At 42.7% G+C, this 72,089-nt stretch overlaps 2 long non-coding RNA genes across 2 annotated transcripts; both read left to right on the top strand.

Moving 5' to 3' along the window:
* Window positions 1-32,096: 32,096 nt before the first annotated feature.
* LOC109281697 (uncharacterized) lies at window positions 32,097-37,035 on the top strand. Its single transcript, XR_009462844.1, has 3 exons — window positions 32,097-32,159; window positions 34,237-34,312; window positions 36,182-37,035. It is a non-coding gene; the product is annotated as an uncharacterized LOC109281697 (long non-coding RNA).
* Window positions 37,036-50,562: 13,527 nt separating this feature from the next.
* On the top strand, window positions 50,563-65,997 carry LOC109281696 (uncharacterized). The gene is made up of 3 exons (XR_002088461.2): window positions 50,563-53,317; window positions 53,630-53,756; window positions 65,619-65,997. It is a non-coding gene; the product is annotated as an uncharacterized LOC109281696 (long non-coding RNA).
* Window positions 65,998-72,089: the final 6,092 nt, after the last annotated feature.

The raw sequence follows: 72,089 nt of genomic DNA, 5'->3' as shown, positions 1-72,089 counted from the left end.
GGTCCTTGTCAAAGAAGTGTTTCTTGTTTGACACTATCAGCATTAGTACATTTGTTGAAGTTAAACAATCTGTGTTGACTAGAGGGTGGTTACTCTGCTGGCTCTAAACTGAAAAGAAAAAAAAAAACCTTGGCACACTGCTTATTAAACAATGCTTGGCATTTAAGGAAGCATTCCCGACTCTTAAGATCGCTACACTGCAGAAGAGCTCAACAAGTAATATAAAAGCTGTCCCTTCTTCTAGCACAAATGTCATAATCTGACACTAGCATCTCTGCTCTGCTGTTCAGTAGCAAACACCTGGCCTATGGGGTTCACTTACTTAGAAGTCAGCAATGAAGAGACTATATTTCAAATGTAACTTGTGTTACTTGCAGTAGTGGAACAGAGGTGTTCGATCAGTATGCAGAGCAATTCCCTTTTTCCCCATAATATTACCCCCCACCAATGTATTGTTCTCAGGATATATCACTCAAGAAATTGTTTAAATCAAAGACACCAGGAGATAATTACATTTTCAACTGGTCACACAACTCCCTCCTCAAGGACCAAGGCTTCTACATAGGTCTTGATGTGTAGCTCTTGATCATCATCATAAAAAGCCAGATACCAAGTCATTGTCAGACTAAACCTTTGCTTGCATGTACATAAAAAGAATTCAGGAGACAGCATATGACAGCCCTCATTGGTGACACCTGCCACAAAAGCATGTGTTCTTACAAAGACCCTGGAGTGGCACCATACTTGAAGGAGGTAAACTCTGCTCAGTAACTAGGTGAAGAACCAGACCTAGCAGAACTCTACATGGGCAAAGGGGTCTGCTTGTGTGCATCAGGCCACTTCCAGGATTAGGTGCTGGGAGTAGAAATTTGGGACCAAAATAACTTTTTAATACATTAAAAAAATTATTTGCCCTCCATAAAACCCACTGGCACTTGCAGACTAGAATACATCATTCTATGACACTGATATCAGGAGACTCATTAAAGAAATGATCTGCCAAATTCAGTGTCAGCAAACTTGTGAATGTTGGCAGATTTAGCGGAGGAGAAAACAATCTGTAAAAAAAATAATAATTTAAAATGTCTTTCAGAGCTCAGTGCCCTGACAGCATCCTCAGTGGGGTCATTTTGGCTTTGTAGGACACTTTAATAGCAATACAGCCCGATCCCCATACTATCCTAAAAGAGTCATGTCATTTTCTTTGGAACTTGAATTAGAAACCAAATATTTCTGTTTTCATAGTCCTTGTCTGCTCTGGAGATTGGGGTGGGGGGGTGGGGGGTGGGGAGGGAACAGATTGTTAGCTATTTAAAAATTTAAGTCTAATTTTAATTTATGTTGTTCTCCCTCTATACCCTGATCCTGTAAACTGCTGTGCTTGGGAGGGACCCACATACTCGAACAGAACACCATGGCGGGAGCCAGTTGATTTAGATTCAGTAAAAGCAAAATTTAATTTCAAGGCATCCCTTATCATCATCCATGGCTGGGCCTCATTCAGATTTAAAAATAAGGAAATGAAACCTCTTCACAGTAGAAACTTGTCACCTACAGCACATCTGCACAATAATGAGAGAGTATTCTAGATCGATGAAATCATCCTCCAGACCCAGGAGAAATGGGCCCAAAGTAAACCCTGTAAACAGCAAAATAAGACAGTACTAATATACAGGACCAGGCAGGACTTCCTTTGAACAAGGAGAGGTGAGCATAAGATGGGTGCAGGATAGCAGCTGGAAGAAAAGATAAAAATAACAGCTAGGCACAAAATGATCATGTTGGACCAAGATCTATTTGCCTCTGCCCTCACCAGGAAAAGCATCCTGGGAGGGCTTGGCTACTTCAAGCTAAGGGTGAATTCTCCACAGTTGGTGTCAGTAGTAAAACACTTGAGAGACCTACATCCCATCCCATAGAGAGAAGTTACTCTGAACTACACAAGAGCATGTCCATTACATTTCCAGTTAGAGCGTTGAGGAATTGGTGGTTTCCTAACAGGGGTGTTACTCCAGAATCATACTGACATCAATGCAACAGCAGGACCAGAGGCAAGATTTCAAAGCACCTCAGTAGTTACCATGGAACACCAATTATATGGTAGATTTCCAAAAACTTTATTTTGCAGTAAAACGTTTTCCTGTTCAACCCTAAGGCTGGATCCAGACATGCAGGCACGTGCTGTTTGTGGGTGCCACAGATCTCTTTGCTGCGCCATCAACTGCATGACCCGCACATTAAAATGTGCCCCATATTGCAAATTTTCAGGGTGGGGGCAAAATTTGCTACTAGGAAATCCAGGTAGCAAAAAACAAAACAAAACAAAACCCACAAAAAAAGCAGCATGGCACACACCGCAGGAGCATGCACCAGCAGACACGAAGGCTCAGTTGTCCTGGGAGGCACTGGCTGCCGGCCAAAGTGTCTCCCCTCCTCCAGTCCACCTCGGTTCCTCCAGCATACCTGTTTCCCTAAAGCAGGGCATTTTGCCCTGCATTAAAGCACATGTGCAGGGGTGTGTGCAATGGCAAAAAGTAGTGGCACAAATTTATGCCGCTACTTTCCTTCCCGCTGCAAGTACACACTCCTGCATGTGGGGATGCGCCCTAAGTCTGCAGATAGCCTCAGCATAATGAACAGGAGCAGTAGTAGCTGTTGGTCAGAGAAGACACTTGGTCCCACATATCTCCAGAGCAGACAAGGACTATATACAACTGGGCAAATGATTACCATATCTTAGAAAAACCTTAGATCAGTGGGTGCCACAACACCCTGGGGTAACTTGAGATCCTTTCAAGGGTGCTGCAGGGTGTTGCACACAGCACCGTCTGGTGTACAAACATAATTCACAAGATAACCCCTTATTTAAGGTTTCAAATAAGGATCCATAGTATTAAAAACATTTGGACCTGTTGTGTGCTTTCTGAGTTCTTCACAGCAGAAAATGTGTTCTATCATTTTTCTATAGTCAAAAAAACAAGTGAAAACTAAGACTGCATTTTTTTGAGGAATGCCTCGAGCCTAAGGAGGGGTGCCTCAAGTGTAACAAGGGGTGCCTGAAGCCTAAAAATCTCAGAAGCACTGCCTTAGATGAAGCATGCTAAAGTTTTGTGTTGGTAACTAAGGATTTTGTTATGAAGTGGTTCTACAGCACCAACCGTAATGGCTTAGTCATTAACCATATTTGAAGTAGCATTTTTTTCTTGGAGTCTGGTATTTGAGAAATACTTATCAAATCACCTAAGGTATGGCAGGAGGGATGCCAAGGAAGATTGGGATGAATTCCAAGTCAGTGGAAGGATCTTTCCAAAAATGTGTACATTTTGGACACTCCCAAACATCTCAATTAAGGAATCCCGCAAGGGCTTTGCAGTGCCAGATTTTTTTTTTCTTTTTTGAGTTTCTGGCTGAAATTAATTTATCAAGTGTCCAGTACATTTGAAATATTGTTCTTGGTGGAAAAAGGGCTGAATCACATTTCTATTGATGGGTTATTTTTTTTAATGTGCATCACTGAATTTTCTTGTAAGAAATCTAATATTTACGCCTAAATTGAAAAATTTTCTATTGTGCTCTGGTTACATTACTATTATTACTAGTACTGCTACTAATATTATGGAGTATGCTGGTGGCTTGGGCACAGCATACCATACATTTGCTAAATAAATAAATAACATTTTTTTCCTTAAAAATATATTTTATTGCATTCAAAATAAAAATAGATCAGAAACAAGTCAATCTCACAAATTTGTGGAAGAACCAGGAAGGGAACCCAAGGTTCCTTATGCCTTAAGAACATTACCTTCCTTCTCCTCCAGTTTCCAGCACTTTATATCACAGGAGATCAGGGGAAGGTGGGAAAATCTCTCCAAGTCAATGTCTGAGAAGGTTTTAACAGCTGTGGGGTGTGTTCTTCTAACCAGTTTGGCAGCTTTTTCTTCTCTTTGGTCTCTGGATATGGTGTCCTGGAATGTAGAGCCTCCCTACATGTTCTTATAGATTGGTGCGTAACACCAGCCCTGGCATAAGAAATACATTACAGAAATTATTTTATTTATAAACCTTCATGAAAACCTATGAGCCCACTATAACTCATAATGTAATTCAAATGCATCTCAATCTTATTTCCTGGAGTAAGGTTAGAAACAGGGTAAAGAACAACTAAATATACAAAAAAATCTTACAATAGTCAACTTGTAGAATGAACAAATACCTTTTTCTTGAAACTTAGGAAAAGAAAGAGTTTGGCCTGATGGACTGTGGTATTACCTCAAGCGAAGAAATGCAGTGATGAATTTGTTGGGATACTCGCTAGAGAAATGACTTGATTGCAATCTGGCCTTCTTTTTAAAGAAAATACAATTGAGTTCTCATCAGGCAACAAGCCTGTATAACTTAATAGGCTTTAATAATAGCACCTCATTACATTTTTTAAAAACTGCCTGGGAAATGAATGCTGGAAATACAGTGGAAAGCTCTGTGGGATTGCAGTTATAAAACAAAGATAACACAGTCAATATTACAGCATTTCAAAATAATGCACATGCTATACTGGATACCACACAGAATTCAGAGACTGGGATGGAGGCCAAATCAGCTTTGTTGAATGGATGTCCAAAGCAGATGGGAGACCTGACTCATGTTTTGGAGTAAAAAAGATTTCTGGGACAAGGTGTTTTGGAAGATTGATAGCATTCTAAAAATAAAGTGCACTAGACTCAGTGGACGTATATGTCTTATAAGACTATCATGGTCGCCATTAAAAAAGGCAGCATTTGCCAACAAATAATTGCTGGGCTCTGGTTCCTTGATACCGCATTTCTTTCCCATGGATTTCCAATACCTCAGTGAACAAACTGTTGACAATTTTTAAAAAAAATTTAAATGATGATCACTCTGTTTGGGAATTTAGAGGCATTTCTGGCATAGACAATTGATTATTAATCAATGTAGTAGTAACAAAATCTTTTGACACTGCAAGGACAAAATAACACCAACAGAGAGACTTCTGAAGGGATAACCTTATTAACTCAAATCGCTCCACATGAGAAAATACCATATAGGCTACAGAGCAGAATTGCTTTTTTCTTTCTGAATAACTGCTTATATAGCACAGAGGAGATGATAGTCCACCTATCAGGACATAATAGGATGTAGACACCCTAGTATGATCCTATTCCACCCGGCTTGAGTCCCTGAACAACTGTTAATACAAAACTTGAGTGCATCCTTCTCCTCCCACTTTCCGCATTGGTAGGATTAACAGGGATTGGAATAGGACAAAAATGAATTGCGCTTAGGTGCCTAAATCCACCTAGATATTCAGTACGTGGAATAGAATCTAGGCCATGGGTGAACAATCCTGTAAGATGCTGTAGTCATCGGCCACATCTACACATGCTCTTATAGCACCATCGTTACTGCGCCATCATTTAGTACTTCCTTTTGGAAGGAAAAGCCTGTACTGTGCCATCTGTGCAGCACACAATTATTTTTAGCCACTACATCACTGTAGTGACACACTATCCCAAGGGAGCGCGTCACTACAGCAACATAGCTGCAGTGTCACAGTTTTTGCCTGTTGACACTATGTCACCATTGAACGAGCTTTGTGTAAAGTGCCCCTGCTGCCATTTTTCAGTGCAGGGACACTAATACATGAGATGCTGGAGTCTGCTGGAGCATGGTTTCATAGTTTTAGAGCAGTTAGGGGTCAGAAGGGACCTAAATAGATCATCTAGTCTGACCCCCCGCCACTGGCCGGAGCACACACTGGGCTCACATGACTCTAGACAAGTGTTCATCCAACCTCTCTTTGAATTTACCCAATTCAAATTTTTAATTACCACACTCCAGCAGACTTGATTAATCGAGTCAGCTCCGAGGCTCTGTAGCTACAGCACGTTGGATCAGCCTCGTTGCTGCACATGTATAGGCTGGTGCACATGTATAGGCACCAAAAATGACTAACTCTCTACTGATGCTAGCTGACTGTCTTGATTGTCTTTCATAGATTAATTGATTCATAGATTGTAAGGGGCTGGAAGGGACCTTGCAGATCATTGGGTCCATCCCCTCCCCCCTGCTCTAGGCAGGAAAGACAACTGGGATTCGCTGACCCCAACGAAGTGACTGTCCAGTCTCCTCTTGAAAACCTCCAGGGTAGGTGACTGAACCACCTCTGAAGGGAGTTTATTCCACAGTCTGGACACCTTGACTGTGAATGAGTTTTTCCTCGTATTAAGCCTGAAGTGGCCTTCCAGGAATATTCATTGCTCCTGGTCTTCCCCAGGGGTGCCCTAGTGAACAGTTGTTCACCGAGCTCCTGATGCACTCCTCTGATATAGCAGTAAGCTGCTATCAAATCCATGGTCAACCTTCCTTCTTTAGGCTAAAGAGGCCCAGATCTCTCATCCTTTCCTCATATGGCTTGCCTTGCAAGTCCCTGATTATACAGGTAGCTCTCTTCTGGACCCTCTCAAGTTTTTCCACATCCTTATTGAAGTGCGGTGCCCAGAACTGGATGCAGTACTCCAACCGCAGTCTCACCAGTGCTGAGTGGAGCGGGAGTTATCACTTCCTTAGTTTTACATGAGGTGCATTGGTTGATGCATGCCAGCATGCTGACCACCACCTTGCACTGACGGTTCATATTCAAGCGATGGTCAATCATTATCCTTAGGTCCCTTTCGATCGTGGTTCATGTCAAGCTGTCACCATTGAGCCTGTATGTATGTTGAGGGTTGTTTGCCCCCAGATGGAGCACCTTACACTTGGAGGTGTTAAACTTCTTCTGGTTCTGGTCTGCCCCTTGAGCCTGTCCAGATCTGCCTGTATCTGCAACCTATCTTCTGACATGACAAGACTGCCTCATAACTTGGTGTCATCCATGAACTTGGCCGGCAAACTTTTCACTCCCACATCCAAATCGTTGATAAACATGTTGAAAAGTGAGATGGACTTAGACCAGAACTTTCTTGAATCTGGGAAAGTTCTTGATGGACTGGTATAAATCCTACTAAAGTCACATGTGGACAGAATTGGGCCTTGATGCTGTGGGCTCTTGGAGGCATGGATTCATGTTCTGCTGCATTCATTAAAGAACTGAACATCAGTGCTCATTAAATAATAATATGGTTCAGATCTGAATCCAAACTTCTCAGCTTGCACCATTCCATTTATTTCATGGCTATGAACTGGAACAGCGATCAGAAAATCTGTGAACTTTGGACGAATTTTCATTCTGGGTCTCAAGTATGAATTGTATTGTGTACAATGAAATAAGGACTTTTAGTCAAAAGAAAAGCATGAAAGGCAATCCTTTAGGATTATTTTTGTAATATCTTGGAATAAACATCAGAGCAAATGAGGTTAAGATGTTTGTGGTTTGCATTCTAATAGCCAAAAATTATCTAAAAGTATAAATTAAATATACGGAACAGGCTGCTCTCCATACACTTCAATTACTATTTCTCATAACTTTTAACTGCAGAAAAAAACCTTTACAACACCACCTGCTGTTCTGCTGGTTTTGACCTGACCCCTTTCTCCTTTTCTTGTTATTATAAACATTGAGCTCTTTAAGTGAGAGCTGTTTAAAGGATAGGGGGCTGTAAGTGTTCCTTCCTAGATCCCAGATGCAGTGGGAGACTGATGGGCTTTTTGATCTTTATTTTATGAGTGTCTGATAAATTGCCTCTGACACCTGGCAACTGAAATTTCACTATCTGAAAACTAACCCTTATGTCAAACAATGTGGCCAGTCTCATAGTCTGAGTTAAAGAGTTGCATGCATTTAAGTACAGGATGTTTTCCAAAATGTAGTACAGTTTTCAGTTTTCACTCCACATAATATTAATGGATAGATCCTCAGCTGATGTAAATTGGCATTCTGGAACAGAAAGCAAAGGGTTCACCAATTTACACCAGCTACTGACTTGGATCCAAATGTAGTTTACATATTTTTAAATTTAAAATTGAAGGATCATATCCAAAATTCTAAGTCTGAGATTGTGGGGGTTTTCTAATATGCTACACCGGACCTCTGTTTTTAGTAGCATTTCAAACAAAACAATACAACATAAGGTAATAGCATTATGTTCAACTGGTGTGGGTTTTTTCCTTAAGAGGAGACATGAATTTTTAGAGTATTTGGATTGTCATACATGGCCTTTCACCTCTGAGTCACTTGTGCAAACAGTATCCAGGTCAGTAACTAATAAATCATGTTACTATCTAAGAACTCATTAGTGGCTGATGTGTCTTGATCCAGTTCCTAGTGTGTAGGTGTCTAGGATAGAAGATGTTGGCAATAAAGTTGGCTGAAAAACTGGAACCTCTGGCCCACAGGAAATCCCAGGGTTTCAGAATGATCTTTTTTAATCCCAAATGGTAACAAAATGTCAGATTTGGAGAATTTTTCACAGAATTAAAAGTTTAGAAAAAAATCATTTGAGGAACTCAAATGTTTGATTTCTCTTTGTGAAACTGCTTTGAAATATTTAATCTCACTTCAACTTTTAACTGCATGCATATGGTTGGCACTGGATTTATGACCCAGATACCTTGTTCCAGGTGGACCCAAACCCTCAGACTGACCATGACTTTTCCATTTAATAACAGGCAAATTTTATAGATACACAGTGATGGCAGATAAGAATAATGCAGGCAAGGCAAACAATTCTATATCTACTGGTCCTAGGGCTGTCACAGAGGGAAAGTACATCTGGCTAGTACACGAGCTAAGGTTCACCCTAAGGTTTCTATTCAATATCAGATGTCAGCAGCTTGGAGGCCTCATACACAGTATCTGCTGGGTTCAGACACAGTAGGCCTTGAAGAAAACTTTGTCACAAACAGTTTTTTAGAAACCAATTAACCCTTGCCGTTCCCCTGGACTATTATTCTAATGCAATATCTACTTTACCTACAAGCCAATTCCCAAAAGCAAACCTCTAAAAGCCGTTTTATAGCCATCACAAATGAACTAGTGTGTGGCCTCATGGAAAATGTCATGCAGGTGCTAAAAGTCCCAGGCTCCTCTTCATTAGGTCTTCACAGCCAAACTACATTAGGCATTCTGGTTACTGGACTCCCTAGGACTAAGGCAGTTCAGCCAGGAGGGAGACCATTATGCATCATGGGAGATGTAGTCTGACCAGAAAGCCCTGTTCATAGGAAGTAAGAGGCATGTGAACTAGTTTCCATGAGGCAATGAAGCAGCTGAGGTAGACACAGGTTAGTATGGAACTACCCCAAAACAAAATGGCTTGATTTGCTTCAACGAACTGACTATTTCATTTCAGGATGGGTCAATCTGTAACAAAATGTTTTGTTTAGACTTTTCTGACAGAAAAGCAAAGCATTTCAGCAAAACTGACAATTTTCCATGGAAAACATGAGTTGCCAGAAGACATTTTGACCAGCTTTCACTAGCAAGGAGAGCAAAAACTAAGTCTAAGTCAAAAATATGAATTGTTTTTAGGTGGGGATCCTTCCAAAACAGGACTGAAGTTTGTTATGAAGGCATTGTGAAAAAGAGTTCTGTGTTACACTCTCCACCTAAGTACAGACTTTTAGCCCAACACCGTAACCGAGACCTAAATTTATTTTTTATTAAGTCTAACTGGCCATTGGTACATGAGATGCTGACTGTGCAGTCATTAGGGAAGTCACCTTGTATGCTTTCATTGCGGCAGGCTGGGATGTATGGCGAGAGAATGCAACAGCTTGCCTAGAACAGGATTTCGTTCAGGGGATTCTCATGTGGAAGTGTGGATTCATAGGAATAACCAGAAGGATAATGAACACACTGAGATGATGGACTGTAGCATAGGAAAGAGTAACTGAGATTAGAAGGAGAAACCCACAGTCTGGGCTGAAGTCAGAGATAAGAGATTGCAAGCCATTATTCATATGGGGAGCACGCAGACTTTAATGTGGGCTGATCTGGCACCCGAGTGTCAGGCCCCAGACATGAAGGCAGTCAAAATGATGTTTATGCATAGGCAAATTTCCACGTATCCCAGAAAGCTGTATTGGGTTGAAGTACTCAATGTTGTCTGAGAGATGCCTGTGGGATTGTCAGGAGACCTACACTACCAACTGGTATTAGATTGGGATTGGGATGAAATTTATCAGGTCTTGGACATGGTGAGAGCTCAGGATGAAGACCAAATAGGCATGGTAGGAGAAAATGCTGAGGATATGATCGACTTAGAGGGATTGGACCTCAAGAGTTTCACAAGCAGCCTTCACTTCAGAGAAGCACAAGAAGGGGAATATGCTTTTCAAGCCATCATCCAGACTGAACTAGCCAAGAGCAACCAACAAGTAATTTGCCCTGAGTGTTGTTAGACGTTACTCTGGTTTGAAGTTAGACAAGGTCTACTTTACAGAATTAAAACTGGTCCACAGGAAGGGCAGGAGATCACCCAACTACAGATTCCCCAAACCTACTGAGTACCTTTGTTGAGACTGGCTCACAAAAATCCATTGGGGGGACAGATGGGGATAGCTAAAACTGAGGCTTGGCTCTCGAAGTGGTGTTGTTGGCCCCATTTCTACAAAAGTTAAAGACTTTTGCAAAATGTGCTCAAATTATCAACAGGTTAGCCTAAAAAAACTGACAAAAGTCCTGTTACAACCCATGCCCATAGTATCTGAACCTTTTTTGAGGATAGCCTTAGATGTAGTAGGACCATTCCTGAAGACTTTGGTGGGACACCAATTTATATTGGTATTGACTGACCCCAAGGGTACGGGGGTCAGACTCAATGACCTACTGAGGTCCCTTCTGACCCTTACATCTATGAATTTATGAATCTAGGACTACGCTACCACGTTCACTGTTGCAATTCCCTTGTGATCTGTTATGGGACAGAAAGTAGCTGAAGAACTCATGAAATGTATCTTGAGAGTTGGCATCCCTAAAGAAATTATTACCGACCAGTTTTATGTCACATGTCCTCTGTAGACTTTGTAGTGTATTTAAAATAAATCTTTTATGAACGTCTGTATATCACCTACAGACAAATGGACTAGTGGAAAGGTTCAACGGCAATCTAAAGGGCATGTTGCATCACTGTGTCCAAGAAGAACCCTGCAAGTGGGACCTGTTAGTTCCACCTCTGTTGTTTGCAGTGCAAGAGGCCCCGCAATCCTCACTAGGCTTCACACGATTCGAACTAGTATGTGGACATCAACCGAGAGGGCTCCTGGATATTGTAAGGGAGGGCTGGGAGATAGATGAACCCAAAGGTCCACAACCTTCCACATATGTAAAGGAGTTGAGAGGTCGGTTACAGAAAATAGGAGAGGTTGCGAAGGAGCATCTTCTTCAAGCTCAGTTGAAACAGAAAGAATCTTATGTCCATGGGGTGGAACAGAAGGAGTTCCAGGCGGGACAGAAAGTATTAGTACTGCTTCCAAGCAACTCTAAAAAATGTTTGACTAGTTGGCAGGGGCCCTTTGAGGTTATAAGGAAAGTTGGCCCAGTGGATTATGAAGTATTCCAACCAGGATATAAAAAGGGAAATAAATTTTCCATACCAACGTGTTGAAATTGTGGAGGGAAAGAGAAGGCTTACTTTCCACACCTGTACAAGAAAGGATAAATACCAATTCCGAAGTAAACAGGAATCCAGAAGGGAGGGATGCAGTAAAGGACATCAATTGGATGAGAGACAGCAGGTACAATTGGTACACCTAGTAAAAGACTTTCAAGATGCTTTCAGCAAAATTCCTGGGCATGCAAAAGGGATGACCCACTGAATTATCACATTGGAGGGCAAGGTGGTATGAGAGAAATGGCGGATAATTTCATACCATAGTTATGATATTATAAGAAAATAGATAGATAAGATGTTGGCCCAGGGGGTAATCACCAAATCACGAAGCCCTTGGAGGAGTCCCTTAGTAGCAGTACCTAAACTGGATGGCTCACTCTGGCTATGCATAGATTTTCACAAGCTAAATGCCATTTCAAGTATTGATACTTTCCTGATGCCCTAGATTAGTGAATTGCTAGACAGGGTCAGACAAACTAAATTCATTTCCACATTAGATTTGACCAAGGGATATTAGCAGGTACCAGTTAGGAAGGAGGATCAACTGAAAACAGACTTTGGCGCACCTCGAGGCCTCTATGAATTTAAACGCATGCTGTTTGGTTTACAGGGGGCAGTAGCTACATTTCAAAGTCTCATCGACTGGGTTTTAGCACTACACCAAAGATATGCAGTAGCTTACATAGACGACATCATTATCTACACCGGGGGGTAGGAGCAGCATCTGAGAGCCCTCCGGGCTGTTCTTCAGGAACTCCATCAAGCTGACCTCACTGCCAATCCTGGGAAGTACACCCTGGGGAAAGCTGAAACCAAGTATCTGGGATTTTTCGTTGGTCAGGGCAGAATCCGACCATTAGCAGAGAAGATAGAGGCAATAAGAGACTATTCGCCTCTGCAAACCACAACACTGTTGAGGGCCTTCCTGGGATTAGCCGGATACTATTGGTGTTTCATTCCTCATTCTGCTGAGGTGTCAGCCCCACTAACCAATGCCCTAAAAGAAAGAACTTCAGGTCTGATCAAATGGGATGAGACACACCTTAAGGCATTCCAACAAATGAAAACAGCACTATGCAAGGAAGTGGTACTTCAGACCCCTGAATTCAAGTGATCTTTTGTCCTACGGACTGATACCTCCAGTCAAGCCCTGGGAGCAGTACTGTCACAGGGACACAAAAGAGTGGACTGGCCCATAGCCTATGCCAGTTGCAAGCTGAACCACCACGAACAAAGGTATGCTACAATTGAATGGGAATGCTTAGCTATCAAGTGGGGGGTTGAATATTTCTGTTATTACCTTCTTGGCCAGGAGTTTACATTAATCACTGATCATGCTCCTCTAAAATGGCTTCAAACCACAAAGACTGACAATACTCGGATCACCTGGTGGGCCTTAGCCTTGCAACCTTTTCATTTTCATATTGAATATAGGCCCGGCCAAACCAACATGGTGGCAGACTTTTTATCTAGATGTCAGTTGGAAGAACCTGTGTCGGATGTCAACCAAAGTCAACAAACATCCAAAGACATATCTCTAGAGATAGGAAAAAAGCTGCCTATCGGCATCTTAAGGAGAAAGGTGTGTCATGGTGACAGAGAGCTGGCGATGGCATGAACCAAAAACCAGCAACCAGGAAAGGAAAAGAGGAAGCCGCATTTCCAGAGCAGCTGCTCCATGAAGCTAGAGTGGCCCCAGAGGGAGAGTGAGGCGGGGAGAGACCTGGATGAAAACAGAGGGAGTGGCATGGTGCATCGGAATGAGAGGAGAGCTGATTGGGATGGCCGGGGCGAAGAGGAGTCGGATGGCAGCTGGCTGGGGAAGACAGAGAACAGCATCAAGCCGGGAGATACTGACTGAAGAATCATTGTCAGGAACGTGATCCGGGAGCCAGCACGACTTCACGAAACAGAGGGCCAGCCAGGAAGAGATGGCTGAGCCTTACTTTGACAAGTAAAACTTTTCTAATTTTTTATTATTACAAGATAGGGCTGGGCTGGAGCACTATTGTAAAGAAGAAATGTAAATACAATAAGCCCAACACCATTTAGTGTGCTTAAAGGGGAAGGCATCCTTTTTGTTGGACTTATACCCATGAAAAAAGAAGGGAAAAAAAAGGGAAATCGGGCTTGTTGAGCCCAAAGGACAGAAACTCATAAATGTTTCTCATACCTGAGATTATTTTGGGATTATTTTGGACATAATACTTACCTGCACTGGAGAAGGCATTGATCAGTAGCTTGGGAAACAAGCTTCTGTCATTTCCTTCAGCCTAGAATGTGGTGATACCTAAGAAAAAAGAGAAAGCAATTTAAGAAGTGAGATAGATACCTAATAAAAAGAACCTTATCATAAAAAACACACTGTGATTTTTCATTTTTTATGGTCAACCAGATCATTTTATGAGAAAGTTCAGTACCTCAAGGGAATTGATCAGTCCCTCATTGTCCTGTGGTGTTTAAGTTGCACTCTCCCAGTATAAACCCTTTAACATCAGGATGTGGCAGGAAAGATTTGGGGTCACCACTGAGAAAAGAAACGGGGAATAATTTTGGTAATTTGAGACCTAATCTGGGTGACTGTGATTTACATACACCAATAGACTAGACAGAATACATCACATTAGTCCTCATCATTTCCCGTTGATTAACATGAGTGCACACAAATCGAAGTTCAAAGGATTGTTTGCAGCATAGCTGTTCTTTCAGAAAGTCTTTGCACACAAACAGGAACCTCCATTTGTGTACATTAGCAATGTGTTCAGTGGATAGGACACTGGTACTTTCTGTCTGTCAGAGCTGTATTGTTTGATTTGGGAACTGTATAAGATTCCCAAAGAACAGCCTTTCCAGAAGAGAGGTCTTTCACCCCTATTCCTTTCCTTCAGAAAGCTACTTGCACTAACCCCTGAACCAAGAGCAGCATAGCCACAGTTATTATGGAAATGGTCCCCTTGGAATAGCTCCTAGGTAGAAGGTCTCCCCAATCAGTGCAGAACTGATATAAAGACTTTGTGTCTTAAAAGGAGAGAATGGGAGGGTACTACACTATGCTGTCTCATGGGGGCCATGAGAAACAGAGCATAATTACAGACTCTTGGATGCTGTTGGGCATGTCTACATGTTCATTAATGTGACATAATTATGTCATACTTGTAATAACAGATACTAACTTTATGCACTGTAATTGGTGGTACTGTGCAGTAGTGCTGGTGCATGTTTTTTAGGCAATGCTAATGCACAGTAGACTAATTATACCACACATTAGTGCATTAGCAAGGTTTTTTCTTGCTGCACTAATATGCAGTAGAATTAGTCTACTGCGCTTCTAGCGTCTTATGTAGATGCTGCTGTAACTTATATTGGGTTCTGTATTTCCTGTTTTGCTGCACTGTAAAGGTAAAGAAGAACTATGAATCGGGCCAAAAGTTTCTTCCAAGCTGGTATACTGGGTGTGATCCTGCTTCTAGTATGGTATCTTCGCATAGATTAATTTTCAAGTAGTTTAAAACTGGCACTAGTACTAGTACCATCTTTGCTGCTCTTTGATACTGATGTGTGATTAGGAAAGGAGTGTGTGACATGAACAAGGCTGCATTTCAGCAGTCCTTAGCCAATATTATAGCCCATTGGTCCTTTAACAACCAAGAGAAGTTAAAGGAACTCTAAAGGCTCTTTAATCTGAGTCAAATGTGGAAGAGCTCCCTACTCTCATGTGGATTGGGAAAGTTCATACCTTCTCTCTCCCCCAACTGGTATCCAGTGCTGCTAACTCAATAAGTTCTGAGTCAAAACAATCCCAATGACAAGATATTTTCCATGATCTTTATTCACCTATGGCCCTATAAGCATAGTTTTCCAATAGGGGGAACCCTCCCCCCCACCATTGTTCCATTAATTGCAACGCCTCTCATTCAGTTCATATGGGTACTTAACATTTGATTTGGAATGAGGCTTGTCCAAGGGCAAAAAAGAGCCGAGCAGAGCCATTTTTAATAGAAAAAGTGAAACAAATAGGTAAAAATAGGTAAAGGTATCATTAAACATAAACGTTTGGTAATCCTACAGCAAACATGACACTTATAAAAAGTGCTGGTCTATGAAATATAATAGGGCTTTGAGCATAAATGTAGTGTATCTTGCTGAGATAAAAATCCAACATAAATCCTTTGTATGGAATTACTTGGATAACAAAAGAAAATGTAACAAAGGACTGTACAACCTGGTCTGGAGCAAAGATAAGATACCTGCAATCAGGACCAGGGGGAGGAGGAGGACCTTCCGTGTTTTACCCAAGAGCCTAGAGTTTAGGACACTTTCCCAAGAATCAGGAGACTCAGGTTTTAAGCTCCTTTTCACCCAGAGAGGTTTTGAACCTAACCTAACCACCAGGCCATAGGTTAGGTGCCCACGTATTGTCTCCAGCCCTCAGTTTGAAGCTGATCCTGGACAATCAAAAAAGGGAGAAACGTGGGGCCAAGAGGAGGCTAGAGGGTGTGGGGAGAAATGGGGCAAGAGGAGGCGAGTGAGGTAGATGCTTCCCTGGAGGGGAAAATGTCCTGTGCTCTAGGTTGGACCCTCACAACCAATTTCGTGGAAACTCTCTCCATTTTAGCTAATGAATATTAAATACCAGGTGCAGTGAGTCAGCATAGAGATGTTACACACCCACTTAAAGGCAGAGTTAGATTTTTATAACTACTTTTTCAAAGTGTTAACTGCTAGATGTAGGCTTATTAACATCAGTGGGACCTCCTCCAATAGCAAGCACTGTAGTGATCACCCTGTTCGATAAACACAGGCAGACATGAATGCAACAAATCTTAATCATAGAGCAGCATTCAAACCTTTGCAGAACCTGTCTGGCAAAGTGAAGTAGGGCTACTTAACTGAGGGACAGTCTCCCAATTCCTGACTCTATCTAAATAAGGGAGTGTCTTTAAATTGTAACTTTAATCACTAAAACACACCCAATAGTGAGTGTTTCCAGGATTGAAAGCTGAAATTGTGTGCCATCTATGAATACATGCTTCGTGAAACAAAGTGGAGTCATGTGGGTGAAACAGTTCAGCACCCACTTGGGAGACAGGCACAGCAATGGGTCACAGAAGCCCCTCCTCAAGATTCATATAAGTGACTTGGAGGCTTGGACACCAGCACTGTCTAACATCCTTCTGGGGGCCTTCATGGATGTTGTGGGAGAGCTTTGCAGGTGTGGAGCCAGTGGAGGTAGATCTGGATTAAAGTTGCACTCCATTCTCCCTTCTGTATCATGTAGACTTGCAGCAAGGAACTCAAAATGGAGAAATGGATCCAGTCATGCTACTTTGCAGAGACATGGAAAACTAAAGATTCATGTGGATGGAGAATGATCATCTTATGGAGCTTTGCAGTTACCAGATCATGTCTCTCGCCCCTATTGCCATTTCTTTATCCCCTTCTCTGTGGAGGAGCTGACAAACTCTACTAGCTGAACTTTGGACTTTCCTGAGTACTTCTCTTTCCCTCGCAGGTTTTCTTCCACAGAAAAGGAACATGTCACACCATGTTTTTGTTGGTCTGCACCATTGATGTGCAGTTCAGTAAGGACATTGTCAAACAGGGGGCAGGGAACCAGAGATCAAAGTCTGTTACACAACACTGTAGGTGACACAGTGTCATAGACCCACAGACTGAACTTCTTAGGCAGGGGTTACCTTTAATCTCTAATTTGGCAAAACAAAACAAAACAAAAATCCCCCCTGAAGCTTCTTTATTTTACCTTAATGCCAGAGAGCTTAACCCTGGCAGTTTAGTGATGTACTATGCAAATTAAAGCTGTGAAAAAACAAAGCTAGTTAAGCGTAAGTTTTTCTTTCGCAGGTAATTAATTATTCTTAGCTGTTTCCACATGCTGCCTTGCAGCCATGAAACCCTGGTACATAACGATGAAAGACTAATTTCAGGACTCACACATCCACTATTTTGTTAGCAATGGAAGCACGAGCAGAACATCTGGGTGCCAAGTTCAAGCAAAGTGCAGGGGGGGGTTGGAATTCAGTGTTGGTGTGTCCCATCATGTAATGATGATATATGATAAAAGGAAAAATCACAGCCAAACTCAACCTTGTTCAAAGCAAGGTGCTAGTGAAAAGATGAGATGGAAAATAAGTACTAATGGATTAATGTTCCATGATAAATGTTTTATTATAAAAGCTAGCGAGTGATTAGATAATTCTTGCTTCCAAAAGTAGGATTTAAATATTTCTGTCTGGCTTGCTACCAAAATAAATACTTCACTTAACTATCTAGTTTATAGGAACATCTATATGAACAAAAAAAAATACAGCTACATTTTCTTTCTACAGTAGGTGTCATAAATAGCTATAGTTATAGATATACAGTTACTTACTGTTTGGAGCTGTTATAATATTAAAAGAAAGCTGCTGTGAAACATGTGACCACAATTTTCTGCTGTACATATTCCAGTGAGCTGCTTGAAATCTGGCACAGTAAAAATTCATGAAGGAAATTTCCCTGCCCTCTTATTTTTAAATGGAAACTGGATATTATAAACAAAACAAAACAAAGGTATTTGTCTAGATTTGTAAAATCTGTCTAGAGGTCAGGTATGGTTCTGCTCTAGATCGTGTGATTATAGTATCCAGTTATCACAATTGCTTTGCCATCACTATCATCACAACATGATATTCCTCTCTCTTCCATAGTGGTTTTCTTCAGTAGGTCTCAAAGCACTTTACGGAGGAAATTAGTATATTACTCCTATTTCACCAATGGGAAATTGAGAAACCCAGAGGTAACATAACAAAGGTCATCCAGAAGGTCTACTGTAGAGCTGGGAATACAACCTCAGCCCTAGTCCAGTGCTCCACAGTTGCACCGGTTGCAATTGATTGTAAATTGATTCTTGTTAAAACAGTTAATTGCATCTATAGTGGCATGCTCTTTCAGTGGAATTCTTATTTTGCCTTGTCTCATATGAGCCCTGTACTCAACCAAGTCAGCAGCAATACCTTCTGGGTTAGCATCTAGGTTACTCAGTATCATTCCAACCAGCAGTGTCTAATGTCCTTCTGGGGGCCTTCATGGATGTTGTGGGAGAAAAGGGAACAGAAGGGAGGTATATGTCAGAGTGTGCAACTAACATGGTGTTAGTTCAAATAGACTCATCCCTACAAACCTACCCTGCTTTAATCCATGTATTTCTGATGCCTTAACTGTAGAATACTTTCACACAATATCTGAGAACTCATTCTGAAATCCTTACTCAAGGCAGGTAGCCCACTATCTTTAGCAGAGGACTAAGCCTTGTACAAATATGTGCATCCTTTTCTATTTTTTCACCTAAGTGTTTAGGACACAATGGGTACATCCTCACATTGCAGCAATACAATTTTTTGCCTCTGCTTTTTGCCTCTCTGCCTACCCCTGAGCATGGGGTTGGTGTGGGGCAAATTGTCCTGGGTGGGGTGCTGGCCTGTGCTGGCCCCAGAGGCTTTACCTGAGATCCTGGGTGCTGACCAGGGCAGCAGCAGTGCTGATCCAGATGCTTGGAGCCTGGCTGGCAGGCAGAGCATGCCTCTGACTGGCCAGGTTCTGTTTCTGGTGTTGCATGTGCTACGCTGATTTTTTCAGCAGCAGGTTTTTTTACACCAGGATCTCTCAGTGTCAAAAAAAAAAACTGCTGCTGCAAATTAGCACCACTGCGAATGGGTTGACTTGCATCACATGCAATTTGCAGCACCTCATACTGCTTTGAGGCACGTGCATGCTTGTCTAGATGCACCCGATGTGCTTAACAAATTATATTAGCTGATGACTGGATTGTGGATGCCATGATCTCAAATGGATGCAATTATTACTCCTAATTACATCATCTTACTAAGCTGCATTCACTACAGAACCACAGGGTGGGAGTGATGGTAAAGTCATCTTTATACATTGTTTGTATTCTGGATCCAGCCAGGGGTTGTTCCAGACCATGGTATAAATTGAGGGTACGTCTCCCTTGCAATCACTTTTGAATTAGCTGGTTCAGATACAGCTGTGAGTATAACCACAATGATAGAATTCAGCATGGTCCGGAAAACAGGCTGAGAAGATGAGTTCATACTCGTGTAAGGCCAGAGTGAACTTCATGCTAGAAAATAACACTGCTAGCAGTATTCAAGCAGTGTCCTAGTCTGTTATCCCAGGTAAGTCTACACAAGCTGTAATCACTCTGGTGTAGATGTATTTTTAGAGTAGGACTGGTTAGTATATGAAACACTTCCATTTCCCTTTGTCCTAATTCAAGGGATGGGTGATGAAATGGGGTGCAGAACAAAGGAAGTAGGATGGTAACATAGAATAATAGATATCTGAACACATGAAAATGCTGCTTTCTTCATTGGGCAGTTATGTTACCTGTAAAATTTCCTACCCTCGCTGTACTTATAGGTTTTGGTGGAAATAAGATTTGGTGCTTTCTGCTTTATAACCAGAGCAGAGTTCTTTGGTTTGAAACTAAGCTACTGCTATGAAACCAAGTGCTGTGGCGATGTTTGTGCAGGATTATCTACAAGAGAGTCAAAGTGATTCCTTTTTCTTATTAATACTGAGGTGCTTGTGAGGTTGTGCTAGGTGTAATGCTTTTACATTTCTGCTGACAGAAGATTTGTAAGGGGACAATTTAATGGAAGAATTTTGGTTTAAAATCACAGCTGTGCATGAAACTTGTGTCTGAAAGGATCTAAACTAAGCTGCACCTTGGAAGTTCTCTCTAGTGGAGGGAACTGACCTTATCATGAATTATATCTCAAGTATATAACATATATAAACTAAATTACCTGCAAACATAACTGTTTAGTTATAGCAGTGAACACACACGTGGAGTTAGAACGTGTCCATGCTGAGATAACCTGAGCCATTTTCAGTAAAACTAAACAAACAGAATCACAGAAAGTTAGGGTTGGAAGGGACCTCAGGGAGGTTATCAAGTCCAACCCACTGCTCAAAGCAGGACCAGCTCTAACTAGATCATCCCAGCCAAAAAACAAGGCTCCCACTTCAGCTGGAAAATGCAGGCATCAATTCCACTACCTCTCCCATGCTAAGCAAGTGCTCAACCATTTGAGCTAAATCCCCACTTTAGTACTTCTGATTGCAGTTGTGGAGGTGGCAGTCACAGAAGGCCAGATCTTCAAAAGCATTTAGGTGCTAGACTCCCACTGATTTTGTCTGAATGTAGGTACTAAAATCCTTTGAGGCTTGAATGCTGTCTTTTTGAATTGTGTATTGCCAAATGTATTTTGGCCAGTTTAAGAAAAATTTTCTCCAGCTGTATGGGTGAGCTGATCATGAGTCATGTAAGAAGATACTCTTCCATACATTCTGTAATCATTTTAGAATACTTTATCTGCTGTACATTTTTTATGATTTGACTAGTTCTTTCTCCAGGGTAAGTTATGATTATGCAAAGATGCTTGGGTAATACAGCATTTATGTTTAGAGGCAAGAATAGGAACCCTTGGTACATGCATTTTGGTGCATGGGTAAAGCTTAAAATGTCACGGACAACATTTTTATCTCCTTATAGTTGTGTTGTTTCCTGATCAGGATTTCTATTGACATCAGTGAGCACTGAATGACTGAACAGTATGCTCATGGCTCCGTAGTGGGCAGTAGCATGGAAATATCAGTGGTCCAGTCCATTGTTCTTGATTGTATGCCAAGATTCCTAGCAAAACTCTTCTTAAGAATTGGGATGAGAATTTTACTGTTGGAATTGAAATGTATTTATGGGTGAAGGCAGGGGGGAAGTGTGTAGAGAGCTTCCTCACCTGAAACACTTCTCTGTGCAGGAAGATACAATATAGCTGTCTGAGAATATGTGCTGGGGTGTGAGATACTGTGCTACCCATAGAGTATAGTTCCTTAGAAGAGAAACGTCCAAGCAAATGGGGTAGTAATCATGGGTAGGGGTCTACTTAAATTGCAGTTTCACAGAAACCTTCAGTGCCAGCTGGGAGAGGTTTGACTATTTAATCAGGCTTCTTCCCATGGGATAAGTTTTGCCTAATATGAACTCAGATAGAGCAAACTTTTGTTTATCTCTAAAGGGAATGAAAAGTTCCCAATCGTGTGCCAAGCTGTGTGAAGACTGAAGCTCCAGCTGGAAAGAGTCATGGCCAGCAGTGAAGCTAGTGTGTAAAGAAAAATCATTTCTCTGTAAGGGGGGTTTCACCGCACGGAGCAGGAATTCTGGCAAGCTGGGTGCAGCAGGCAGTGGCTCAGGCCCTGAATTCATTGCTTGAAGGCAAGATGCTGACTTCTCCGGCTGCTAACGGAGTGGGAGCAAATCTGCTTTCCCACCTTGAGAACTTGCCAGTGGCAATAAGCAGGAATTTATAGTTTGTTTAAAAAAAAAATATCGCCCTCCAACATCCATAAAAGAGACAGGCCTTCTGGAAGAGAGCACCTCCCAAGGATGGTGCTATTGGCTAGCCTGCCAGCACCGCGATGTAAATTACCTTTGCACTTTGTAATAGAGTCAGCACCATGACAGGAACTCACACATCACTCCGCCGGCTCAAGGTAATAAAGAGGAAAATCAAAAGGAGAAGGGATCATGAGTTCATGCTGTAGGTATGTGCAATCAAGAAGAGAGATTTATGATGAAAGCTGAGCTATAATATTAAAGGGTATAAACGGCTTCTTACTGTTATGCTTTCATACACCCTTACTCCTTCAGTGAGTACAGTGTTAAATTTGGAGGAGGACTGACCATGAACCACTGCTTTCTTAGAAAGTGCTTTATAAAAACACGCACATTTATGAAGCATAAAAATAATCCCAAGGTTTGACTTAAATAGACATGGATGCATGCAAGGAAGATCGGCGCTGGCTGAGTCTCCAGGACCCCAAACTAATTTTGAAAAGCCCAACTTAAGACTCATCCAGTGCATACAGGATCCCAGCATTTATAAAACACATTTATTTTGCATTTGCTGGCTGAGGTATATAGCACCTTGTGCCTCTGGTAGCTGTTTAGACATGCCAGATTCACACCCATTGGTACAGCCTGAGCACATGGGCTGTACCCAAAGAGTTCTTCTTTGGGTCAAATGTATAAAAATCCTTTCATCCTGAGTTGTGGAATGATAGCAAAGCTGCTTCATGGCCGCCACAGCAGCTGTGTTCCCACTCCTCCACTTCTGTGAGGTCTTAATCAGTGAATCTGCATAACCCTGTACTTACAAGGTCCTGTGTGTCTGTAGGTTACCAGGGAGGATTTGCCACGTAATGTACTGTTCCTGGTATAGAAATCCCAGTGTGTGTCTAAAGTACTGTATTAGATTAAAATTTGATGAAAAACAGCATATCTGAATATAACATGAATACTAAAAAATGGGCAGATAGGGTTTATTAATTAATACTGCATCATTTTTATAATTTTTCCGGCTATTTACAATAGTGCAGAGTAGATGCTGTTCTACAGGCAGACACTCAGTGTGGCACTCTTTTTACACTCTCCAAGTTTTAAGGCTTTTCTAGTGGCCTTACATGCCCTTCTCCAGTGCAAGCATGCCCACCAGTGGTACACCCATGTACTATCAGCCCTGGCACTACTTACCTATACTCCTCTCCATGCCAGTTGCCAGCCTGCATTGTCTGGGCTTCTGCAGATGGGCACCATTCCCCGCCCCCCCCATTTCATGCACTGTATGGTATTGGTCTACTTGGGTTGTGGTCATGATTTGACCCAAAGTAATTATGTTCTCTCCTTGTTTGACACAAGAGTAAAGGGAAAGTATGGAAAACATCAGCCCACTTTTTATGTTTCACAGAAAAGGATGAAGCAGATGTTTTTAAGTAAACATGGGCCCTTGTTATTCATTTTTGAGAAGTCAAAAAAAGCCTTTTCAGAAGCAGGAGTAGCCTGTGAATTTAAAGGAGCTTTAAATACTGTACTTTCTCATAAAGCTATAAAATGCTGGCAGAAAGCTCAGCAGCCAATCAATGAGGAATGAACCTGAGCATGTTATAACTCAGATTACCAATAAAAATGTCAGGCTGAAATCAGCAGTGGGTTGTTTTATAATTTTGAACTGAAAGTATTTTTTTAATTGCTTTCAAATGGGGAACTTAACAATATAATTAAATATATATATACATAAAAGTCCCAAAGTGCTACAATCTGCTTTACTATCTGACTTTGTCAAACTGACTATTATTACAATAGGGGAAATGGTGGATTTGAATCTTTTCCCCGGCACTGCAATTTCCCAGCTGTTTTATTGGGATTGCATTAAAACTAGACAAAATGGACTCTGCCACTTCCATAAAAAACAGTCGAACATTAAGAGTTAATGCCAGCATTTTAAAATCATTAAAACTAGCCTATAGCTGTAGATTAGTGTGGGGTGAGATGTGTTATTTGAAGCAGGTGTGATCTGTCAGGAGCAGTGTTTTGGCATTTTACAACCAGTGGGGCTACGTGTGCAGCTGTAGACTGAAGAAAAATGGATCTGCAATGGTACAATGAGCTGCTTTGTATATAAGCTGCTATTTTGCTAATGCACTTTTAGCATTCTATCTAGATAAACAGTTCAAGACTCAAATATTGATTGGTATTTTCTGGTATTAATAGGCCCACTTTAATCTATTTAAGTTTCTAAGGTGTATTGCATTGATCAGGCGCTACTGATATACTTTCTCACTTAAACTAATTTTTGTGCTTATCTAAAGGATGTGTGTGTAAACACAACTGCATGAAAGTATAGTTTCAAGATGGTGAATAAGAAGCTGCATATCTGAAAGTCAAGTGTGTCCCTCTTTAGCAGTTTTGGGTATAGCTGGTTAGGAATTTTCTGGTGAAACTATTTTTTTGTTGGAAAATGATGATTTGGAGAAACTGAACAATTTGGAAATATAGTATAAGTTTCAATGAACTTCTGATTAAACACAAGGCAAGGTTTCTTTGTAGCCAGCTCACCTGGTAGGTTACTGGGGAACCTCGGCTTCCAGGGCCTGTGGCTACAAGACAGCTTCACCGTGTGGACTCTATCAGGGACTGTAGCTCTTCCAATATCTGTGATTTATCAAGGTTCATGGTTCCAGGACAACTTTCCCATGTGGAGGTGGGAGGGGGGGATCCCAGGGCTTCTGTGTTCCCTGCCACAAAGCTGGGAGCCTGAGCTTGTACTCCCTAAAGACTCCCAATTCAGCAATAACTTCCAGGTCTTCTAGGTTCTCAGTTTCCTGTAAGGCAGCAGGAGCCAGAGCTGAGCCAGGAGCTTTGAAACTTGGGCTCTCAGGAACATTTTCAGTAAAAAAAATAAAAAAAATTGAACATTTGTTTTATTTGATTTTATTGTGGTAAATTTTGGGTTTCTAAAAGTGGAATAAAGATTTCTTTAAATTGTGGGGAGTTTGTATGGAATGGACATTTTGACTTCCACCTAGCTTTAGTTTAGAATTGCCTGGGTAAACTGACTATGTCTACATGAGATGCTGCTGCACAATCATTTAATACTTGTTTTTACTTTAACTTGTTAGTACTTTAAACTAGTACTAAATGACTGTCCAGGTTACTGCGCAGTATTGCCAATGAGTGTCTTTTTTGTGATGCTACTGCACAGCAGCCTAATGCTACTGTGCAGTAGTGTTGCATCATGGTTCTTGCCACATGACGCTACTGCACAGTAGTATCGGGCTACTGTGCAGTCAGCATCTCATTAGACGCGGCCATTATTTGCTTAAACCTATGGCATATAACTGTTATGGAGCATACATGGATATACAGTCTGTAGTTCTCATGATGTCCTTTCCACGCTGCATATATGTTTTGTAGAAATGGATGCCTAATTATTAATGGGGATCTGTGGTGGAACATGATATCCCACTGTTGGAAGCAATACAATGCATGAAGCTAGGCAGTTAACATAGAAGTTACATTATCTTTTGCCATGGTACTGTATGACCAGTTGAATACAGGCTTGACTACAAAAGACAGGAACACAATATGATTATGTTATCATTCCATAGCTACATAAAAACAGGAAATTAAATGGTATACATGGTGAATAGTAACATGTATTTGCAAAATGGATGCAGTTTTACTAATGTACAGTGTTACAAGTAATATTGATAAAGAAATGTTGTTTGTTTTAAATATAAGGGTCTCATTTTGCGCTTTCTGATTTTATACCAGTGTAATTCTATTTACATCAATGGAGTTAGTCCTTATTTGTACTAGTGCAAATGAGGGCAGCGCTAAGATAACTTTCAATCCAGCAGTAGCCATTTAACTGTCACAGGCTGTGCCTACATTAGACATTGTGCAGTAGCTCATTACTACTGTGCAGTAGTGTCATGCAGCAAGAAGCATGACATGATGCTACTGAGCAATAGTAATGAGCTACTGCACAGTCAGCCTCATCTAAAAGCCATTTGGCAATGCTATTGCGCAGTAACCCTGGTTTATACAAGTACTAAATGATTGCGCAGTAACGTCTGCACAGTCAGCATCTCTTGTAGATTTGGCCTTAGTGGGCAAAGATAAGAGCTGTCAAATGTGATATTCATCCTCATGGGTGGTGCCAGGAAAAAAACTTCAGGGGACTTCTCTTCTAACTTGGGTGGAATTTTGGGGATGGAAAAATAGAATTCTGTTCAGTTTTAACTCACTAGTCATTGATCTAAGTCGTAGGTATCCATTTAAATTGCAAAGGACAGACGTTAATGGAATTACATTAAGAGTAAATTTTCTCTAAGTTATTAAAGTAAACTGCATTCACTGCTGCTGAATCATAATTTTGATAAAAACTGTAAAATCCCAGCAGCAACAATTAAGGATCCTCTACTTTGCAGTTAACAATACTGAATACTGGGCACATCTACACAAGATGCTTTACAGCACAGTAGACTAATCTACTGTGCAGTAAGGCATCACCATGTAACTGTGCATAGCAGCTACTGCAAAGTAAATTAGGCTAATGCTTGATTTTCTATTACCTGTATACTACCTGTAAATACACGTAGTAGATTAACTGAGCATTAGCTACTGCACAGTACTGCTCATGTAGAGGCTGACTGGGAGCAAATTTGCTGCTGGTCAGCCACACCAGCAGGGCCCACAGGGGATGGGGGAGCTCTGTCCCTGGTCCTGGTGCTGCTCAGTTCCTGGCACCCCCCTGGAGCTGATCAGTGCTGGGATTGGGCTATTCTCTGCCCGCCCTGTCCCAGTACTGCTTGGCTTCCAGCTCTGCACAGGACCCAGGAGCACCAGGACTGGGGAGCTCTTTGCTTCCTGCTCAGCTGGGGGCTCACTGGAATCTGTCCCACAAGTGGGACAGCTCCCCGCACCCCTCTGCTGTGTGAAGAATACTCGCAGGACACCAGGCTCACTGGCAGGTGTTTCCCCTGCCAATGTTCACAGGGCCATGAGACGTGCTGCTGCAGCTGGCAGACTTCTTTTGGGCCCCTGCATATTGGGACTAGACCCTGTGCCCCCTGACAGCCCCTGGGCTAGCACTGCAGGGGAGCTTGGAGCTCCTCCTAGATGCTGCAGGGGGGCAGAGCAGGGCAGGGCAGGAGCAGTCCTGTACTGGGCTGCTCCTGTTTGGAGCAGATTTGCTCCCAAACAGTTTGCATGTGTAGACATGCTCCTAAGGAAGGCTTACTGCACAGTATTTTATTGCACAGTAAGCCTTTAGTGCATTAATAGCACATGTAGATGTGCCCACTAACACAAACTTCACATTAAATTGTTTAAAGATTCACTTATCTTGATTCACTTAAACACAAAAGAATATATGTTGCAATATTCAACTGTTCACATGTAATCAGAACAACTTTATTCAGAAATAATCTTTTTAGTTGAATGGAAAACCCAAGCATGATAGGTAAACTTTAAGCTGGGAAATGTAGTTAGCCATGTTAATCTGAAGTCAAGTGGAAGGCAGGGTGTGTGTGTGCGTGTGTGTGTGTGTGTGTGTGTGTACACACATATATTAGGGGTGTGTGAAACAGGCCATATTCAATTTAGATTCGGCATGAATTGAGGACTGTGATTTGATTAATTGATTTGGATCACTGTCCCTGATTTCGATTCGGCTGAATCCGAAGATTCGATGCTGATTCAGAGAATCAGCGATTCAGCCATAGACCCAGCTTAATGTGGTTTTTTTGTTTTTGTTTTTTTTTTTCTACATACCTCAAGGTACCAGATTTAGCTCATGAATGCTGCAATGGTGGGGCAGATGGAGCGTCCCACAGGAGCACTGCAGGGGTGGGTGGAGTGGGGGGCGTACTCAGTGGCTAAACCAGAAGTGGACCGGAAGAGCTTCTGGTCCACTTCCGGGTCTGCTGCCAGGCATGTTGGGGAGCCCTCCATGCTCCATTTGCCCCAGCATCTTAGCATTCAAAAGCCACCTGCTACCTTGAGATGTGTAGAAAAAACATTTAAAGCTGTGTCTGTGTCTGAATTGCCCAATCTTTCTGAATCTGTCCGAATTGATTTAGAGGGCTACGATTCGATTCGGAGAGATTAAAGGATCTCCTGATTCCATTCAGATTGAGAGATTCAACCACCGAATTGAGACGAATCTCCGCTGAATTGAATCAGGGACCGAAGCTCTGAACAGCCCTAATATGTGTACGTACACACACACACACATGCAGGAGTGCCACTCCTGCCCCCGCCCTGCCCTGCCCTGGCCCATGCTGCTGTTGGCTATGGTGCTGGCCCTGCTGGTCTCACCACACCCCTATTGCTGAAGCCCCAGGGCAGCCATGCACCCACCAGCCAGGCCCACATATATACATACATAATGTGTGTGTGTGTGTGTGTGTGTGTGTGTGTGTGTGTGTGTGTGTGTGCTTTTGTGAGCCAAAGTGAACTTCAGCTTACAAAAGTTTGTGCTATATATATACTTTGGTTAGTCTATAAGGTGCAATACTACTTGCTTTCCAAGTGAAATATGTCCAAACATATAACTAGATGATTCTGACAGAGCAGTGGCCCTAAGCCTCTGTTGCTGGGATATTCACAGGATCCCTAGGGACTCCAGGGCCACAAAATGTGAAGTGAACTGAAACTATAGTCCTGCCATTAAAAAAACCCCAAAAAACAGAATGGAAAATTTTATGTTACAATCCAAAATATAGTGTGAAGTAAGACTGCAGGAGGATGTCTTCAGAAGGATAGTGAAACAAGACAAAGCATCACTAATTATTTCTGCTTACATTAAAATAACAGGATAGCATAAAGACATTAGTTAAGAAATACCCATTGATAAACCATGGAGGTGGGGAATGCTGTTAGAACACAAAGGTCACTGGATCAGAGATACCACCACCATCTGTCATGCCCTAGTTACATACAGAGGCCACCATTAAAAAAGCCAACATTAGCCAGAAGTGACCACATCATCCCTCTGCTGAGAACAGAAGAGATTCTGTGGTAGGGAGTTGACTTTAAAATGGCTTTTGCTACAGAGAGCTGAGTCTTAAAACTTCCCAAGACTAGAAGAAGGGACTATATTGTTAAGTTTAGTTACCAAAGTGTTAAGGGAAGAGAACTCCTTTTTACAAACCTATGGGACAAAAAAAAAAAAAAAAAAGTCTCTGTACAAATGGTGGCTAGATTTGCAATATCTTTAAACAGGGTAAGGACTTTCTGTGCTGTACTATCATTAACACATTGTAAACACATCAGGCTAACTATTCATGAAATAGCATCCGCTTCAGGGGCCAGATCATTCCTCTCTTGTGAGAAACTCTGCAGAAGGAGGAAAGGTGGGGGAAGGAAATGATGCAAAGGTCATTCCCTTGTGAGAGAAAATGTGTGCATGCATTTACATTGCATTACATTTACTGTGCAGTAAGTGACAATAGGCTGGCGTCTACATGTGCATGTGACCTGGGACTACATTTAGACCCATCAGAGCAACCTGCCATGTGCCCCTATGGCCATGAGGGGAGCTCCAGCCTCTGGCCACGCTGAGGCCAGAGGCAGCTGCCAGCATGTAGTGGCCATCTTAGGGGCTTATCCACAGCCTCACAGCCCTGCCCAGGTGGTACATGCCCAGCACAAGACAGCATAGGGCAGCTTCCTCCCTGTGCCACTCCTTCCCCTACCCTGCCCCATGCTGCTGCTAGCCATGGTGCTGGCCCACCATACACCCCCACTGGCCAAGCCCCAGGGCAGCCATGCACCCACCAGTCAGGCCTAAGGAACCAGCTGCAGGAGGCTTTGGCTCACCCCCCTCCTTCTACGTTCCCTGCTCCAGGCCCAACTGCCCTGCTGACACCACCCCCAGCACCACTGCAGGACACACACATAGGAGATAAAGTACAAACTTTATTAATAGAACAAACCCCCAATCCCTCCCCCTTCAACAAACACAGGCCCCTTCCGCACCACACAGTGCTCCTACAGCACCCTCCCCAACCATGAACAATAAAAACCCTGTTCCTCAAACTTAAAGGACACTTCAGGTGTCTGACCCCATCCATAAGTCCACCTGTGAAGGGCTGAGGGTTGGGTCTGCCCATGTCAGAAAGTTTGGCAGCAGGTGACCAGCACCCCAACTGCAGACAGTTCCCCCATGGGTCTGGGGGAAGCAGCGAAGCCTGGGCAGCTGGCAGACACTACAGGACCTGCTCCAGGGTGCTACCAGGAACTTTCTGTGGGTGGCGGGTGGGACCTAGGAGCCTGAAGGGCCAGGGTACAGTTCTGTGGGCTCCTACAGCCTTTCCCTTGCACCCAGATGTTGGCCCGGTAGAGGCGAGAGACAAAAGGCTTTTGTGAGAGTTTGCAACATTTGAAAAATAAGATGCGCTGCTCCAGGGGCCCTGTGCTGCCTGGCCTCAAATTGGAGGTCGGCCACGTATGGGTGCCCAGGGACCATTGCAAGCTGGTCAGGAAAGCCTGGGTTCAGGTGGGTGTTGTCTGAGTCCCTGTCCTTGCTTGCTCCCAGGGGGCTGGCCACAGGCTATCTGCCTCCACTGCCTCCTTACCAGGATGGGCCAGGCCAGGCTGATGGCAGCACTTGCTGCCATGGCTCCAGCCCCCGCTGACACCCATCTCTGCCCCTGCAGGCCCACCACTCTGCTGCACTGCTTCCCAGCCCCCAGTGTCTGGGCTGAAGGTGCATGGGGCTCCCAGACAACTGGGGTGAGCAGCTGGCCTGCCCTCCCCCCTGGGGGCCTGTTTGGGGAGGTGCCCTGGGGCCGGCCTCCTGCCATAATGCTGCTGGACCCTGTGCATGCCCCTGCTGTGTGTGCCATGGGTGGTGCACAATGGGTTGTTTGTGCAAATGGAGGGCTTCCCAGGTCACTATGCCCTGCTGTTGCTGATCCTGATGGTGCCCCAGGCATACCTGCAGTTCTGGATCAGAGCCCTGAGCTATGACAGTGTGGGGGGCAAGCCTGGCCTACCCTGCAACCTCTGCTACCATCCAGAAGGCTATCTGTTGCAGTGCTATGTGTTCCTGCCCCTGGCTACCAAGGAGGAGATTGCTGCCAGGATCGATGCTTTCCTTGGTGTGAGAGACCCATGCCTGCCCAGCTGTGAGGATACAGGCTGCTCAATAAAGGTCTGACCTGTGTCCTGTCATAAGTTTTGCCTGTCAGCAGTTTGAGGTGCAGTTTCCCCCAAGCCCCTGCACCTATCTTCTTGAAACTTGGAATGCTTTGTGGCCTCACCAGGGGCCACCATTCCTGCAGTTTTCACCCCTCTGTGGTGTAACACATGCACATGACATGAGTATTGCTTTCAAGAATTTGGGGTGCAGTTTACCCCAAACCCCTGCACCAATCTTCTTTAAATTCGCAGGCTTCTTGTTCTCAGCAGAGGCTACCACTCCTGCAAGTTTCACCCAAATCAGAGACAAAACAACAAAGTTATAGATATTTCGTTGATCCCCCCATTATAGCCTACAGCCGGATCTCTGCGGCCATGCCGAAGCTTCGGAGCTGTTTCAACTGGATCGAAGCAGCAAACCAATCTGGAGCTCTGGATCAGATCCCTGGCATTTGAAGCAGCCAGATCCAAAGCCAGATCGAATACCTGCCTACTTGCACAGGCCTAGTGCTTATTGGCCATGGGGTAATTATTTTGAGAAGGGTAGCTTAGCAGAGAGTGCAAGCCATATCAGAAACCAGGCAACCATCACAGCCTTCCTTTATATGTGACAGCAGAATTTTAACATCTCTCCTTGATATTTTGGTGTATTAGGAAAGTTGCTCTCCCAAGATTTAGAAGCAGGTCTGCAAGATGCAAATAAATTGGGAATTAGGAGAAGCATGCCAAACTCTTGATGTATTAGTCTCAACTCACTTTCAGCCTTGAATTGCTTCAGGGGTTTTCTTTTGAGGGCTCATTCTCTTCTTCTGTGTAGGGCTGGCAGGGTCTGTTACTTTAAGAGGAGAAAAGGCTTTAGAAACAGCTCAGGCAGCAATCAGGGAAGACGCCTGGTGGGAAGGGAGCTGGGCTTGAGGCATATATAAACCCAAGGCCTGGGGTAGGGGGGCAGTCTCATCCAGGCAGCTGACAGGGAAGGAGCTCCTGAGCAGGCCCCTGAGGGAGTGACTAGCTCGCACCAGGTGTGTCTGGGGTTTTGCAGACTTCAGGTTGGAAGTTAAGCCTTAGGGCTGGCAGGACAGCCAGCATGCAGCCTGAGGGCTGGGAAGCATGGGTGGTCTGTGGAAGAGATTAAGGGGAGGTAAGGAGGTCTCAGCTTGCCCAGGGAGAGAGAGCCCAGAGAGAGAAAGATGAGGGCCAGAGGGCTCAGAAAGAGGACAGAAGAGCCAGGGAGCAGATAGGGCCAGGGTACCCGTAGGTCTCAATCACTTAGGAATGGGGCCAGGGCTCAGGAAGGGGTGAAGGCGGGAGGGCCACAGCTGGAGACTGGTGTGCATGGAGAATCCATCGGTCTCAATTAGCCTAGGATATTGGGCCAGGGTCTAAGGAGAAGGATCAAAGGCCAGGAGGGCCACAGCTGGAGACTGAGGAGGCCAGAGTACCCATAGCCCAGAGAGGGCTATGGTCTTGTGTAAAAAACAGAGCCAGAAGCCTGTAAGGGCAGCTATGATTTGATCAGAACATGTGACATCAGTGAGGCATAGGTATGGATATTGGGGAGGATGGGGCTCACATCGTTAGCCCTTAAAGTGATGAACAGTGACATCTGGGTTAATCAGTATGGGATCTTGCTTGGGGAGCCTTGGGGCAGCCTCCGTTTTTCTAAAGGTATAAGTACATCAAGGTGTGGCAGATGAACTGAGGGAGAGATTGCCCAAAGAGAATAGAGATGGCAAGGGCTGAGGGGGCTCCAGGGGCATTACGGCCACCCCTGGGGCAGGACCCTGATGCAAAAGCATCAGCCCTCAGCCTATATAGTGCACCTATAGAGTGCACTTGCTGTGAGACATGAAGCAAATCATGTAACTTTTCTGAGATTCACTTGCTGTACCTCTTAAATAGCTTAATAATAGGTATCTGACAAGGTGAGTGAGACTGGAGAACAGATAAATATTTGAAAGCACTGTGAGAAACACAGTTGAAGGGTACTAGATACTATTGAATGATTTTCTATACATAAAAAGCAATGTTGTAAATATGAATGTATCTTACACATCTGAAAAATAAAAATGTCTGTAGATTAAATTACTACATTTCTAGAGCATAAAAATAGAACATGATTATAATCCTCCTTTGAGTAAAATAGGCAAAAAAACCAGCTGCTATATAAAGTTTCTAGATGCAGCATTCAATAATACTTTGATGTATGCAGGGTGTATAAGCAGAATTGAGGCTGGAAACATTAATCTCCAAGAACCTTTATTTCTGAGCCAAAATATGCCTACATGGAGTAGATTTAAAATATTTATACCAGGCAGAAATCCAAGAAGAGTGAACATCCTGTTGCCAAAGGCATTTTGTGGACAACATATATCATTTTACCAAGTACAGTAGTTACTGCTTTACAGTGAAGGAATATGAAAATCTTCAGATGTACAATCCTAAAACTATAATGGTGACCATAGGAGATGCTCAGATCAACCTATGCTGAAATCATATGGTCATGTGGGAGATATATCTTTAGAAGCAATCATATATGCCTGCTCTGAAGTCTGGGAGTAATGCCCTGATCTCCAGGAAAAAGTTCTTTAGGTCAAAATGTTGTCTATTGAAGAAGCATAGTCCAGCAGTCAGGATGCTGTAGATCTGGGTTCAGCTTCCTGCACCATAGATTTTTGATGTGAGCCTGAGCAAGCGCAGGGTTTTAAGATATGGCTAGAAATAGCTGGGGTTGGTCCTGCTTTGAGCAGGGGTTTGGACTAGGTGACCTCCTGAGATCCCTTCCAACCCTCTATGATTCTGAGTCATTAAGGCCCAGTTGCTAAGAGGTATTTAGGTGGCTTTTTATATTGAAACCACTGGAAGTTTGGTGTCCAAATATGTTGGAGCACCTGGACCTTAATCTTGTAACTGAGTTTCCCATATCCAAAAGTTTTGTTGTGAAAACAGATAAGGAAAGTGAGGTAATCAGTATGATAACGGAACCAGTTTGGGAACTTAGGTCAACATTTTCCAGTCACAGGTGCCTACATAAGACACTGACATAAAAAAGGACCTGATTCTCTTCAGGTGTGACTTTATAGCTTTATTTCTTACTAGGCTACTAGAAAGCATGGTGGTGAGAGGTGCAAATTATAACTCTAGACTGGAAACACTGGACATTATGGACACACAGGTAGCATTGGCATTATCATTACTTTTTTTCTAAACAAATGTTGGGATGGATATATTTCTCAAAACATTTAAATGATAAAATATTCCATTTTAATTGTAAAATTGTTTGGACTGAAAATTCCTGACTCACTTGGCACATCTACACAAGACATTGACTGCACAGTAGCCCCTCCCCCTACACAATGCCCCTTTACCACCCTCCCCAACCATGAACAATAAAAACAGTGTTCCCCAAACTGACTAATACTGCACAGTAGCATGTCACAGCGCGAACATTACTAATATGCTACCATACAGCATTATTAGGTTGCTACACAGTAGCATCCCCTTCACTGGCCTTCACTGGCACTATTGCTCAGTAACTCCAGTTATTGTGCATTTATTTATTACTCAATTATACAAGTACTAAATACATGCGCAGTAACCACTGCACTGTAGCCTCTTGTGTAGACAGTGCTGACTGTATTTATAATGCTGTATTATAGAATAACTAGTAAATCTCTCCCCTACTTGTCTGTTTGGTTTTTACTTTTAAATTACAGAGATAATGAGCTGCATCTTTACAGACTAAGGGGCCTTGGTATAAATGAGCATCAGGTGTGTAATGTTCATCATGCAAAGGAATAAGTGACTCAAACATGTTGCCCATCAACCAAGTCAGAGATTCAAAACCATTTAAGTTTTTCCATTGTCCCTACCAATATTGGCTTTGTCAGTTTCCTGCATGTTTCAAAGACGCTTAATTTATAGTGAAGGGAAACTTAACTCTGGTTTCTATCTCCCCAAACCCTTCAACCAGAAACACACTTTCAGATTTCCTAAACCTAAAACAGCAGATATGTGCTGCAGACAAAATGAGAACCTCTGTATTCCAGACTAGCTTACTATTACTGGCAGCTCCTAGCCAGGAGATCCTGCTGAATTTTTCCACCTCATCTGCTCTTCACCTGTTTTCAGCCTGCTGAGAAAACATCTTTCTGCATCCTTTCCTATCCTGTTTCATTTCTCTTACCCACTGATGTTGTGATTTATTTGAAATGTAATCTATCATGCCATTGTTTTTAATTGCTTCCATTGGAGAGTTCATTTCAGAAACAATAGGAAATGTTCTGTTTAAGCTGTATAACATTTTAGGGTATGCCAGTCCGAACCTGAAAGTTGTTTGGCACTTGTGGCAAGGCGTTGAGTGTTATGAAGTAAATGCAGCTGAGGGTATTGAGGCCCAGTGTAGAAAGGTGCTAAAGTTTGCCCCTAATTTTAATCATGTGAGTAGCTTTATTGAAGTCAGTGTTACTCCTAATGGTAATGTGCTTAAACTTAGGCAGGCATGTAAGTGTTTTGCTTTAGTATCTAGTATAATGAGTCTGACAGTTTATAAGAAAAATGAGGCTCTAAGACCTTGGTCCTGCAGCTACTCACATGTCCAAATAGTAATATTGATTTCAGTCAGAAAACATAATGTTACTCAAATGACAGGAAGTCGGAAAAATTGAAGCTTAACATTGCATTGTAGATATATCTTGATCTCTTTTCCTTACATTATATCCTCTGCATTACCATTTATTCCAACTAATTGTTGTACCGATCCCCTTTTCTGTTCTTCAAGGGTTCAGTGCAAGATTTCTTTAAATATTCTGAAGCTCATCTTTTAAATGAGAAATACTGTAATGGGTTTAACACAAGGTAAAGTAACATTGTTGATCAGAAACAATTTCAAGGCACTTTGTGCATGAAGAGTGTTTGGTTAATGTCCTTCTAGTTCACACTCCAAGGAAAATGTTATTTGTTCTTTTTTTTAAAGTACAATTCAGTCTATTTCTTTCAAATATGGTGAATAAATATTAATACAATTATACCCTTTGATCTGTAGCTAGCAAAGCACTGAATATGGTCAAATCAAGTAGAACTCCAGCTATACAACTTGTGGACACCCTCACTACTGGAATCAATTATCTACAGATTTGAGAGAGGTACAAAATTTACAGACTTTTCTGATAAGACCTGATGGGAAGTTGAAGGACAATCGCAGATGTTTCCTAGTGGTGCAGTGACAAGAAAGAGATCAATAAAACACCATGAAGATAATTATTAAAAGAAATAATAATGTCAGATATACATGTAATATTACACTGAGCACTACTGGGGAGATAATTCGTGGATTGTTAGGGGCTGGAAGGGACCTTTTAGATCATTGGGTCCAGTCCTCTTACACTAAGCAGGAAAGGATGACTGGGGTCAAGTGACCGCACTGAGGTGACTGTCCAGTCTCTTTTTGAAGACTTCCAGGGTAGGTGACTGCACCCCCACTGAAGGGAGTTTATTCCACAATGTGGACACCCTGACTATGAAGGAGTTTTTCCTGGAATTGAGCCTGAAGCAGCTTCCAGGAGTTTGTATCCATTGCTCCTGGTCTTCCCCAGGGGTGCCCTGGGGAACAGCTGGTCACCAAGTTCTTGATGTACTCCCCTGATGTAGCAGTAAGCCACTACCAAGTCCCCTCCCAGCCTTCTCTTCTGTAGGCTGAAGAGGCCAAGTCTCTCAGCCTTGCCTCATATGGCTTATTCAATTCACTGTAAAGAGAAACCTGTACCACTTTGGGATATTTTTGTAAAGATGTGTTACTATATAATAGGGACATTTAATTATGGAATTGTGGTTTATAGTACAGATATAGTCATTATGGTAAGATTTATGTCTTATTAGCAGCAGTAGTAATATAATAAACAGTAGGGCTATGCAAAACAGCATCATTTTGTTTTGACTTCCATTTCACCGTTTCGAAGGGACAGTGTTTCATTGCTCTGTTTTGAAGTACTGTTCCGTTTTGTTTCATTGAAACTGTTTTGCTCTTTTGACGCGTTTTGACATTATGCCCATAGGGTATCATGAAAACGCTTATAACTTTGCCATTTCTTTCCTGATTCAAATGAAAACAGCAAGGAGGGTAGTCCGTGCTATGGCCACAAAGCCTGTCAAGGTTCAAGGAGTTAGGTGCAGGGGTTTCCGGGTAACTGCACCTCAAGGTGCTTACAAGCAAAATGTGTGTGTGTGTGTGTGTGTGTGTGTGTGTGTGTGTGAAGGCACGGCAGGCATGGTAGCCCCTGCTGAGGCCATGAAGCCTGCGAGGTTTCAAGGAGATAGGTGCATAAGTGCTGATGCTGCTGGAAGACATAGCTCCGTAAGCCAAGGCACAGAGAAAGCTCAGTTCAAACAATTATTTTTATGCAGTTTTTACGCAGCACTGGGATTGGAAGGGACCTCAGGGAAGGATCACAGTCACTGGCCAGCTACACGGTCAATAATGAGAGCAGTCCTTCTTCCTCTTCCCCCTCCCTCCTTAGTTTCTGTTTAGCTGCAGCAAGCCCGGCTTCTAAACTCGAAACATTTCAAAACTTTCAAAATGTTTTGAATGCCCTTGTTTTGTTCCAGAGCTGTTTCAAAGCCTTTCATTTCATTTTGACTTTGCTGTTACAAGTTTGAAATGCGTTGAAACAGCTTTGAAATGAAACACCTGCCAAAATTTTGCACAGACCTAATAAACAGACATTTCATACCAGAAATGGACCCCACTTCTGCTACAGATCATGCAAATATCCCTAGGGATGATTAAAAGTTTTGATTTGCTAAGGCCAATCTGTATTGCAACATACAGGATTTGCTGAACTTGCAATGGCAAGGCAAATCTATATGACCTGCCATATCAGAACACCAGAAGATGAGATCTCTGCCCTGAACAGTGTATTGTCTCAAACTTGTTTGTGCACAGGGGCATTTAAACCCACAGTCAAAAAGTTACTGAACTGGGGGATCACAAAACAAAGGAGAGGGATGCTATCAGGCCTACATCAGTTTACCCATTGTATATATGCTTTTCAAGAAGCAAAGCAAGGAATAACTGAGAAGGATGTTCTCATTACCAAATTACGAAGTCATGCTCCCTCTCTCTAGTCCATTACTCTTGCATTCCTTTCTGTCCATTGGCCAGTTTGCAGCAAGGGAGGTTTAAGTTGGATATTAGGAAACACTTTCTCACTAGGAGGATGGTGAAACACTGGAACAGTTTACTTAGAGAGGAGGTGGAATCTCCATCCTTGGAGGTTTTTAAGGCTCGACTCGACAAAGCCCTGGCTGGAATGATATAGTTGGGAAAGGTCCTACTTTGAGCAGGGGGCTGGACTAGATTAGCGGTTCTCAATCTCTTTTGTACCAGAACCCATTTTGTAAACATCAATGGCCAGTCTTGACCCAGTGACCCTCACTCCTGACCCACTGTCCCCTCGTACACCCTCCCAGATCAGTGTGTGGGGCAAGGGGTAGATGTGTGGGGTAGGGGGAGGGTGTGGGTCCTGGGGGGCCCCCAAGCAGCCCCTTGCAGGCTGGAACTCTGCCAGCCTGCAAAGGAAAAGCCACAGGTTTCCTACATTTTTCTCCTTTAAGGAGAATTATGTTTTAAAGCTTGTTCACGACCCTATCATATATTCTTGTGACCCACTTTTGGTTGCAACCCATGGGTTGAGAAATGCTGGACAAGATGACCTCCTGAGGTCCCTTCAAATCCTAATTTTCTATGATGCTATTATTCTAATTTTAACTAGAAGGGATAAGAGTGCCTCATGCAGCTTATTTTATTGCCTGGCACTTTGTTGGGAGATGCTAGATAGGGGTTGAATCTCAGGCTAAGAGTGGCCTATAACCCTGCCCTGCAAATGCTCTAACCATTAGGCCATAACACAAAAGAGAAGTACCACTACTCCTCAGTTAGGTGCCTACCTTCAGAAGAGGGCTTATACTGTCTGGAACACAATTAAATTAAAACACTTGGGGTGAAATTCTGTTTCCCTTTGTACATCTAAATGTCAATAGTATAGCCTCTTTAGTACTATAAGTAACAACATTATTCTGTTTTTCACTCTGGTAACAGAGGAAATGACCTGGACAAAATAATTGTATCAGTGTAAGTTAAAGGACCTCTAACCTGCAGTGTACAGGTTGATCTGAAAACAAATGTTATCACCAGAATTAGCATTCAGTGTCAGGTGAATACATGGTGAGGGGTGTTATGGGAGAAATGTGATTTCACTGTCAAATCTCTGAGAGAGTAGGTTTGTGACTCATAAGGCCGGGTTGAAAAGTGACAGAGGGCTGGAAAATACTGAATATTGTACATGTATGAAGAAGTAGTGTAATGAGGACTATAGTTAAAAGGTTTTCTGAACAGTGCAATATGGATAAATAGTCCAATCCACTGGAAGGGAGTTTCAAGTAGGTGGAACACCATGTGAAGAGGCCTGCTCTTTGCTTCCACTGCCGTTTATGCGATTCTTTCCATTGCTTTATATTGCCAAATGCATCAACTATATCTCACTCCTCCACAACGTTTGCTTTCTTGAACCCCATTGTGAAAACCCTCTTTCCTGTTTTCCTGTTGTCCTACTTGCTCCAGGAATCTCTCCCTTTTGGCTACCCTGTGAACCAGCTTTAATAGGATGATGGTCTCAGTCTAGCCTATGCAACACTTGCAAATCCCCTTAAGAGGGTGGGCCTAGAACCCATTTCTCCCATGTCTTCAGTAAGTGCCTTATTCACAAAGCTGTTGGACAAGTAACACCATCCCCTTCTCCTGTAAGGAGGTCAAAACAGTCCATAAATAGCAATGCATGGGCATGTTTACACAAGCTATGAACGTGATTGAATAAACTTCAGCACTGTTTGAGCTAGAGCTTATTGCTCCTGGGCACCACGTTTACATGTGTGCTTGGGACTGCAATACACTGAGCCAGGTCGGAGCAGCCCCAGCTGGCCAAGGGTCCCAGGGAGGTCAGCCTCTCAGGCCAAGGCTGCTCCAACCTGGCTCAATGTGCTGCAAAGGGGCTGGCTACCGCACAAGGGTGCTCCAGTGCATGGCTAGGCAGCAGGCAGCCCCTGCACTGAAGCACACTTGTGCCCCATCTACACGTGTGTTGCAATGCACTAAGTAACACCACTGTAGGATACTACTTGTGTTGACAAGTAGTAACCTATGGCAGCATTTATTAGTTTACTGTGGCTTAATAGGGCCATACATGTAGATACTGAGACTTTACTGAAGAGCTAATTAGGCAACTCTGCAGTAAATGCTTTGTGTAGATGCTCCTGGTAAATAAGGTAAACAGTCATAGCTTGTGCTAGAGTTTCAGAGTTCTGGCACATTATTAATGTGCTTACACAGGAAATGGAATTGCAATGAAGAAGCAGTGCAGTTGGATACCTCTGTGGCTGTATTGAATCACATCTGAGCATGCACGTAGGACAAACTTGGCAGTGTATGTAGATGCATGAGGTGTTTAGATGTCTTATCAATGTTATGGCCATAATCTAGGACAAAGTAGAATGACTTAAACACTTGCAAACTGTCTAAATTCTACTTAGCCATCATATCAGTAAAATAGAAATTAGCCTAAAGAGTATTTGTGCACTATGATCCCACCTTATCCTGGCAGGGTTGTTCTTGAACTAACTACAAGTGCCAAATCCATAAACTCACCAGTGAAGCCACTCCAGGATCATCCTCAGCAGCGTGCTGTGAACTAAGGTCTCAAGAGAAACCACAAGAGCGGCTTTAACAGTGCATTTCCTGGATTGGTATCTGGAAGCTGGAGCAGGTGGGTGGGCATGGTTGTCTCTGCCAGGAAAATCTAGGGATGTGGTGTAGACATACCTTAGTGAATTGCCTATCACCACACAAGTCATTGGCAAAGCAGAAATAGATCCCAGAACTCAGGAGCCGCACCCAAGCAGTTTATTCATTACGCAGAGCTTCCTCTTTAAATTCCACATAAACTTTATGTAGAGATCTGGTAACTTCTGCAGCAGGTGGGAAAACATGGACATGCATTCACAAGGGATTCCCTAAGCAGTATCAGATCTGCCTGCACCTAATTTTCCAAGGTGACGTCACTGATTTCCATTGTCTCGCACAGAGAGTCAAATCCAACATCACCCAAGGAGTGGCAGTAACATGAGCCCTCCCACGAAAAGTCTGATCACACACTCAGAAACATCTGTGTGAACAACTCTGTTGCTGTTGTTGTTGTCTCTGTGTACATTATATCATTTCCAGCCAACATTTTTATCAGCAGAAGTTACTTGGTAAAGTTTTTGTTTTCATACTGTGCTTTGATGAAAGGGGAGGAAGAAAAGTGCCTCATTTCATTTTCACAGTATCTTTAGGCAAAGTGAACACTCCTGTTTCTGCTGTGGGATTTTCTTTTCCTCTATAGGATGTCTTGACAAATAGCCCTCTCTCATTACTCACCCTGCACAAGATTTCATTGTGGTTTTGATAACATGCCACAATCTGCAAGGTTCTGTTTGATATAAAGTCTGTCCCTGAGTAGTAATCAAGAGAGCGCAGGGGATATTGAGCGTTAGAGTTTCCATATTTTATGAGCTGCCAAGCCAAATGATTTAGGGCAGAGAAGCCTCTATTAGTAGCAGATCTCAAGCTTTACAGAGGCAAGAAGCAGAACTGAGTAGTGGGATGTTGTGAGAACATTAAAGGAGATTTTTGTGCACCTAGTTATTAGAAGGCACAGTCTTAGGTGGTATCATCTGAATTAGCTTTACTGACTTCACTAAAAATGTGCCAGTTTACACCAGCTAAGGATCTGGCATGAAGACTTGTTCTGTTTGCTAAGAGGCCATGTTGTAACCAGCCTCTTAAAAGAGGCCTTCACCATTTCCATCTTGCACCTATTTGAGCAGCACTTTATTTGTGTGTGATACTTTTGCAGATCTAACGCTGTTTCTGCTCCCGTATTCAACTTCAGAAGTTATCTCAGTCAAAGAGATAACAAAGGAGATCCATTTTAACATTAGTTGCTTGCAAAATGGAGGAATACTCAAGAGGTTAAAAGGAAACATTTTTCCAAGGGGAACTTCTGGAAGATAAAATAGTTTATCTGTCAAACAACAGAAAAATGATTCATAGATTCATAGAATCAAATCTCCCTATGGGTCAGAATTGCCCCTTTTCAGAACCTCAGTTTTAACAACATTTAATTCCTTGTTTGAAAGAAAAACCTTTCTTTCTGGCCCTGGACTATGCTGTGTCATTTACTGTCCTTTTACTCAGGAAAACTTGTATGTAGATCATCTCTCCTGCTTTGTGACTTTCCTATTATATGGATCATACAAAGGAACATTAAATGTATTCTGTGTCAAAATGCAAGAACACATATTCATGTTCAGCTTCTGGTTTGCAGGTAAATAGCCAGATTCCACCCATCAAGGAAATTTCAGCAGGGGTGAATTTGATTTAGATAAGAGGTTATTATCTAAACATGACTGTCATCACTTTTTGACTGGGAGGATCTAAATACAGCAGTTGGCAGAAAAATAACACTGTAGGCTTTATGATTTGCTGTCTTGAGGACTCTGCAGCAAATGCCTTTTGATTTTGTTGTTTGTGTTATTTCTGACAAGTAAAACATGATTTGGATAGTTAGCTGTAAGCCCTCCAAACCACAGTTGGCAAATGAAAATGAAGCTGAGTTTTTTCTTCTACATGTACCATCACGCATAATAAAAGGTTTGGCAGGCCAAGTTGTGAGTTAGTTACACACTTCTGTGGAATCATGCCATCTTCAAATTGCACTCTCAGAGGCCCCTCCTTTTTTGATACTTCCTGGAGAAACACCTTAATGAAGCTGATTTTTTTAGAGGGTGGGTACTCAAAACTCCCTTAAAGCCTGGTCTTTAAAATATCTTCAGTTAAAGGGTTGAAATGGGAAAATCAAAGATCAATGGTAGTTCAGGTTTTGCCCATGTTATAAGTTCCATCCAACTGAGACACCCCTGTATGATCCTGCTCAATGCAGATGTTTAAAATATGATGACTTGGGGTACATGCAGAAGTTCCTGGAGCCTGATCTACAATCACATGGCTTACTTTAAGCCATTTAATTGTAGATTGGGTCCTGGTTGTGCTGGTGCTGGAAGCCAAGCCAGGAATATGATCTAAATAAGTTGGAATAAGGGGAGGGGTGGGGGTCTAGCAGGTGCACGGGGATGCTTGTTGAGTCCAAAGGGGGTTTGGTGGGATTGGAGAAGGTTGGCAGGTCTGTTGCAGTACAGCTGCTGAGCTAGGTTAGATCAGGCCAGCCATTTTCTGCATGATCTAACCTTTCCAAACATCCTTTCCAGCCCCCCAAAAGTATGAAACTATATATACAGATTGGCACTTAGATTGACCTAACCTAGTTAGGTCAATTTTAAGTGTAACATCTGCATGTCCCTTTACATTCCTGATTTATCTCCCTGTCCCTCCCTGTTTCGGCGTTCTGAAGCTAAACTTTCTGGGGGAGCGTGTATTCTTCTGTGGTTGCATTGTTTCTTGTCAAGGGAAGAATATTACTGAGGTTGCCTTTCTAAGCACCACCCACCCACAGAACAAAAACGTCCCTCAGAGTACATGGAGTAGAGCAACACAATGCACATAGCCCTGTCTTTTCTCCCGCACTCAGATAAACTACTTTAGATAGCAAGATTTTTAATTGCTGTCATTAGCTTCTGTATGAATAACAGTCATTTCACACCTCATAAAGTATGTGAAATGTGCAGATAGACACCAATGTATCAGTTGCAATCTCAGAGGTGAGCAGTGCGGTCCTGAATAGGGCTGCTCAGTCACTCAGGGGGCTGCCGAGTTCTTCTGCTGCATCTGTCCAGTAGGAAGTGACCCAAAGCCCTGAGCCGCCTGCATGCAGGTCTGTGGCTACAGCTTCCAGAGTGTCCACACCTGCTGCTTCATCACTACCCGTCGCCACAGGGCTTGTGCTGGATGTGAGTTGTGCAAGGTCTGGATTCAGGAAGAGTTGTGCAGCGTTGACCTCACTCTCTTGCCCGTACCAATTAGTAACCAGAGGCAGAACAGTGTCAAGACAGCTGGAGATTGGCTCAGATGCAGCAGATGACCAGGATGCCTTTTGTGCTTTGTCCTGCTCTGTGCAATCCATGGTGCGTTGCTATACCACCATCATGGCCATCAGACAATACAAGGGTCTCATCTGCCCAGTCAGCCAGAGTCAGACTTTGCATGCAGGGATAGGCATGCCCCTATCTCCCCAGAGGTCTAGAGACCGACCGGGTACCCTCACCTAGTTTGACCCTCCCACTAAGGCAGTTTACTGGGGTGTGACTGCTGTCTCATGCAGACAGATGCTTAGGGCCATGGGTGAGAGTTGGCAGGGCAAGATTCCAGACACTGAGGTGCTCAGAAGATCAGCTCTCCCCAGTATCCACACCCTACTTAAACTGGCACGGCTATGATGGGCCGGCCACCTTTCAAGAATGCCTGACACTCACCTGCCGAAGAAAATCTTCTATGGGGAACTGTCAAATGGAGCATGCTTTCTCAGTGCACCAAAGAAACATTACAAGGCCACCCTGAAGATGTCCCTAAAGAGTTTTGGCATTGACCCAGAGTCATGGGAGCAAATCGCTTGTCATCATCCATCCTGGAGGTCATCTGTCTGGAGCGGAGCACTGGCCTTCAAGCAGTGGCGCACAGCAGAGGTAGTGAGGAAGCATGTGGCCAGGAAAATGAGGACCTCTCATGTCCAGTCCTTGTTGCTCTCCTGCCTCTGCTGCACCAGATTGTTCAGGGTGAAGATTGTGCTTATAAGTTACTTGCATACCCATGTGACCTGGCTCCTCTCTCTTTCCTCTCTCTTCTTTCCCCTTTTTTGTCTTTCTCCCTCCCCTTTTCTTTCCTGCTACCTTTCTCTCGTCTCCCCCACTTTTCCCACCTGCTGGATGTAGTCATCTTCACTTGTGAAGGAAGAACAACGATCAGTTGCAGTCAGCCATATGTTATTAGAGCCAGCTATTAGGTCTGGAGTCCAATTAGGGTGAAAAACACAGGATGGGCTGTATGGAAGCTTAGAGGACCATATCCAGAGCCAGCTGAAGTTAGTGGGAGTCTTACCAATGATTTTTAAGGGGCTATGCTCACCTATAGCTTCTGGAACATCATCACATATTCCCTTAAGATCTGCAGAACCATGATGAGGAACATAAAAAGTACTTGGCAGGAGTCTTATGATGCCTTTGAGAAGGAGCATAGACATTATTTTTCTTAATTTTAATTTTTGGATCATTATTAATCTGTGACCTTGCCATCATGGGTGATCCTACCTGGAGTACAACTCTTCTGCATCATTCTCCAGGTCACTGGTAGCACAAAAGCCTCTCCACCATGTCAAGGTTGTGATCCTTGGGAGGAAACATGATATTAAGATATTATGATCAACACCTGGGAGACTCAGTCACTGAATTATCCACAGTGGCACCAAGATGCACAGCAAGACAATGATAATTTTGAGCTAACTTGCCTCACTGTGGAGGTGGATAGGTGAGAGATATAAAGGGAAAGAGTGGCAACCCAACATCACCAGGTTCTACTCTTTCCACCTGGAACTATTTGCCACATCTGCAGTCAAACAGGAAGATCTTAAAGCAGCCTCCTCAGTCATCTGTGGATGAACTGATGATTTCCCTATGTACTGGAAAACTGTCATCCTTGTATCGAGTGACTGCCAACAATGAAGAGAGATTAATTATAGTTCTCAGAAGAACTGAAAATAAGTAATATATCAAGTGAGAAAAAACAACTTGTAGAAAAAACCTCCTGGGCCATCTTGGAGCTGGAAATAAAGCAATAGCAAGCAATAAATAAACAGTGTAAATTCCACATTAAACTTCATGAGAAATTTACTTGGCTAAATCAAATATTAATCAGCTGCAGGTCTGCGAGATAAGGATGCAATTGGGTTTGGAAAGTTAAATTAAATAGTGAAGACATTTTTAATCAGCCAAGTGCGGGTGGAGGTTTGGTCAGTGATTCACTCAGTCACAGGAGTTACAGACCTGCTAGGTGACCCAGTCTATCTCCTGGCCAATGTAGGATTAGTCTCTTCAGTACTTTTTCATAAAGTTTTCATCAATCTAACCTGAAAAGTCCCATTGTTGCTTCCAGCACTGCCATTTGGGAGAATATGATATGTGTTCAAAGGCATGACACCCTGCACTAGAAAATAGCACTTCAAGTGTAAATTTAAACTTACTGTGTAATATAACTGTAAACCTCTGTGTGTACATTTTTATTTCAGGTTATCTATCTTTTTGCATTACAATCATCATTATATAAAAGAATCAACAGTATTGGGAACAAAACATGAAGCTCTCTCCTGGCCAGGGGAAGTGTCCGCTGCACTAAGCTGTGGAATCACATTCCTCTTTCTTGTTTTCTAAGTCTTTGGAATAAAACCCTTTCTGCCCAGTGGACCAGCGTCAATAGGCAGGATGAAGAATACCATCAGCTCTGTGTAGTTCATAGACTGATGAGGATTCTTTCCTTCCAGGACGAGTAGAGCCTACAACCAGGGGGATGAGTCTTTCTCCCCTCATTAGTGACATGGGCAATTAAAGCTAAATGGAAGGTGTGTTACAAAAGTAGGTTTTCAGGCTCTCGAGCACAGTGGGGTAGACTTGTACTCATATATTACTTAGGTACCTTATTGGTAAAATAGGATTTGTACCTGGCTGTGTTTCTGAATGGCAAGGGCCAGGTCAACTGGAGGTTATATGTTATGTAAGAGGTCAAAATATATAATCATAATGGCCTCTTTGACTATACACTCCATGAATGCAAGGATTAGCCCCATAAAATCAGGTAAAGAATGGTAGAAATGTAGTGCTGGAAGAGACCTCTGGAAACCCTTTAGTCCAACCCCTGCAGAACCTCCCTAATCTGTGATGTCTTCACACTGGCTTTCTCTACACTGTAAACTAAAATCCCTGTTCCCTTTCAGCATGACTGAATGCCTGGTGTATATGAGTTTGGGATATATTTCCTCTCATGCATTATCTTGAACTTTTCCAAGTTTCCTCTCTGCCCATGTTTCTGATCTCTCTAGGATTCTTTGTATTATTTGTCTGTCCTTGATGGTGGTTGCAACTCATCTTAATTCAGAATGGTTCTTAAACACAGGCTGTTCTAAACTTAAATTGACTTCCTTAAAGTTAGTCATAAGCTTAACGTAAGATATGTACTTAAGTACCTTGATGAATTGGAGCCTATACGTTACTGTTTTTCCCCCCAGTCGCTAACAAAGATATTAAAATAAAACAAAACTTAACACCTGCAGCACCCAGTGTAAATATTGAGTTCATGCCAGGAAACATTTCATTAGGATTCTAGCTGTTAAACGAAAAGCACTACCATCTTTAGGATGTCATTCGGAAATGTATCCCACTTCATGCCAGAGTCAGAGTTTGTACGGTGGAATTTTATGGCAGGAGAAGTACTCTGAGTGGAAAGATGAGGAGAGTGAAAAAAAAAAGTATATAGAAATTGCTACTGCATGGTTTTAGTAATAACTCAGGAGTAATAGCTTTCTAAAGGGTGAGTTTAGGCAACACCATTTACTTCTCAGTGAGCCAGCACTGTAGGGGCGTAAATGACTGATCTGACATAGCTGAGACGTCAGGCATCTGCAGAGTGGTTAGTGAGCATCCTGCCTCTGCATATGCATTATCAAGTGACCACTTGCAGAAACAGAATTGAAAGGGAAATGTGTTTATTTTGGGGATGGCCCCGTAAATTTTTTCCTACAATTTTCCCTACTGTTTGTTAACTTTATTTCAGCTTGTGCCAAACATACAGCTATGAATTATGTCTTGGAAAGCAAACAATGGAAGAAATTAATTTGGTAAAGTTTTTTATTTTAAAAACTAATATCAAGAAATGGTCATGATCAACGACTGCAGGCTTTTAATTGAAACTGACATGGTAAAAAAGTGAAAAATACACAGTATTCCCTTCCAAGAAAGGAAGGTCAAGGCATTTTGGAGTTTTTACTAAAGCTCATGTAATTTTCCAAGATTTCTCTCACCAGTTGAGTTGTTACAAGCATATGAACAATAGGAGAAAAGACAGGAAGGAAGGATACTTACAAAAATGGCACTTCAGTGGAAATCAGAAGACCTTTCTAAATGTATTTGTCTTTGAGTTTGCTAGCTGCAGGGTCAGAAATGGTGTCAGGTTCAAATGAGCATAGGAAAGGCTGACCCAAGACCAAAATGTTTTGTTTTTTGCCTCAATCTGAAAATCTGAAAAAAATAAATCCCTTCAGGTCAACCTGAAACATTTCCTTTCGTTCTGCTTAGTTGTCCTACTGTTTTTTTTTTTTTTAGTTAAATGTGCCCGTATTTAGTTTCCAGGTATGCCAAACTAAAAAAAAAAAAAAAATCAAAACATTTTAGTGAAAAAAATGTTAAAATAAAACCTCCCAGCTTTTATTTATTTATTTTGGGGGCGGGGATCAGGTGGGGAAGGGGGAAGTTCTAGCCAAAACCATTTGCTCAATTCAGTATAGATGCATAAGTATTTTTCGTTAAGAAAAATATATTTATCAGAGAATGAACAATTCACCCACAAAACTTTTCTTCCCATATATTCTGTTGAGGACACCTGTTCAATTTCTACCTCAGTCACAGACTTTGTGAGTGAATATGCCTAGCTTTTGCCTTACTTTACCCTTACTTTACTTCTTCACTGGGGTACTGTAAAGACAGTATCCAGTAATAATTGTAACAAGTATTTAACTGCTCTGGTACTAGGGGGTCATAAGTAATTAGGTAGGTAATTAAATAGGCAGATAGACCTAAGCAGTCTTAAAAAGAGTCTTAACAAGAGGAAACTTGATTTGTAATGAATGCACCTGTCACTGATGCATAAAGGCCCAATCCTGTAAAGTGGTGAGCACTCCAGGGAGACCCCACTGCCATGAAGTTGATGGGAGGAAAGATACTTAAGGGCCTGAAGGATGAGCAACATTAAAAATTGCCTGCATTTAAGGAGGCTTCTTGCTTGCATGTGATTTCACATCTACCTGTCTGCCATTTGTGGAAAAGAATTAGTGAATACGAAGAATGCGTCTAGGAAACAAACATACCGGCCTTATCGCAACCGTACTTGTAATTAGATTTCAATCTGCTGGCAATTTTTTTTTTTTTTTTTTAAAGGAGGAGGAGTGTTTTTTCTCTTGGGGAAAAGAAGAAGAATTAATAAATATTTTGCAGAAGGTAAATTTAAAGATCCTGATGCAAATCCTGAACAAATTACAGGGAAGCAGGAACAGCTGTTGGGAAAATACCACTGTTCTAAGCATGCTGCCATGAGCAAGACTGCCAGCATTCTTTGGTTTCCAGATTTACTATTTCTAAACACCTTGGCAAAAATATAGGTGGAATGTGTAGAAAAAAAAAATACATTTGTTCAAGAAAAACAAGGGGAGATCCAAGTTCTTTTATGAAAGAACCCAAAGAGGACTCTCAGGTTTCCAAATTAGCTCATTCTGTGCTTTCTCGGAGAAACGTATTGATGCAGTTGGCTAAAACAAAGTGTACAGCAGAATGAACAGGACACCAGAGGCCTCATTTAGAAATTCAGGTTGCTAAGCTAAGCCCACAAACATATGAATGCCAGTGTCATCAGAAAAATTCATGTGTGCTCTTCTGGATTAAATAACTCCACTCATTTCTAATGGAGCATTTATTATTATGATAGTTGTTGGTTTTTGGGTTTGTTTTTGATGAACACTATATTTTAAATTAATTGTTTACATTGATGTGTCAGAAGCTCATTCCAGAAATGAAGGCAGCTCATGGTTGGTTTCTTATACTGATAGATGGCTATGATTAAATGTTTGTAGCAAGTTGCCATTACTGCTCCTGATTAGCTAAGAAATACATCACTCTATTTTTCCTTTTCACACTGTCTCCTCCATACACACCCCAGCCCAGTTGTTTCTCATCCATTGATTTTTTTTTCCTTGTCTTTTAGACCCAAATCCTATTCCAGCTATTGGAGTTTTAAGACCTAGAAGCCACTTGATGAAAAATACACACCTCCTCATGGGACTACAATCCTGTTTCTGCCTTGGGAACATGCAGAGCCCTCCAATGGGCAAGCTTGTATGCTTACGTTCAGCCAAGAGTGAAAGAGTTATGGCATCAGAAGGAGAGCAAGAAAGGAGGACTGTGAAGCTATGGCTTAATGGACCTAGGACCAGGGTGGAGATGTTAGTGGGGCAGGCAACCGAGGGCACCTGGTGGGCGGGGGGAAGGAAGTGAGAGGGTACAGAAGTGGTTGTGGAAAGCAAGGGGGGGTGGTCATATTTGGGGGGGCAGGTGACAAGGGCCCAAGTGATTAAGCACCTGGTTGGGGGGCACCCAGCAGGATGGCAGGGAAAGCAGTGGATTTCAGGGGCTGATTACCACTGACTGGCCAAAATTTAAAAATGTAGCAACCTATAATAAATTCTACGGGGCAAGCAGGAGCAGGGCACCCCCTATGACAGGTCACATAAAAAAAAAAAAGGAAAATAGCAGTACAGATGTGAAGATACTGAAAGGAATGAGGTGCTGCTGTGATCTGAACTTTAAAATGAAGGCCGTAAATTATGCTGAAAAAACAAATATCTGTAGGGTAGGCAAGAAGTATAGAGTTGCTGAAGTAAATTTGAATCAGTGGAGACAATTCATAGGAAAATTCAAGACTGTGAAGTTTACACACACATTGTTCAGCAGTCCAAAAAAGGGTAGCTTTTCTGAAATTGATAAATGTGCTTAACATATTCCTAAATATGTTCAAGAAAAGAGAAATGAGGGAACACTAATTACCCACAAAGTAGTTAGACTTAAGGCATTAGAAATAGTGAAGGAATGAAACATTCTGCAGCAAAAATTCAAGGCAAGCAATGGGTGGTGCAACATGGTGGCTTAGTCCTGAGATGAAGACTATCACTTGCAGAAAAGTTACAAGAAGCTTGCAATAACAAAAGTGTTGAATTTCAGTGATATCTTATTGGTCTATGCAAGACTCATGATCATCTATTGGGCCACATAGGTCATGTTGATGAGACTCCACTGTATTTCAACATGCTGAGCTATGTCACTGTTAATGAGAGAGGTGCAAAATCCATAATTCTGAGAAACACAGGAAATGAAAATTTGCAAATTACAGCAATGTTAGCAGTATTGGCAGATGGTAGAAAATTGCCACCCTATGTGATCTTGAAATGGAAAACTGCCAAATAAAAAGTTGCCACCAGGAATAGTGGCTGGTGCCAGGAACAAGGATGGATGTCAAGTGAACTGATGAATGACTGGCTAGATGTTGTGTGAAACAAGAGACCTGAGGCACTGCTAAAGAAAAAAGGAGGAATGTTAGCACTAAATTCATTCAAAAGGCATTTAACACCAGCCATAAAAGCAAAAAATCAGTTAATGAATTGTAATCTTGTAGTCATACCTGCTGGTATGACATCTCAGTTCCAAGTACTGGATGTTATAGTGAATAAGGACCGTTTATGGTGTCAGTATTGAGACTGGCTCTTGGCAGGGAAACATGAGCTTGCACCTGGTGGGAAGATTTAGAAGCCAACCATAGCACCACTTTGCCAATGGATTCTGACTTCTTGAAGAAGGGATATCTTCAGAGTCCATTAGTAAATGCTTTAAGTAATGTGGTATATCCAATGCCATGGGTGGAACTGAAGAAGATGTGTTGTGGTATGCTGGAAAAGATGAGAGCAGTGAAGAGAGTGATAAGATTAGTGAAGATACTGAAAGTAAGGGTGCATGTGAAAGTGGCCAGTCTTAAGTTGTGGGATCTAAGGAAGGTGTAAGACTTTTCAGGATTTTCTGCACAGACCAATATAGCTCTTTGTTGAATTTATGGATTAGTTTTTGTCAGAAAGCTGTTTATAAAAATAATAGCACATATAAAGTTTCCATGGGTGGAATCTAATTATTGGGGTATCATCTTAAATTCAAGGTTTTCTTGGATTCAGGTAAATATGATACCTTGTTTTCACTGTAAGCTGCCCCGAGACTTTTCTGGAGGAGGATAGTATATAAATCAAGTAAATATACACATACATCAGTCACTAAATGGTAATCCTTCAGTCACTGTTTCTTACCGGTTACTAAAATGGTGACTTAGGCAAACACTTTTCAATATGGCTTTTAATTTTGAAGGCCCACTTTGAAGTACCATGACCCAAATTTTTTGAGGTGTGAAATACTGACACCGGTTTCTACTGGATTACAAAGGAGTTGTAGCTGCTTAGCACCTCTCAAAATCTCAAGTGAAGCACCCAAAACCCAGGCAAATTACAATTAGAAGCCATTCTTGAAATGTTGGGCCCCATATGCCACAGCACTTCTTTACTATAACGGATTTGCTCCTTCCATGTACTTTAGTAAACCAAACTATACCAAATGAAGTTCTGAAACAAAAAAGAAAAATAGTCCTAGTTGCTGGCTTTTTACGAGCTGTTGAAATAATACCATCTAAGCAGTACCGGGGACCTTCAAGAAGCAAAAGTGTTATTAATTGCTATTACATATATATGCTAATGCTGGTAATCTTAAGTAACTGTTTGTGAGAATGTTTCAGCCTGGCTGAATCCAGAAGTACTGTGTAGATGCAGTAACTGTCAAGAATATGAGCTGTGCAGCAACAAAAGCCACCTGCGTAGCTCATGAAGGTCTGGAACCAAAGTACCGGAAAGACGAGGTTACATGCCAAAAAACAAAAATCAATTTTGTATGTTCTACATATGGACTGAGGCATGAGGCCTGTAAAGATGAAAAGCTGCTGCTAATTTTAGGAGGATGATTCTATGACTAATGGGCCGTGTCAGTTATAGGTTCTTTGGATATGTCATACTGCCTGTTTGGAACAGGAGAAGAAATGTTTGATTCCCAGATGGACACGCTGAAATGCCCACGAGCAACCAAGTTACTATAAAATGATGCTGTAGCAATGGTGATGAAAATAAAATGAAAATTAAATTCTATGTTCCCAAGACCGAGGCAGTAATCAGCAGATCATCGTGTTGCCAAAGATGACTTCATTTGCACATTGGCAAATCTGTGCAGCAAATCTGAAATCCAGGTACTATTGGCTTCAGTCAAAATTCCAGCAACTGACATCTCTTGCTACTTTTCAACAGCCTCTAGCGGCTAGTCGGCGCTAAAGGACTTTGCCATATTTGTGGGACCAGAGCCACTGAAAATAGTCAGGCATGTGCCTACACGATGGCTCAGTCTGCACAGGGTTATAAAACACACAGTGGACATGTGAATTGCTTTGCTGTCTTATTTTCAGAGTTGTGAGCAGCGGGCTGCCAAAATATAACTTGTTTGGTGATTTCTTCAGAGCCATGAACTCAAAACTGGTTTTTTTTATTCTTAATTTATGTCACAGAGTCTCAGCAGCAATTTAATTTGAAGCTTCAGAACAGGGGAAAGCCAGCTACTGATGTCTGCAGACTGGTTTAATGTGCTGGCAGAGTACTGGAGTCAGAAGCTGCAATTCGAACTGCTTCAAAGAAGTGAGTTGTCAACTCTAAGACAGTTTGATCATTTTCTTGCAGCAGGTGACAGGCTAACTAGACTAGAAGTTCAGAAATGTATGAAACAACATTCAGAAACTGTATTTGGGGCTTTGAGACTCATACAGAGACAACAGCTTATTAAATAATTGCTACTTTAGTGCTTGGAAATGTAGCAATGCAATATTCACCTCCAGAGGAATAATTTGTTTCTGTCCTGACTTACCTTCAGAATTAAGGAGAAACAGATCCAATGATATACAAGCCAGTCTGAACTGCTCCCAAAACTTAAATGGAAACTTTAGTTTGAAAAAGTTTCATTACTCTTCTCTTATTTGACTAAAACAAAGAAAGAACACACTTCCTTTCTTCATGCATCCCCAGTTCTGGTTAAATTTGGATCCAGTTGTACTGTTACGCTGTGGGGAAATTTGCTGGACTGGTTCATTATTTTGAAGTATGAACAGCACGAGAAAAAATGTATATAACTATTTAATAATATATAAATATATATATAAACTTTTCTTTGGAGTTTATATATAAACTCCAAAGAAAAGGTGTTGTCACAATATTTGCAGCCCCGTTTTGTAGAAGCAAGGGTATAGAGTAGTGTATAAGCATTCAAAATCTGGGCATTTTATGCAAACAATGTCGAGACTTTCATGAGTCCTCCAGGAGGAACTATTTTTATGTATTAATATATGAATCTAGGAAAAACAAACTTGTTTCCAGACCCACATACATTAATAAGCCTATTGACAAGGAAGCATCTTGCTATCATGCTCCTCCCTTGCCCCCTGCTAAGCAGCAGCAGGCTTTTAGACCTCCAAAGTCATTTTTCACAGGAAAAGAAAATAGTGATGAAGGTCAGGTTACCTGCTTATTTATACCATATAAATCAATTCTTGAACATAAGTGGTTACAAACCACTCTCGGGCAATGGCAGCTTACAGAAATGCTTGTTCAAATACCAAATACCAACATGGGGCTTCTTGGAGGAACACCCCCCCCCACCCCCTGCCTAACAGGGTAACTAATAGATTAAGACAGAGCAAACTTTCTAGCTATTTGCAACCTCTCCCCCCCAAAAAGAAATAATGTCACAAAACTAACAAAATACAACATTCCATCAAAGACTATATATTACTCCCACATTAAGGGAGGAAAACCATATTGGAATGTGCATAATAGCGCCACCTGGTGATTCCTGCCATAGCAATGTCAAGGGTGCTCTGGAAAGAAATAGTTTAAGAAGAACAGAATATTAGACATGTACTCCGCTGGAATAAATAAGACAATGGAGCTATGACGTTTATACTAGGATCTGACCTAAATTATTGGATGTGCACTAGTGTTTCACATAACTATTGATAGTTTTCTGGATGGAGCTATAAGAAATTCAGGCTTGTTCTCTGGAATCTTATCTATTTTTTCAGTTTTTTTGGTTTGTTTCCATGAAACTTCCCACTCAGGTCATTTTTTTTATAAACATTTCAACAGAATGACTATTTCATATTTAAAACATATAAAACCCTCGGGAATCCCCTTGTGTTATCACCTTCCCAAAATTAGCCCATTTGCACTTTAAAATGCCTGTTCTGTTGCAGAACTTTAACATAAAGGGCCCATTTAGAAGTTTCTTAAAGAACACAAACCATTTCTTTCATATTTAAATATGCACTAAAGCCCAAACCTTGCTTTAGCTCTACAAGATCCCTAACAGCACTTAAACAGACATAGTAAATCCCTTTGGAGCAGGCTTAGAACAAGTCTAGTCATGCAGGTGAATATAGGAACTAAACTTTACTGAAGAAGTTGAAATGACAGTTACACAGTGGGTGGATCCAGGGGTGGTATATTTGCACCCTTTTTGATTCTTGCACCAACCAAACTTTAAAACCAGCTATCATTGGCAGTCCCTTGATTCAAAGATAATCTCTACCACAGCTCACTAACAGGTCGTGAGTTGACTTAAGAGTCCAGCCCCTGAGCCATGGTCTGTCTGCAAAAGTTGCTGGTCTTTCCACAGGGGAGAGTCAGCTGTTGGTTGGGATTTCTCTCCTCCTTTCTCCACTCTTGCTTCTCTGCTTTAAGGGCAAGATACTTTACTTTGAAACAGGCTGCCTTTTGCTTGAGGTCGCGGCACAATTGGAGTTGGTTAGAGGTATTCAAGTATGCATTCAATATGGCCTTGTAACATTTTGTCTGGCCATCACAAGATCTCAGGCTGCAGTTAAGCTCAGAGTAGAGCACTTGTTTTAGGAGCTGAGAGTCAGGAATCTGCAGGTAGTCCCTGGTCCAGTGAAGCTGGAGCCTGAGGATCACCAACTCATCTGTATATGACTTTCATTGACCTTACTAAGACCTTTGACTCCATCAATCACAAAGGATTGTAGAAAATACTAGCCATATTTGGATATCCTGAAAAATACATTGTGTACACTGAAGAAGACCTCCAGACCATGCTGGATCTCTTTGCAGAAGCCTACCTAACTTTGGGCTTTTCTCTCAACACTGAGAAAACTGGAGTGGTCTATCAGCCTGCTCCAGCTCACAAATGTGACACCCCTGCTTCGAATTTCCATCAGGAGAAACACAATGGAGGTAGTTGAGCACTTCCTTACCTTGGTAGCCACCTCTCTCTAAAACCAAATACCTGGAAAGGGCAACACTGTTACTATTAAGGCAGCACTTAGGGAGTCAACTGACTTCATAGATCATTATGATCTACCTGATTCTTGCTAATCTTTCATTTCATACATGTTACGGATCCCTTCACCTTTTTAATGGTCTTGATGTTCCATTAGTCAAGCTATTCTTTCTTCTGCAGTTTGTCTTCCTGTTAGCCATTCCTGGTAATATCTGTCTTCTGTTTCATGGCCCTGCAGATTGTTTTTCCCTCTAGCTCAAAACCTTAACTTAGATGTGGTAATATTAACACAGGTGTAGAACGCACTGTCAAGATACTCGAGAAGGCTAGATTTTCTGTTACAAATCTGAATTAGAGACGCACATATAATTATAATGACTACAGGACTAATAAAACATTTTGGCTGCTGACAGACATGGGGGAAAAAAATGGCACTTTTTACTTTCAGCTTGGCACTTCCCCCACCTAGCACAGCGTGTGCCCAGAAGAGGAGCCACATTAGTTTGACCCAGCTCACCAAATGTGATTGCACATTTTGGTGAAGCTTTTTGGTGCTTTTATCTAATAGCTATTAGATAAAAATGCAAAAAAGCCTCACTGAAGCATGTCATCTATGTAGATGTTGGGTGAGTCAGATCAAACTCATGCAACTCCTCTTCCAGTAAAGCACCATTCCCTCCCCCACCCCACAACTGTCAGCAGCCTTTTTGTCTATTTTTGTCAGTTTGTTGTACTTTTTAAACTTTAATCTAGCAAATTAGTGAGCATTCCTATAAAGTTATATTTGTATGACCCCACTGCTACTGTACTCATGTGACAACTTCTCTGTGGTATTTAGTTGCGTTCGACCATTAGTATACAAAGTCAGATTTGAGGGTATGTGTAGCTGAAACAGGGGTCGTAAATTGAAGTGGTGGGTTTTTATAAACACTTCAATTTAGGGTGAAGTAAACCCCTGTGTTGTGTACACCTGTGTCTTTTACCTGCCTCTCTGGTGATGGGGAGGGGAGGGTGAACTGCTGGCAGGCGGAGTGGTCCCTGGGTTGCGGGGAGGAGGACTGGTGCTTCCCTCCGCAGCAGCGGTGCCCCCCGCCCCAGGTGGCGTCTGCCCACAGGCACCTGGCTTGGGTGGTCCTAGGGGGCACTGCAGCCATGGAGGGAAGAATCAGGTCCCTGCACAGCTCATGCAGGCGGGCAGGCTCCAGGAAAAAAAAAAAATCAGACTCACTGCTTTTTTATTTTCTTTGGTGGAGCCTGCCTTTCCGGGCTGCTGCCAGGCTGCCTGTATGGGCTGCCTGCACAGTCCCTGAGCCGCTTGAAGCCCGGTGCTTTGCTCTGTGGCTATAGGGCAGCAAACTAAAACTCCTTGGAGGTGTTTTAGTTTGCTGTGCCTCAAAGTCATTTAAAGCTCATTACACTGCCGAATGTGCTACATAGGCTGGAATTAATGTGTAATATGGCACTGACTTGTGTAAACACCAACACCGTTAAAGCAGTGCAAAAGCATTTAATGTGGTTTAAAGTGTTGTGCACACATGCCCCCCATTTTGTCTACACACACCCATAGAAAATTGTGTCCCTTACCTGCATGTCCCTTATCTGGGTAGTTGAGTAAGTGTTGCTGAAAGGTTTGTGCTCACCATGACCTGTATGGAAGTCTAAGGTGAAGGCACTTCCAGCTCAGGAATCCCAAGAGGAAAAGAGGTTTCAGACTGAAGATACCCATCCATCCATTTATCCAAGGATAAGCACTTGTGATGGACAGATCCTTTTAGTGGGTTCTGCCCGGGCCTATTACCCACTGCATTCTTTAAAGCTCAAATCCTTAGGGTGATAACAAGTCAGGAAGAGTCACCTCTAGGACCTACTAGATCTGAGAAGAACAAAGATCTAAAAGAGCTGGGTTGCTTCTACAGCAAAAGAGAAGCAGTGCCTCAGCAGCAAAGTAGCAGTGCTCCCCAGCAACTGGCAAGGAGCAGCATTCCAGCTGTGAGGTGCAATGATGGAGCAGTGCCCCAGCAGTGGTGAGGCAAGGGAAACTTTAGGCTATCAATTACATTGGTTTTATTGGCTATACTGTCCACTCTCTGTGGGCTAAGAGAGAACTCTGACCATATTGACATGCTAAACTGTTAATAGTGGGGTGAAGTGGGCTACTGAGCATTTAAACATTTCTAAATCTGATTACATCCTATTCCCTTTCCTTCCCATTAGTAAACCCTGTTACCATTTAATATTGCTTGAAACTGAGGAAGTCTGTTCACATTGGGACACCTAGGCAAAATTAGTTCCCCAGGTTTCTGGGTGGGGGTTCAAGCAAAGATAATCAAGTTGTGTAGAACCCCTAAGTTGAACTTGGCTCTTCTCACTGCCAGAAGGGTATGGCAGAAGGTTACAATTGTTTTTGCTTTAATCTTAAATGGAATAATAGAGCAGCACCCCTCACATATTAGTAAAGCTTCTAGTTTCTCTTTAACTGGAGAAAAATATGTGTTGTGCTATATGTGATGATGCACCTCACCATCTGCACCCTCCTTTTCAAGATCCTAGTATCCTAGGTTCATCCATGCATGGTACCATTTTGTTATGTAAGTAGGACTAAGATGCCTTTAGGTGAAATAGAATTTGAGTCCCATTGTCTACATTGTGTGTCCAATATGGTGTGTTCTACTGCCTGAGTTCATAGATTCATAGATGTTAGGGTTGGAAGGGACCTCAATAGATCATCGAGTTCAACCCCCTGCATAGACACGAAAGAGTGCTGGGTTCAGATGACCCCAGCTAGATGCCTATCTAACCTCCTCTTGAAGACCCCCAGGGTAGGGGAGAGCACCACCTCCCTTGGGAGCCCGTTCCAGATTTTGGCCACTCTAACTGTGAAGAAGTTCTTCCTAATGTTCAGTCTAAATTTGCTCTCTGCTAGCTTATGACCATTATTTCTTGTAACCCCCGGGGGCGCCTTGGTGAGTCCTCACCAATTCCCTCCTGTGCTCCCATGATGAACTTATAGGCAGCCACAAGGTCACCTCTCAACCTTCTCTTGCGGAGGCTGAAGAGGTCCAGGTGCCCTAGTCTCTCCTCATAGGGCTTGGCCTGCAAGCCCTTAACCATACGAGTGGCCCTTCTCTGGACCCTCTCCGGGTTATCCACATCCCTCTTGAAGTGCGGCACCCAAAACTGCACGCAGTATTCCAACTGCGGTCTGACCAGTGCCCGATAGAGGGGAAGTATCACCTCCTTGGTTCTGTTCATCATGCATCTGCTGATGCACGATAAAGTGCCATTAGCTTTTCTGATGACTTTTGTCACACTGACGACTCATGTTCATCTTGGAGTCCACTAGGACTCCAAGGTCCCTTTCCGCTTCCGTGCCACCAAGCAGGTAATTTCCTAGGCAGTAGGTATGCTGAGTTCCTGAATGTCATTTACCTGTTCAAACAATATTGCATCAATAAAGTAAATATAATTTGCCTGCTATTTTGCCAAGATCCACTTCTTTGATATCACTGTCCTGCACTTAATTCAGTTAGATGTAGCCACTTTTCACTGGAAACTTCTTGTGTAGGTGCTATCAGTAGATGAGAGGCACCAATTCAATAGTTCAGCTCAGTGGTACAGATGCAGCCAGTTAATCTCTTCTCCCCAGTGCACCTCTGGAATCACAGGGCAGGACTCCAACCTAGGTCTCAGAAGGACACAGAAAGCTAACTGCAAAGTTTATGGCTGTGTGACAGTCCTGAGAGGTAGCGATTTGGCCAGGAGCTGCAGTGTGTGCAGCCAGCACTCCATGGCTAGAGCCATGGTGGCTTAGGTAGGCAGTTGGCATGCCAGGGAACCACTGTGGTGTTGTCTCAAAAGAAGAAGTGTAGGATTTTGCCTTGACCACTCCGTGCTTCTGTTTCCTTGTCTGTAAAATGTTTTTCCCCCTGACATGTTGTGATGTTTACATTTGCGCACAGTACAGGTGATAGGTGAAAAGCACAGATTCCCCTCCACCTCCCCTTACACCTAATGGAGCAGTAACCAGGTACATAAATCCCATAGGAATATTTATGCAGGAAGAACGTATTAAAGGCTGGCAGAGCTTGGCCACAATAAAATCAGAATACTTGTCAAAACGTCTTCAGAAAAGCTGCCGATAAAAAGTACAGGTGCCTCAGCAAATATGCCGGCCCTTCTGTTAAGGTGGTGTAAATCTGACACATAATGGGGATTACCTTTTATTTTTGTTCCTTAGTTATTCATGTGCCTGACCCATGGTTTCACTTCCTTTGGCCACGTAAGACTCGTGTGCTTGTAACTTATTAATGAAAATCAAAAGCACAGCGTTTGTTACAAGTCATCCTGTGTTAAATAAATATATAAAAGAGGCCCCATTACAGGGTGGGAAGTGTGATATCAGAAATGTATGTACAAGTAAGGGATCACCTCATAATTCATTGGGGAGGGAATGATATGACATCAGTGGGGGGTTTAAAACTCATTTTAATTGTTAACATGCAGAAGCCATGCCTATGTGTGGTCCATCCTGCTGTAGACTCTTGGCAGTCAGAGGGTGTTGGTGAGTGATGCTCAGCTTGTGGGGACCCCAACACTGTTCACCCACGCATGCAATTTATAGACCTGGAAAAGTGAAGTGAGCTAAAATTCCATTGCTGACTGGCAGTTGCAATCAAAGAAATTTTCCCTGGTGCAGATGAGACCTTAACGATGAAGTGAGTTCATACTGCTAAGATTTTGAAAAGCATAGTTAAACATCCCCCAGTGGTGTGAATATAAGCTACCACTGAGAAGACCTACAGAACAAAGATTGTAAATGTTTCATTGAAACACACCTGTGAACACATGCATGATTCTAGTGGTTTCACAGCTTTTGGCAGCACAGGCTGCAGTTTGCAATATTTTTCAAATGATAAACTTTCATTACAAATAATAGTATAATCTTTTTACATTTGAGCATACAAATGACAAAATGTAATGTCATGTGCTCCATCCTTATGAAACCAGCCTTGCAGAAAATTGATTCCAGCAGAGAAGTTGCTTTAGGAATGGCATTCACTTACCCTTTCCATTCTCTCACTCACTTCAAGGGTTGTATGAACTTCAAAGCCTGTTTGGGACTATTTAAACACTGAAATTATTAAACGGAACAATTTATTTTCTCTTATTTTCCTTTTCCTTTTCTATATTTAAAAGAAATTAAATGCATTATTAGCAAGTAAAATGAAACGTCAGGAAAACCCCCCAAAAGGGTCTCTACAGTAATTATATTTGCTACACTGCACATACTTTTTATGGTATAATATAGCTGTCCTCTTGAAACATTTTAACCATTATTTTATAACAGGTTAGAAGCAGCATCCTCTTAGCCTATCATACGTACAGTATTTTCGCACATGCAACACACTCCATCTCCCCCATAATTGGCCTCCCAAATTTGGTGTGCGTGTTTTAAGCAGAGAAGTTGCTTTCTTTTCTGGAAAAAAAAAGCAAGCCTGGAGACACTGAGCATGCCATGCAGCGGCCAAGGTTGTTGGCAAGATAGCAGGGTCCTGTGTTAACCCTCTCATGACTGTAGTTATTGGCTGAGTATTGTAGCTTGTGCCTGAAGTAGCAAGTGAACTGCTGGTAGTATCTAAATGTGGCTAGCGATGTGGAAAGAACAGTATATTTATAAGAATATATATATAAAGAATTACTTATGGAAAAGACTACGGGTCTTGTTACATGTTTCATTGTGAGTTGCTCAAATGTTGACTGGGTGTTAGTGCTAAATCAAGTTTGGAGTAGTCACGTGTTCAGGCCAGCAGGGGCCTGGAGGACTGAAAGGTAAGAATCCCTCCCTGGACAAGGGAGAAGAGATTGATGTCATATATCTTGACTTCAAAAAAGCCTTCGATCTGGTGTCCCATGATCACCTCTTGGAGAAACTGGCCAATTGTCGCCTTGGGTCCTCCATGATCCACTGGCTGGAAAATTGGCTCCGGGGTCGGACCCAGAGGGTAGTAATTGATGGAAGTCACTCATCATGGTGTCCTGTGACCAGTGGGGTCCCCCAAGGCTCTGTCCTTGGACCCATACTGTTCAACATCTTTATTAATGATGTGGACACTGGAGTCAGAAGCGGACTGGCCAAGTTTGCCGATGACACCAAACTTTGGGGCAAAACATCCACACCAGAGGACAGGCGGGTGATCCAGGCTGACCTGGACAGGCTCAGCAAGTGGGCGGATGAGAATCTGGTGATGTTCAACGCCGATAAATGCAAGGTTCTCCACCTTGGGAAGAAAAACCTGCAGCATCTTTGTAGGCTCGGCAGTGCTATGTTGGCTAGCACTATGGAAGACAGAGACTTGGGGGTCATCATTGACCACAAGATGAACATGAGCCTGCAATGCGATGCTGCGGCTAGTAAAGCGACCAAAACGCTGGCTTGCATCCATAGATGCTTCTCAAGCAAATCCCGGGACGTCATTCTCCCCTTGTACTCGGCCTTGGTGAGGCCACAGCTGGAGTACTGCGTCCAGTTTTGGGCTCCACAATTCAGAAAGGATGTGGAGAAGCTTAAGAGAGTCCAGAGAAGAGCCACGCACATGATCAGAGGTCAGGGAAGCAGACCCTACGATGACAGGCTGAGAGCTCTGGGGCTTTTTAGCCTGGAAAAGTGCAGGCTCAGGGGTGACCTGATGGCCACCTATAAGTTTATCAGGGGTGACCACCAGTATCTGGGGGAACGTTTGTTCACCAGAGCGCCCCAAGGGATGACGACTAGGTCGAATGGTCATAAACTACTACAAGACCGTTTCAGGCTGGACATAAGGAAAAATTTCTTTACTGTCCCAGCCCCCAAGGTCTGGAACAGCCTGCCACCGGAGGTGGTTCAAGCGCCTACATTGAACACCTTCAAGAGCAAACTGGATGCTTATCTTGCTGGGATCCTATGACCCCAGCTGACTTCCTGCCCTTTGGGCAGGGGGCTGGACTCGATGATCTTCCGAGGTCCCTTCTAGCCCTAATGTCTATGAAATCTATGAAATCTATGAATTTCTTATAGTTCTTCCAGAAAACTATCAATGGTTCATGTATCACATGGTTATGTGAAACACTGCACATCCAATAATTGGGGCAGTTCCTAGTATAAACTTCATAGCTCCATTGGCACTATTATGCGCAGTCCCCTTAATGTGGGAATAATATATAGTCTGTGATGGATTGTAGTTCTCCACCTGATGAGGAGGGACAGGATGGCTACATTGTCCAGCTGCAGGGCCAAGACATTTGGTGTGAAGTGGTTGCTCTCCACCAGGGCCGGCAGGGCAGAGTTCCAGAAAATACAAGCATCATGAGTGCTCCCAGCCCAGCTGGCACATATATTTTTTAAGACACCTCCGTGGTGTCCACCACGGCCTTCAGCGTGAGAGAGTGGAAGCCCTGCCAGCTGTATTGGGGTGGTCTGCCTGGGGCAGGCAGGTGACAGGAATGTGTACCCTGTCCCAGGCCCTGATGTGCTGTAGGAAGCTGAGGGCTCAGAAACTCACCACCACCTCCAGGGGGTTGGCAACCCAGAGCTTAGTGTGGCTCAGCATGTCCTGGAGGATGCCACAGATCTCCAAGATGGACTCCAGGTGCCCAACTTATCACAGGCTGGCAGGCATGGAAAGATTGATGGGGTTGATGGCCACCTGGGCCTCTCTGGGGAGGGATGTGTGCATGGTGGTGGGCTGGCACTCCAGATGTGGGCCAAGCTGCTGCATGAGCTTCTGGAATGTGGCCTGGGTCATCCAGAATGACGCTAGCTACTGGTCATCATTCCAGGTGTGCTGGACAATGTGGTGCTACCAGTCACAACTGCCGGGGTGGGCCCAGAGGTGGCAAGGCCAGACCCCAAGGAGCTTATGGATGGCAGCCAGAGCAGCATCTATCACTGGCATTCCTGCTAGGGTTGCCCAGGGGCTGGCAGCCAATGGCTCAGGGGTGGCAGGGCCTAGGCTGGGCCCTGTGCCCAGGTGCATGGCCACACAGCAGGGTGGGCCAGATGGGGTTGCAGTGCAGCAGGGCCAGGGGGCGGTCAGTGCAGCTCCAGAGTATGGTGAGTGCTCATCATTGCTGGGAGCTGGGCAAGGAGCAGCCACAGTAAGCTGAGCACACGATCTGGGGATAGCGTCCTGGAGGATTGTGCCAGCAGGCTACAGACTGCTCCAGGCCAGGGAAGCAAGTGCACTCCTAGCACCCAGGCAGCTGCAGCCAGGGGGGATGGGGGGACCTGGGCAAAGCTTAATGTGCCTGAATTTACTGTGTGGTAACAGTCAGGCACATTAATTGCATGTGTAGATATACCCTACATTCATAAGAGGACTTATTTTATGTCTCACAGTTGGCAATGACACTGGAGAAATATTTTTTTTTCTACATTATTCGTTCTAAAAACAAAGCACATATTTTATTTGGGGATGTGTTGTATGTGAGAAAATATGGTAAGTGTGCAACACACAGTATTTCTGCTTTTGCCAGCATGTTCATGCAAGCTAGAGCTGTTCAAAAAAAGCAGCTCAAAACATTTTTTTTCCAACAGAAGTAGAGTTTTTTGATAGATGACTTGAAGGGAAGTGTTGTGGAAAAAGTGAAACCTTTAGGGGTTTGGGGTTTTCCATAAAAACATGAAAAATTGATAAAAATGGAATATTATCATTGTCTTCAATATTTTTTGTGCGTGAAAAACAAATTAAATGTTTGAATCAGCTATAGTCTGCATGTAACCCACATGCTTTATTTTGAAGCATTTGAATTTGATCCAAAGACAGTGGGGAGGAAAAATGGTTTCTAGTGGGAATACATGTGTCTGTTAAGTGTGCAGAGTGTAGAGCAGGATAACCTAGCTAGAAGGCCCCAGAAATTTCCAGAAATAGTATGTGCTCATTAATTACATATTCAGTAGCTGTTTCCAAAGTAGTAGTAAGGCTCAGTGGCTGCTCAGTTCAGGACCATACATGGAGTTTATATTTCTCTGCTAGCTAATTGCTTTGAGCTTGGATTTTCTCTCAAAGATAGAAGAGCAAAGCTGAGTTAGAGGAGTGGTTTATTTACATTTACCTACTTTACCTGGATAGATGGGGAAAAGGTTGTATCCTATACACAAATCTTAATAGGGATCCTGGGAATGGATCGTTTAGATGCTAATCCCCATTCTGTACCATTTTGTATTCCGACTGCAGATTTCTGTTTCACCAGCCCCTAAGGACCAGTCAGCTATTAACTTAAGAGCTGGAATGTCTTACCCTCATAGAGATCCATAGATGGTTTGCTAAGAGGATTTTGAAATACTTGGAAAGTTTCTTCTCTGTTCTGAAGGTGATACATATGAAATATTATGGTCACATGTATGTCTGAAAGCACAATGGTAGAAATTTTATGTCAGAATCTTTTTTTTTGAATTCTTGATAGCTTTAAAGTGGGGAAGTCTGCATGAGGAAAACCAGTATTTTTCCTAAAAGCTTTGCTTGAATGTTATCCATATCATCCACTGAAATACTATTTACAATGTTTTATACACTCTGTATAATGATTCCTGAGCATATTAAATGTTTGGTTTACTAAGAAACTGTATGGTACTTCCTCAGTTGTCTGGGTACCATTAACACCTACTTATCAGGGTATTACATGCAATATCCCAGAGGCTTAACTCTGCCTAATGCTTTATAAGCCCTGAAAGGCCAAATTCTGGCTTGTATTTCAACAAAGAGTTAAACCACAGTACAGGAGAAAAAGATCGTAATAGTTACATATAATATTGCCTCAGTTTTCCCCTATTTCTTCAAACACGTGCACTCACCGCATTGCATGATTGTGTTTACTGGGCATTCTGGGACAATCTCAACAATTATCTCAGTCTGATGCAGCAGGAGAAAGAAGCTCTGATCCTTCAGTGAGAGAGATGTTCTTCTGCACCTCCAACTAGTAGAAATTCTTCAGTGGGTACTGGGGTCTGTCAGTGAGAAGAGACATGATCCTGGAAGGTGACTGCTCTTAACTCTCACTGGGTGCTCATATGCATGCTTCGGGGTCAGGGGAGCGAGGGGATGGGAGGGCATGTTTTAATTAGAGAAGCCCTGATGCTTTAATTAAGTGGCCCTGCCACTTTAGTTAAAGCACGCTGAATACATGGAACTCTGCAGCACGCTGGAGCATTCTAGTTAGATTCTTTGGGAAGTTTTAATCCAGCATTTCATTTTCCTGAAGAAGCCTTTTTCTGTCATTACTTGTGTCCTCTTTACCAGTCAACCTCAAGCCCTGGGTCCTGTACAAGCAGAGAGAGAGAGGGAAAGAACGCGTTGGAGCATGAGTATAGGCACCCACTAACTCTAGTGGGCCAGGAGCTCAGTGTTTGGAACGCGCACAAAGAATAACATCAGTGGGTGCCTACCCAAGTAACATTTTTCATGCATTTGGGCCCCTGAAAACACTCTACAGTTGTGACATAACAAATACATGGCTGCAATGCACTTTTAAGATGGCTGATTATGTGAAAAATTGACCCTGGTCAAATGAGGTATTACAGGGGTTCCCAACCTTTTTAGATTCGAGACTGGCAAACCGTGGACCGGAAGTGACTGCAGACCGGCAAACTGAGGACTGGCAAACTGCAGTCCAGAAGTGACTGGCATACTGCGGAGCAGCAGCCAACCCTTTTTTATACTCAGTATAAAAGTCCTACCCCGGGCCCGGTACCAGGCCAGAAAGTGTTGGCGGCCAAACCAGAAGTTCAGAAGTGACCGGCATACTGTGGAGTGGCAGCGAACCCTTTTTTACTCAATATAAAAAAAGGGTTGGCTGCTGCTCCGCAGTATGCTAGTCACTTCCAGACTTCTGGTTCAGCCGCCAACCCTTTCTGGCCTGGTACCAGGCCATGGACTGGGGGTTGGGAACCTCTGAATTAGATCAGTGGTCAACAACCAGTGGATCTCGATCTTGATCTTGGAGATCTCCTGGAGATGATCCGAGGCTGGGGTTGGGGGGCCAAGTGCCTGCATGCATGTGTGCATGCACCCCAGCCCAGCAGGCGAGTCCATGGGGGATGCAAGGGGCGGGGGCTAGATCAAGGCCCTCGTGGTGAGGGACAGTGCCGCAGAGGCAAAAGCAGGATAAGTTGAGGGGGGCCCTGGCTGGGTGGGACTTATCTTCTGGGGAGGCTTGCTCCAAATAATTTTTTCTCCCTCTGCCTTGATCTGGCCCTTCTCTTCCCTCCCCACAGACTTACCTTCCGGCCAGGGGATGGGGGGTGGCAGCAGCACATAATTTCACTTGCAACTGACTTTTAGTAATAAGCACGTGCTTAAAGTGTAATGCATTGGGGAATCTTTGCACAACTTATACATTTTAGATGAAATATTTCAGTCTTTGTAGGATTCCCCTGTGTGCTGGCAGTGCTGTGTCGGATCTCTCAAGAGGATGGCTCTCATTCAGGTAAGAGCATCATGGAGCAATGCTTATGTCAAGGAGGGTGTCTGAGTTAGGAACTAAGCCAGACCAAGTTTTTCTATAGGGAGTGATCTTGGAGCTGTGAAATTTCACCAGAAGAATAGCAAATAAGTTAGGTATTGATGATAGGACATGTAGGAGGGGCTGAGAACAAGGTCTCTGAGAGACAGGAAGATATAGCCAGGACAGAAAGATTGGGAATTTTTTTGTCAGGTGGCTATGTGCATATGGGGAGACCCGCTTACTTGTTCAGCTTTAAACGAAGTTGACATGGGACATAGACTCCATGATTTTGGAGGACAAGCAGAAGTTGTAAGCAGAAGTTTTCAGACACCATAGAGGACTCTGTCCCAAGTTTAGAGAACTCTTCAGAGTGGTATGGAAACTGAGGCAGGAAAATGTTAGAGGGCTTTTAGTATTTTGTCCAGATCTGTGTATCTGCGACCCCCAAGCCAATTTGCCACCCACCGGACTGTGTAATCATCTAAGTCACAGCCTCTTAATTTATTTATGAGAATAGAATGAGATACCGTATTGAAGGCCTTCCTAAAATCCAAGTAAATGACATCCACCTCTACTCCTATGCCTAAGCATTTTGTAACTTGGTCATAAAAAGAAACAAAATTAGTCAGGCATGATCTACCTGCTACGAGTCCATGCTGGTTGCCGTGCTGCATTATTTTTCCTGCTGGACTCCCATAAATATGATCATTAATAATTTTTTCAAAGACTTTTCCAAGGATGGAGGTGAGATTGACTGGCTTATAATTACTTAGATCCTCTTTCCTCCCCTTCTTGAAAATAGGGACCACACTGTCCCTTTCCCAGTCCTCCGGGACCTGACCTGAGTGCCACAAGGATTCAAACAGCTGTGCCCGTGGTTCTGCTATGACACCAGCCAATTCCTTCAGCACCCTCAGATATAGCTCATCCGGGCCTGCTGACTTGAACACATCCAGTCCATCCAAGTGACTCTGCACCAAGTCAGCATCAACAGTTGGTAGGCTGGTGTCCCTCTGATGCCCATCTGAGAACCCATCTGGGGACTTGTCTTGACCCTTATTCAGGAACAATGAGGCAAAAAACTCATTGAAGAGCTCATCTTTGTCCCCCCTGTCTGTCACTAACTGCTCCTGTTCATTCAGTAAGGGTCCTATGCTGCCCTGTGCCTTCCTTTTACTCCCTACATACCTAAAAAAAATGACTTTTTGTTGTCTTTAATTTCTGTTGCCAGCCTCAGCTATTTAGTTGCTTTAGTTGCTTTGGCCTTTCTAACTGCCTCCCTAAAAGAGCGGACCAAGTAGGTATACTCTTCCTTTGTAGCTTCCCCCTGCTTCCACTGCCTATATGCTTCTTTTTTGCCCTTAGACTTCCCTGGATTTCTCTGTTTAACCAAGGAGGTTTTTGGGCCCCTTTGCCCCTTTTCCCTCACAATGGCAAGCAGGGATTGCCAACTTGATAGTGTGTTTTCCTTTGCCCCTGGTCTTCAATGGGCACTAGAACCAGGTAACGAGAAGGGGAATGATAGGAAGACACTCACTTCCAGTTCCACCACCCTTTTCCGGCACTGCAGTACAATCTGGTTAACATTTATATGATGCCTTATCTTGCTCACTTCACCTAAATGGAAATTTAGGGAATGCCCATACCTCTATTTTGGGACAAGCTGAAGGTTGCTCCCTCAACTACATCCAGCTGTCCCTCCCCCACAATATTATTTTGCTTTGGCACCATGGGAGAAGCACAGAAGGGGAGACACGTGGTCAGGTTCATTCCTAGAGGAACAGAAACAGGACACTCAAATGGAGTCTTTCTAGGACTTGTGTTCACCACGTTGCTCTCTGTGCTTGGTTGTGACAATAAATATCAGAAACAGGAAATAGGGCACCAACGGGCTGGAAATCAGCAGCTAGTAACTTTCTGGGCTCGTGACCTTTAAACATAGTGGGCTCTGAACACGCTGCAGGAGATCAGCAAGTGGGAGGGAATCTTGAACTCTGGCCTAACCGGAGCTTCCAGGGGAAGGCTAGACTGCTGCCTGGAGGGTGGAAATGAAGGAACATATAATAGAGAGACATTTCAGTAGCAGCTTCCCACTCTCATCCACATGGGAAAGTCAAGTTGCATGCACAGAAGTTTTAGGGGCTCTTTGCTTTGGATGGAGAATGGGGGGTGGGAATATCAGGCCATTTGAAGATTGCCTTTAAATAAGACATTATAACTAATATGAACTTGGTTGTCAAAGATCATGGCACTAATTCTATTGTAGAAGCTTGTAAAGCCGATTTTGTATAGCTGGTAGGTAGGAGGCGCCATTTAACAGCTTCTGAAGCAAAAAGAAACAGCTGAGTGAGTAAGTAATAGTATTCAGCGCATTCAGATCAAAATGAAACTGCTACTAGAAAAATAGTAGGCAGAATAACATATACATGCCACACTGAAGTTATGCTACAGAGTAACTGTTTAAAAGCACAGTGTAATTTAGGTCACAAGTATTAAGTACAACATAAAATGGAATAAATGTGGTTTTTAGTTATAGATTCTTAGGCCTGGAGGGAGTGTGGTGATCCTGAAGTTTGAGCTCTTGCAATAACAGGCCTTAGAAGTTTACCCAGTAATTCCTGCGTCATGCCCAAAAGTTGTGGTTAAACTAAAGCATATCAATTTAACAGGTCTGTGTTAGAAATGTAAACAAGGAGTTGTAAAACATGGCTTTGGTGTATCTTTTATTCCTTCAAGATAAACAAATAATTTTGAAAAATCCACAGAATATATTAATCACGTGAAGTGATACCCGCTTAAAAACATATACTTCTTTAATGTATGTTTTGAATATTCAAAATCCCAAAAGTACAGAGGTTAATTTTGTAGATTAAATAATAAGGGAAAATGTTAACTCACATCTTGCCAGCTGGAAAAATCCAAATATGTCACTGATGAGTTGAACTGAGAATCTGTCGGCTACATTACAGAACTGCATCTGCTCTTTTTTATACCCACATAAGTTTCTGATTCCCAAAGCTGGGTGGGAAGCATTTTACATGTGGCAAAACTGTAGAATTCAATGATTTTTTTTTTTTTGGTAGTCCTAGAGTGACATTGTAGCTGTTTTGATACTGGAAGAATGCAAGCAGCAAGAATTTTGGGGGTCGATATCTTTTATTGGCCCAGTATATCTGGGAAGGGCATAGACAAGCTTTGAGGTACTTTTTGGTATCTAAAAGCTTGTCTGTATCCCTCCCAGTTTTGACGGAAGAGCCATTTATAGCTAAAAAAATTATTTTGAACAAAAAATTTCAGCCAACTGTATCAACCATTTCATGCCACAGAAGTAAATGTACTCATCTGAGTAGGGCTTTATTCGCTTGTGTAAATAGAGTTTTTTACATGCTTAATTGTGCGCAAGATTGGTCCCTAAAAAGGGATTATTGTAAATGGTTGCACTAGTCTAAAATCAATATGAGATAAGGATCCGACTACTGATTTCAGCAGGATTACATCAGCAGGAGAACAGAGTTAGGTCCCTGGTTATTGGCTCATAAATATTTTTTTATGTGACTGCTATTAAGCTGAAACCGGTTTACATTATTTCCTGTTTACTGTTGAATGATTCCACACAGATAGTGTCGAATTCCTCCCTGAGATAGACGCCATTATTCAGATTGTCTCAAAAGTCATTCAAACATATATGTGTACGTGAGGACAGAATTTGGTCTCCAAAATCTTAAGTACTGATTCAGAAACCAGCAGTATTTTAAATCCGTATCATTCCTTGACTGAGAAAAAAAATCTGATTTTTATTTCTCAACAAAAGCATTTGATAAGAATGCCTACTGGATCTTTTGGCTACTTTGCTTGCCTCTTCCACAGAGAACTGTCTTTTTTGGGGGATTTGCTATCTGGTATATAGCTATCCTGTGTTTTCTGCGCCACAAAAGCCATTAATTCGAATAGGAACTGGCGTTCTGTTGAGTTTTGGTAAGATAATACCGCTCTTGGAATTGATGTTTCAGGATCACTTTAAAACCAGCACAAACAGTGTTGTGAAGAATACTGGAATGTGCAGACAGTGCTGAATGCATGATGGGCATGATTCTCACTGAAGTTACTGGTAAGGCTGCAACTGGTTTTAACACATGCAGGCACAGGTCAGATATTCAATTATCTAGTACGCAGTAAATCTTTTAGCAATTAAAAGCCCAATTTTT

The sequence above is a fragment of the Alligator mississippiensis genome, chromosome 1 (assembly GCF_030867095.1).
Source record: "Alligator mississippiensis isolate rAllMis1 chromosome 1, rAllMis1, whole genome shotgun sequence".
Taxonomy (NCBI): domain Eukaryota; kingdom Metazoa; phylum Chordata; order Crocodylia; family Alligatoridae; genus Alligator; species Alligator mississippiensis.
This window is presented reverse-complemented; position numbering and strand designations above follow the sequence as displayed.